The 72,089-nt window shown below is 42.0% G+C and overlaps 3 protein-coding genes and 1 long non-coding RNA gene across 4 annotated transcripts; all 4 read left to right on the forward strand.

Annotated features, from left to right (window-relative positions):
* Positions 1 to 1,967: 1,967 nt before the first annotated feature.
* Positions 1,968 to 5,351, forward strand: LOC307081383 (uncharacterized protein). The gene is made up of 6 exons (XM_079744539.1): positions 1,968 to 2,022; positions 2,154 to 2,486; positions 2,613 to 2,984; positions 3,244 to 3,360; positions 3,619 to 3,674; positions 5,198 to 5,351. The coding sequence occupies exons 1-6, from the start codon at positions 1,983 to 1,985 to the stop codon at positions 5,318 to 5,320; spliced, it is 1,041 nt and encodes a 346-aa protein (XP_079600665.1). The 5' UTR covers positions 1,968 to 1,982; the 3' UTR covers positions 5,321 to 5,351.
* A 3,555-nt stretch (positions 5,352 to 8,906) lies between these two features.
* LOC307081173 (uncharacterized protein) lies at positions 8,907 to 24,259 on the forward strand. The gene is made up of 10 exons (XM_079744256.1): positions 8,907 to 8,947; positions 9,061 to 9,432; positions 9,690 to 9,806; positions 10,080 to 10,135; positions 10,415 to 10,562; positions 19,742 to 20,086; positions 20,214 to 20,255; positions 20,460 to 20,564; positions 20,844 to 20,899; positions 22,343 to 24,259. The coding sequence occupies exons 2-5, from the start codon at positions 9,252 to 9,254 to the stop codon at positions 10,529 to 10,531; spliced, it is 471 nt and encodes a 156-aa protein (XP_079600382.1). The 5' UTR covers positions 8,907 to 8,947; positions 9,061 to 9,251; the 3' UTR covers positions 10,532 to 10,562; positions 19,742 to 20,086; positions 20,214 to 20,255; positions 20,460 to 20,564; positions 20,844 to 20,899; positions 22,343 to 24,259.
* A 3,847-nt stretch (positions 24,260 to 28,106) lies between these two features.
* On the forward strand, positions 28,107 to 30,558 carry LOC307081351. The gene is made up of 4 exons (XR_013812139.1): positions 28,107 to 28,462; positions 28,697 to 28,813; positions 29,045 to 29,100; positions 30,175 to 30,558. It is a non-coding gene; the product is annotated as an uncharacterized lncRNA (long non-coding RNA).
* Positions 30,559 to 50,854: 20,296 nt separating this feature from the next.
* Positions 50,855 to 61,115, forward strand: LOC307081660 (uncharacterized protein; the record flags this gene model as incomplete). Its single annotated transcript, XM_079744911.1, has 11 exons — positions 50,855 to 51,172; positions 51,412 to 51,554; positions 51,660 to 51,992; positions 52,117 to 52,158; positions 52,348 to 52,389; positions 53,008 to 53,101; positions 59,071 to 59,415; positions 59,544 to 59,915; positions 60,199 to 60,315; positions 60,603 to 60,658; positions 60,987 to 61,115. The coding sequence occupies exons 4-11, from the start codon at positions 52,138 to 52,140 to the stop codon at positions 61,113 to 61,115; spliced, it is 1,176 nt and encodes a 391-aa protein (XP_079601037.1). The 5' UTR covers positions 50,855 to 51,172; positions 51,412 to 51,554; positions 51,660 to 51,992; positions 52,117 to 52,137.
* Between the last annotated feature and the right edge of the window lie 10,974 nt (positions 61,116 to 72,089).

Below are 72,089 nucleotides of genomic sequence, written 5' to 3' on the forward strand. Positions count from 1 at the left end.
GTATGAGCCACTATGACGCTGCTCATACTGCCAGCCTCCAAGCTGATGAAGTTATTCCCACACATTGATTTTACTTGCTTGGGCCACCCAGGTATATTAAGTTTGTTTATTGATACTTCCCCATCACAAAATAAATAAACCGTTTCACGTAACACTCATACTCATTTTCTCTGCCCTTTTTGGATATTCTGGAATAGTATCCACCAACCTTGTGCAGTGTGACGCAGAGGGATCCTGGGGGTTTTGGACCATCGCGCAAGTTGGACCTTTGGCGCTCTCCTAGGTCCTTTGCGGCGGAGACATTGAATGGGGTTGGGGTATACCTATGTCGGGTGTAATTGTGTTGGTGTTGTGTTATTGTTCCCGACACGTCACCAAGACCTTTATGTTAATTGTTCATGTTGAGTGGGTTTTTATGTGTCGTGTGTGTTCAATAAAGGCATCTCTTGTAGTCGTGCTGTGTATGGGGCGTGAGAGTTGCATAACTGTCTAACCTTGTCCTTCCTGTGCTGCTCGCCACAATATCTACTGAGTTCCTTTAGACGATGATCATCATTGTACTTAACAATGCAGATCCCAATTACCAGAGGTTTAGTGTGCGAGGGCAACAGTAGCTCAGGAGGATTAGACAGTTGACTTTTAACTGGAAGGATGCTAGTTTGATCCCTGGCTCCTCCTAGCTGATGTTGAGGTGTCCCTGAGCGAGACACCTCACCCTGACTGCTCATGACGAGCTGGCAGTGGCCTGACATGGTTGACTCCGCCCTGAATGTGTATAAATGGTTGTATATCTCTTTGGATGAAAGCGTCTGCTAAATGCCCTAAATGTTAATCTATTGCTTGTGAACTTGAATTTCCCCATTCAGGTTCAGCCAGTGATGGGAATATAACCATCTCATGGTTGGTTTCGGATTTAACCGTAGCAACACATCCTGTTGTACCTAAAGTTTGGTAAGGTTAAGAGTTGTGGTGGTGTGTCAAAAACAAAGACATGAACAGCCTCCGCCTCCGCCTCTCAACTTGCTGCCTCACCCTCTGTTCACAGACCAGTGGTTAAAGCGTAAAAATTATAGTGAAAAAGGTTAAAGGAAGGAACACATTAAGCGTTATCCTTCATGGTTGTTTTGTATTAACTGCCACTTTACACTGGTTGTTATAAAATGTTTGGGTTTCTTGGAGTTGCTCCAACACAGAGCACATCAATTTCTCTCCGCCTATAACTGGGATTCATTTTAGAACTCAAACTTTCCTTGGTCACAGAGAGATACATTTAACTCCTTACTTTCAGTGGTTTTCAACTACTACTACTGCTACTAATGCTACTGTGTCTGCTACTGCTGATGATGGTAATACATTCATTTAATATTTTAATGCATTTCACATGCAATGCTTTTATCCACCCCATTCTCATAACAATGTCAAAAAGTGATATAATTAACATTTCTCAAGAACTATTCTTTTTTCCAACATAGTACTCCCCATTTCTGTCTTTATACAAACTATTAATCCGGCATGTAAGCTATGTCAACCATGTGTGTGTGTGTGTGTGTGTGTGTGTGTGTGTATGTGTGTGTGTGTGTGTGTGTGTGTGTGTGTGTGTGTGTGTGTGTGTGTGTGTGTGTGTGTGTGTGTGTGTGTTTGTGTGTGTGTGTGTGTGGGGTGTGTGATATTTATATTTTACATATTCATAACATGCTAAACAATATCAGCAAGCAAAATCAAATGTATTCATCATTCAGGAAAAATAGTTATCAAATGCCAGCTTTCAATGCCACATAGATGTAACAAAGCTAACTCCATAATATCCAGTTTAGATTTAAACATAACATAAACTGTATCTCACATAAAGCAAACTGCATCATTGGCTTACCTCATCAAGTGCCTCTAAGTTCCAGCCAATCACAGTGGTCTCAGGATATGTAAATGTTAGTCCGAAGTCAGAATTCTCTTCAGTGAGTCCAGCTTTGGTTCAGCATCAAACTATGACAATGTTTTTAGCAATGACGATTCTGAGTACTGCATGTAAGTACTGTTTGAATGAAATGTTAATTATTATGGTGTTTAATTCTTGCAGTGCGATGTTCTTCCATTTTGTATACTAAATATACAACAATAGTGATGTAAGTTTCTTTCTTGTTTTCTTTATTTTTTAGTGTTGATTACGACCCAAGAGGATCCTCAACCACTCTATTTGAAAAAAGCTGAACTTAGAGATACTGTTACTCTGGATTGTACAGTTTTGAAAGAGCAGAATATCAATGAAGAGGTATACTGGTATCAGCAATATCTGGGATATAATCCCCAAATGGTAGCTATCAGATTTTATACATCAAATATTCACCCGTCCTTTAAATCAAGGTTCACAGTTGGAAGTAAATTCAATTTGACAATCAGCAACGTTAAAAAAGAGGATGAAGCAAATTATTTCTGCAATCAAGGAAGACAACATCAAACCATTTGGAATGGCGTTTCACTGACCGTCAAAGGTAAATAATATATTAATTGAGATCATTTTTGTTCTGAATATCATGATCGATAATACATTTTCTCTGAAAGAACCGAAAGGATATTTGGTTTGTTTCTCATGATGATTGTTTTTTTTAACTGGATAGATCCAAATGAGCAGAGGGTTGTCTCCCAGACTGTGGTACAGCAGCCTGTGTCTGCATCAGCTCAGCTGGGAGACCCTGTGGCTCTCCAGTGCTCTATTACCTCCAAGAGGACGGACCACAGAAACCAGTGCCAAGGGGAACCCAGTGTGTACTGGTTCAGATCAGGATCATCTCGCCCTGTTTCCATTTACATGAATGGAAACAGGAGTGGTGAATGTCAGAATAGTTCTGGACCTCCGTCTGCCTCACAGAGCTGTGTCTACACTCTCCCAAAGAACAATGTAGACTCCTCTGATACTGGGATTTACTACTGTGCCCTGGCAGCATGTGGGGAAGTTGTGTTCGGAAATGGAACCAAGCTGGACATAACAGGTAAATATATTTTACTTTATGCTTCCAGAATGTTCTTCTTTTTTTTTTTTTTTACAATACTGATTACTTTTAATTACAACAGATTCATGAGTATAATATTGATTATTTAATGCTGGGATATTAATCTAAAATTTTTCCTTCATTTAACATTATGAAAATATTGTACTTTTTCATGAACAATGGTATCACCTTCCATTATATAATGTGTCATTGTTTATAGAAGATACCATAAGATCTAAATATCCACTTTTAATTCTAGAACCCTGCAGGCATCTGGTTACCTTGGTGCTTGGAATACTGTTGGCTTGCTGTTTGGTTGGAAATATTATCCAGTTCATAACGAGAAATAAAAAGAAAGTTTGTGAGCATTGCAAAGGTACATTACATTCTACACCTCTGCCTTCTGACTTCGTATGATCTCAGGACTGGTTAGAGATACCCATGTTTGATAGAGAGAGAGAGAAAAGTTCAGAAGTTGGTACATTGCATAGTTGGTACGTTTTTGGTCTTAATTGTTTTACATTTATACATGTAAACATTTAAAACTGTTTGAACATCAGGGTTCTATGAAACATTGCATTAACTATACAAACGTAATCTTGAAAAGTAAATATTCTTCCGTTCTTATTGTCAGGAAATCCAAGTGCCTCCTTCCATGTTTCCCATGCCTCAGTGATTCAGGAAGCACAGGTATATCAGCATTGTGTGTGTTTTTTATAATATCTACATATATAATTACTTAATCCTCATCAAGCATAAATTATATTTAGTGACTTGGGTATCATACACAGTGGTGGACGAAGTACTCAGACCACGTACTTGAGTAAAAGTTGAGATACCTAAAAAATATTACTATTATTTAAAATATTACGCCAGTGAAAGTGGAAGCACTCCCTTTAAACGTTGGCTTCAAATGTACTTAAGTGTCAAAAGTAAAAGTAATTTGGTGTAATGTAGTTCCAATGTCTTGCTATGTCCTTTAGGTTAAAAAAACCCCCACTAACAACACTCTAAATACAATGTTTTCTATTTGTGATATCTGATACTGATATCATTTGAAACTAGAAAATGCATTTCCTGCAGAAAATGCGATGAGTGCTGTAGTGCAAAGTGCGGTTGAAAATGTGTTTTAAGTAAAGCCACACAAATGTTAAATGGTGTGTGTCTGTGTGTGTGTGTGTGTGTGTGTGTGTGTTTTTGTGTGTGTGTGTGTGTGTGTGTGTGTGTGTGTGTGTGTGTGTGTGTGTGTGTGTGTGTGTGTGTGCGTGTGTGTGGTGCGTGTGCAGGGACACAGTCACAGAAAATGTATGTTTGGTAGGTGAGCTAAAATAAAACAACCCTCAAAATAGTCATGCATATAATACACATTTATGTAGAACTTCAACTTGAAATAATTACACAAGAACTTAAAGAACATCAACCTTACATTCGGCACCAGCTCGACTAAACATCATGAATCAAATCTCTTTACGACTGTTGCAGAGGTTTGATTGACAGATCTGATGGCCCTCGCTTGCCCCTATATACTATTGGACAGGCAAGCATTGTTTTATAGCATTTAGCTTCTACCGGGAGTACACCTGGATATGTAGAAAGCACCTAGCCTCTAGCCATACAAACGGGGGTCCCCACAGACAAACGCCTGATATATAACAATCATATTTCCAATCGATTAATAATTTTAACGTATAACGTAACCGTTTAGGCTTGACATGGTGTTTCTAGGTTAAATATTGACGTTGTTTAGGCTCCGCGACATCCGCAATGGTTAGCTGTATCTAGGGTCACGCATGCATGTCGTGGAAATGAACCTTAAAAGGAACGACAGGTTTTTGGAATGTAGTGGAGTAAAAAGTAAGATTTTCCCCTACGAAATGTAGTTGAGTAAAAGTATAATCTCACAAAATAATGATACTCAAGTAAAGTACAGATATGCTAAAAAGTAACTTAAGTAGAGTTACGAATTACTTTTATCCGTTACTGTCCACCATACATATGGATAAAATACAATTTGTTTAATTAATTACATTTTCAGGAAAGCTGATATTGTTTTTATTGCAATATCTAACTACCCACCTGGATAATGTTTAGCTACCTGGTGGGTTATGGTACCAACCTGCATGTTCTTTGCCTTTATATATGAAGATACAAGTAGAGTAATCTGATTGTATTCTCTTGAATTTTTGGTAGTAAGACACATCTCTCTGTTGTAGGAGGAGGAAAAGGATTCCTTGAACTATGCTGCGTTGGAGTTCTCTGGCAGGATAACCAGAGGAAGGAAGAAGAACAGTGAAAGGACTCAGGAGTGTCTGTATTCTGCTGTGAGAGAAACCTGACACTGAAGTCCATCACCTACATTTGAAGTGAAGGCAGCCACAATTATGTTAAGTGGTATAGCATGTGCTTGGTGACTTTACAATAATTACAACAATTTAGGATGTAATAAAGGCGGGAAAAAGAGGACCCCTATTTTACCACACTGTGTCAACTCGATGAGCCATTTCTAAATATATCCGTTTTTGATAACACAATGTGGGCGCATCCAACCAGCTGGAAGGGTATGACTGGTGCACTGCATCATCTGGTAGGCTGGAGTTGATCTGTCACACATCTGAGTGAACCCTCCCACTGAGGTCACACATTTAGATATTAAAATGGCTTGTCCACACGACACCTGGTAGAAAGATAGATATACTGTACAAAACAAGGCTAACTATGAATATGGTATTTATTTAAATTTAAACAAATAAAACCAAAAACTTTACTTCTCTGCTTGCATATATACACACACAAATACAGCAGACAGTACACACCTTACACCTTACTAACCATGTCCATTCCCATGAAGGGAGACCACAAAACGGCAGGCATACAATGCATGGTAGCTTCAATGATAAAGATCGATAGGGCTCTACTATGCTGTTCACAACTCTATCCTTCTCTACCTAATGCCCCTGTCAGTCCTTAGCGATTTGGAAAACTTATGCCGACGTACGCAAACTTTGGCGAATACACTGGCATACATAGAATAAGTTATGGGTATTTTTATATAAATTGAAGTACGCTGGAGCATCATGGAATACGCTGGCATAAGTCATAGTACATCGCAACCATCATTTTTTTTGAGCATGCACACAATTTTTAGATGACCGTGACATATTGTAGTGTATTGTTCATACGCTCCGCATACGTTATGGGTATGTTAGGCAATCGTGCTTACAGGTTACTTGTAAGTTACTAATCAGTTGCATATGTTGAGATAGGTAGAGTCCAAGAGGATGGTGTTGTTGCAGATAAAATCACACATGAGCTGCTCGTCTGCGACATCCAGGCACAACTGCGTCTTCATGGCCCTCTTTGCCTTGGCAAGGGTAGGCAGAGAGGAGATACTCCTCCGCTACTGAGGACACTGACGATGCATGGGAGTCATTGGAGCCACCACAGGACCGAGAAGGCGAGGGCGAGGGCATGCTGTAAGGGGCAGGGACAACTACTGAATCTTCTCCAGGGGTTGATGGTGAATGGAGGGTGTAGGCGTGGGTGAGCGTCCACATCCATGCCTACGGCCACGGTTAGCCGAGTCCTTGGGAGTTTTCTTGATCATGTTGACAGCACGAGGTCAGGATTTGAACCAGCTTTTATACACTGTTAGTGATACGGTGCCGCACGCTATGCATACGTTAGACTATCATTGGGCTATCGTTTGGCATAAGTCGTGCACGCTGACAACACGCTAGGCAATCATTGTCATACACTGGCATTCGTATGCATACGTTTTCTATGACATATCAGTTCATTCTGGATAAGTTACTAATACGTTATGTATACGTTAAATGTATTATTTTATTATTCCAGCATATGCCGGCGTTTCTCTATTCTTTCATAGGTTTGGGATAAGTTTTGCGAATCATCAAGGTGTGACAGGGGGATTACTCTACTCTTCTACTCAATGAGATTCTTTCTTCAAAAGAAATCCACAAACACATACACATATATCTTGATGGTTGCTGGTGATTTGCTGTCCTGAAACACACACCAATCACATGGTCTGTACCTGGATCTGAACCCTTCATCTGACTTGGAACATGTCAACCTTGTTGGTCTGTGGATCTGTGTAGAGGACTCCAGAGAGAGAACGGGGAGAACAGAAACAAGACAAAAACATGTGCATGCCCTGCACTAATCACCTGACAAGACAGAGACAAGACATCATTGACTGTGTATGAATGGTGGGTATATGTCTCTGGAATGGACCGATGTTGCTTCTGCTGGTCTCTGCAGTACAATAGGACCACAAATAGATACTAATGTTATTATATTAATGTATATTATGTATCTTTACAGTCATTAATAACAACTACCTTTATTATTTAACTTTACTTTTTGAAAAATATCTCTCACTGTTCACCAAACAGACAGTCACCATTCAGATTCAGTCAGTAATAGGAATATCTAACCATTTCATGGCTGGTTTCTGCAGAACCTTAGCAACACATCCTGCTGAGACCGGAGTCAGGTCTAGGTATGGTTAAGAGTTGTGGTTGTGTGTCGAAAACAAAGACATCACCAGCCACCGCCCCCGCCTCTCAACTTGCTGCCTCACTCTCTGTTAACAAACCAGTGGTTAAAACACACACACTATAGGGAGAAAGATTAAAGGAAGATGAACCGAAAGCGTTATCTTTCATGGGGTTGTTGTATTAACTGCCACTTACACTGGTGGTTATAAAAGTTGGATTTTATTAGAGTAGCTCATCAACACAGAGCACATCAATATCTCTCTGCCCATTGCTGGGTTTCATTTTGGTACTCAAACAATCATCAAATTCTCTGAGATCTGGCCTCGTTCACAGAGAGTTGCATTTAACTCAGTGTTTTAAAACTACAACTACTGCTTCTAATGTTACAGTGTCTGATACTAATGTAACTGCTACTACCACTACTGCTTCTACTTCTACTGATAATGGTAATACATACAATTCCTATTTTCTCATTTTTTTTCAGTTTTCCAATACAGTACTCCCCATTTCTGTCTTCATACTAACTAATGATCAGGCATGTAAGCTATGTCAACTGTGTGTGTGTGTGTGTGTGTGTGTGTGTGTGTGTGTGTGTGTGTGTGTGTGTGTGTGTGTGTGTGTGTGTGTGTGTGTGTGTTTGTGTAGAAAGCAATATCAAATGTATTCATCATCAGGGAAAGCTTTCAATGTCCCATGGATGAAAAAAAAGTGGACAACGTAGATTTTCAGTATTCAGTTTAGATTTAAATATGACATGAACTACACCTCACAGAAAGCCAACTGGATCATTGGCTTACCTCATCAAGTGCCTCTAAGTGCCAGCCAATCACAGTGATCCCAGGAAATGTAAATGTTAGTCTAAATTCAGAATCATTCACTTCAGTGAGTCCAGCGTTGGTTCAGCATCAAACTATGACAATGATTTTAGCAATGACGATTCTGAGTACTGCATGTAAGTACTGTTTTAATGTAGATAAATTATTGAGGTGTTTGTTGATAAAAAATCTATCGTTATTCTTGAAGTAGGATGTAATTCCATTTTGTATAGTAAATATACAACAATAGTGATGGATGTTTCGTTCTTGTTTTTCTTTGTTTTTGTGCTGATTCAGACCCAAGAGGATCCTCAATCACTCTATTTGAAAGAAGCTAATCTTGGAGATACTGTCACTCTGGATTGTACAGTTTTTAAAGACCAGAATATTAATGAAGCGTTGAACTGGTATAAGCAATCTCTGGGATATAATCCCCTAATGGTAGCTAACAGATATTATGCATCAAAGATTCACCCGTCCTTAACATTGAGGGTCACAGTGGGAGAAGGAAGTAACTTCAATTTGACAATCACCAACGTTAAAAAAGAGGATGAAGCTAATTATTTCTGTAATCAAGGAAGTTACCAAAACAACCGTTGGAATAATGGTGTTTTCCTGACAGTCAAAGGTAAATCATATATTAGTGAACCTTTTTTTTTTCAATGTCATGATCGAAAAAATATAAAGAACAGCAAAGAATTTGGTTGTTTCTTATGATGATTATATTATTTCCCTGTGTAGATCCCAATGACCAGAGGTTTGTCTCCCAGACTGTGGTCCAACAGCCTGTGTCTGCATCTGCTCAGCTGGGAGACCCTGTGGCTCTCCAGTGCTCTATTACCTCCCAGAGGACGGACCACAGTAACCAGTGCCAAGGGGAAACCAGTGTGTACTGGTTCAGATCAGGACCATCTCACCCTGCTGCCATTTACATGAATGGAAACAGGAGGGGTGAATGTCAGAATAGTTCTGGGACTCTGTCTGCTCCACTGAGCTGTGTCTACACTCTCCCCAAGAACAATGTAGACTCCTCTGATGCTGGGACTTACTACTGTGCCCTGGCAGCATGTGGGGAAGTTGTGTTTGGAAATGGAACTAAGCTGAAACTAACAGGTCAATATATTTGACTTCTTACTTCCAGAATATTTGTTTTTTTATAATACTTGTTTATCAGATAACTTTTAATTATAATAGAATAATAAAATTAAGTATAATATTGGTTATTTATTTGCTTGATAATGAATCTCAATGTTTTCCTTAATTTAACATTATGAAAATATTGTACTTTTTCATGAAAATCCCCTTCCATTATATGATGTGTAATTATTTACAGCAGATACCATGAGATCTATATCTTCTTTTCATTCTAGAACCCTACATTAATCTGGTTACCTTGGTGCTTGGAATACTGTTGGCTTGCTGTCTGGTTGGGAATATAATCCAGTTCATAACCAGAAATAAAAAGCAAGTTTGTGAGCATTGCAAAGGTACAGTGCATTCTACACTAAGCCTACTGATGTGACTTCATATGACCTCAGGACAGGTTAGAGATTCCCATGTTTGATAGAGATAGAGAATTTTAGAAATGGGTACATTGTATAATTTACAGATATCTAGCCCCATTTTTTTTGGATTTAATTGTTTTACATATAAATATTTACACGTAAACATTTAAAACTGTTTGAACATCAGGGTTCTACAAAACATTACAACATTATAATCGTCAAAAGTAAATATTCTTCTTCCGATGTTATTTTCAGGAAATCCCAGAGCCTCCTACCATGTTTCACATGCCTCAGTGATTCAAGAACAACAGGTACATCAGCATTGTGTATGTTTTTTAGAATGTATACGTTCATTAATTAATCATCATCAAGTATAACTAATATTTAATGGCTTGGGTATGATACATATGGAAAGTGGATAATGGGTATGATAATATTAGTTTAATTAACTACATTTTTAGGAAGGCTGATATTGTCTTTATTTTAATATCTAACTGCATGAACCGGCCCTTGTATATGAAGATACAATGACACTAGTTTTATTGTACTCTCTTCAACATTTGGTAGTCTGACACAGTCCTCTGTTGTAGGACGGGGAAACTGATTCCTTGAACTACGGAGTGTTGGAGTTCTCTGGCAGAAAAACCAAAGGAAGGAGGAAGAACAGTGAGAGAAGGAGACTCAGGAGAGTCTGTATTCTGCTTTGAGAGAAACCGGCCAATGAAGTCCATCAACCAGGTCCTAATATAGTTTGTATATAATTCCTCAATGTTGGGATCCAGTTCAGGTGCACTAAATTGCTCAAGGTTTAAAAGTGATAAATTTCTATTTTAGAGTTTATAGAAACTTTCAGGCATTGCTGTTTACAAATAGTTTTGTGTTGTGTGTAGACATTGTGTTAAATGTTCAGAAAAATAACTAAATAACATAACTAACAAATTAGATCAGATAAAATTATTTAGAGTGAAAGATAACATTATGTAAAAACTAAAGATAATGTAATGTAAACTGATATTAGTTGGAATGGACAAAGAAATTGTGGTCTTGACGTTATGAGCGCCACGCTCTAAACAACTCAGTTGGACTGACTGCTTTGTGGGAAAAGTACTGGGAAAATAATTGCAAATAATGTTATAAAAATAACGCTTTGAAATGTTCATTGTTTCTCATTTAAAGTCAAGGCTGCCACAATTATGTTAAGTGATAATGGATGTGATTGGTGACTATTTAAAAGAACTACAACAATCTAGGATGTAATAAAGGCAGGAAAGAGAGGACCCCTATTTTACTAGCCTGGCTATTGCCAGACCAAGCTCGATCGTAGAATGTACGTTGGTCTGGGGAAGCTGTCATTTTCTTCAGCACAAGAGGCGTGACCAATGGGCCTAGTTCAAATGACTCTATACGCAATTGGCTGCTTGCCGCCGCTTCCCTGTCGTCATTGTGTTAAACCAGCCAATAGCGCACCAGGGGGAAAAGCCAGCTTGGTGGTTGGCTCCCGCAAAAACGTATCGAAACTACAAAGAAATGAATTGCTCTTCTCCAGACCCTTCTGCAGGGCGAACTCAAATCGCCCGGCAGAATGGGCGGGGCTACCCAGTCTACTATTTTACCACACAGTGTCAACTTGATGAGCCATTTCAAAATATATCCCTTTTTGATAACACAATGCGGGCGTATCCAACCAGCTGGAAGGGTTTGACTGGTGGACGGCATCAACTGGTAGGCTGGAGTTGATTTTCATATATCTTAACTGACAGCTCACACTCATGTCAAAAGTGTTTTTGGCTGCTGACATGAGGTTATATATTTATTAGGGCAGTGGTTCTCAAACCTTCTATACCGCTTACCACCTCAGAAAATATTTGGCTCCCCAAGTGCCAACATTATGGCCAATGTTAAAAAATATAACAAAATACAGTAGTGTAGGCCTGCACTATTTATCTATGCACATTTCATGCAGGAGGTACATTTATTCCTTAAAATCGGACTCTGGGTCTGATCGGACTCTAGGGCTGGGTGAGGACTCTGTGCATTGACTAATCAATGCTCACAGCTTGAACAAGCCATCACCACACACACTTAGGGAGATCTCCTACATGGCAGCAGGTTACACCTCCTGTATCATTCTACTCAAACTGCAATAAACCGGTTTTAACATCACCACCCTGTGTCCTGGATTCAGAGGAGCCCAGTAAAAGCCACCATGGTGGCGTGTAGCATTGACGTTACAACAATCAGATGTTACCTGAGGTGTAATCAGGTGTGTTGAGGCAAAATGTGCGAGGGAAGTTATAAAGTATTGAGCTCTTTGGAGCTCTGTGGTGGCCTGAAGTCTGCAGAGATGGGTGCTGCGGTTTGGTTACTGTTTAAGTACCTCACCTTGTTCCGCCGTATCTCTCCTCAACGTTTTCACTTGAGACATGTTTGGACATTGTGCGTCCTACTTCATTGTTTTCCTATGGAGTAGGCACCGCTGCAAGTTCAGGGAGGGCCTGTGTCATTGGTTTATGTCTATACATTACTTTTCGATTAAATTGAGTGTGTGTGTGTGTGTGTGTGTGTGTGTGTGTGTGTGTGTGTGTGTGTGTGTGTGTGTGTGTGTGTGTGTGTGTCCGTGTGTGTCCAGAGGTGGATGGATTATTGAAAAGTCTTACTTAGATATTGAAGTAATGTAACTTTGATGAAATTGTACTCTAAGTAGTTGTTAAGTTACTGGTATAAAAAATACAACTGAGTGGAAAATTACTATTACTTATGACAAAGCCTTTGACAAATGCGTGAAATGAGTGGTGGTATTAACTGATTGGTCTGTTGAGTGTTGTAGTGGAGCACATTAATGAAAAATCGTTCACTTTGTGGTACAAGCGCCAAATTTGGTACACAAGTGCTTTTGGACCTACTATCTCATAAAAGTACGTTGCCCACTTGAACAAACAAAGTGGCCACCATTTTTCAAGATGGCCGCCATTCGAAGTGGTTTGAAACAGCGTTTGAACTATATTTTGATTGAATAGTCCTATTCTGATGGTTTATACATTGAAATATGTGTTTTTGCACATGAGAAATACAACTCTGCATTTAGAAAATCAAAATTATTGAATATTATGATGATACAATGCGAATTAAATGAAAAAAACACTCACAAACAAAGACATTAGTTTCACTTAAAGCTTTTGGACCTGTAAGCTACTTGTAGGGGAGGCCACGTAGAGGCTGTCTTTGTCTCCCCCATTTTTTTTTTTTTTTTTTGTATAGGCTATTTTTTTATTTATTATTTTTTTTTTTAAATTTTTAGATAACGGTATAAAAACACAAGAAAGGTGTCAAAGCATAGGTTGCATGTTTTAGGATCCAGAACTTGAATCAACATAACTTAAAAAATAATAATGCAAATATCCAACTCAAACATTCAACTTAAACTTGGTTGTTCTATTTTCTTAGCCCTCACATGCACAGGCACACAACTGTGTGCACTTCAGGCCGAAGCGATAGCATTTGCATCGTCCTTGGCATTCAGTCTTGCAGCCACATTTTGTCAACTGCTCACAAGTCTGAGCAATGGGTGGAAGGGTTGTCCAGAGAACTTGCCAGATCTGACCATCTTTTTGCCAGCCCCAGTTGGCAGGACTTTCAGTTTGCATTTTGCACACTGTTGCTTGGCCCCATATGCAGGCAGCTTGGAAAGCAGACCATTTCACATGCTGAACGAGGGATGCGCTTGTTGGTGGAATGGCATCATAAGACCTTTGCTTCCGAGCAAACAAGTCCAGTCTTGCCTCATCAACCTTGCATGTAGTACTTTGCTTGTCATACATGGTGATGACAAACTTCTCAAGGATGTTGAGGTCTGCATCTTCTATGATAGGTGGGTATTGGCTGAGCTTTTTGAAGACAGGACTAACTTCAGGGCAAACCTCCCATGCTTGCCATGCACTTTTCTTGCTTTTACCATGGAAAGCTGACACAACATCGCAGCCAGTGAAGGCATGGAAGAACAGCATGCCACTGGATTTCTCTGGGCCAAGATTCACCACCATATCATGAATTGGCAACCACCTAATGGACTGACCCTGGCCAAATTCTATCCAGATCTTTTCCAAGCCTGCATCCTGAAGAGTCGCAAAAACATTGACTGCAACCACAAGAATATCTGTGTCGCATGCCTTAATCAACACAGACTTTATCTGTTGCTTGGCTGCATGAAGAGCATGTGTGAAGATTCTGGAGTCAGCTTCTTCGCGGTTGCAAGGACTTAAACCTTCAAGGCTGATGGGTTTGTTTGAAAGAGCCTGCTCTCCTTTGGTCACAACTACGACATTGTCAGGACACAAGGTCACTATCTTCTCTGCTAGGAACCCAAAGAGTTCAGTCTTGTTTTCATTGTCTCGCAAGAAGCTTTTCCAGTTGGGCGGTAGTTTGGTTTTGTCGGTCACTCTACGTCGACCTCCCTTACCTCTGTTTGACCTTGTTTCAGCCTTCAGGCTTGAAGTCCAGTAGACATCAAAAATTATGTCTGTTCGCTCATACTTTGATGAGTATGCCTGGATCTTTGGAACTACATCTTGGACAGCATATTCCTCAAAGGTCTTTGATGTCTTTGGAGACAATGAATACACAAGAGAGGAACCATCAATGATAATAGCACCACATTCTGGTTGTTTGTCAGGAGGAGAAATGGTAGCTTCCAAAATGTTTGCAAGCTGAGACTTCTGGCCGTAGTAGAGTTTCCCTGTGTCGCTCAGTGCTGCAGGGAAAGACTGATTCTCATGCTTAAAGAACTCAAGCAGGTCACACTCTCGTGATTGGCAGGATATAAAGAGCTGTGAGAACAGGCGACAGTCATCTTTGAGTACCTGCTTCTTCATGTCACTGCAAGCTGAAGCTGCTTCTTGGCGAAAGAAGTCAAGTTCTTTTTAATCGGCCTATAGAAGGAAGTCTCATCACCCAGACCATTGAAAAAATCTCTGAAGGCAACTTGACCTTTCTCAAAGTGAGTTCTTACAAGCTCAGCAGCACTGGGATGTGCAATGTTTTTTGTGTCCAATGTGAGCAGATCTTTGGACTCTTCCTGAAAAGGATTACCCAGATCCTTCATCACAGCAAACAACCTCTGGACCTTGTCAGTGAAGGACTTCTGAGACTGATGAGTCTGCTCATGATGCCTGATATCTTCAGTTGCTTCATTGACCTCAGATGCCAACTCTTACTGGTTGACTAACTGGCTAACTTCTGGTCCAGACACCATCCACCGCCTCAGTGCAGATGGATCCTCAGTAACTCCAATGGCACCACCATCACCTTTAACAACTGAATTAGCCTGCTCGTGAGCTTGGTCAATGGCTATGCCTGAGAACTCCCTGTGAGTCTTGTGGACCACAAACTTTCCCAGCTGAAATTCATTGAAAATCTGAGGGTGAGTTTGCTCCAAAGAAACCATGTCTCTGAGGTGAATGGGGAGCCATCGAGCATAGTTCACATTGTTGTTTGCAAAGAAGAAGGGGATTAGAGCAGACAGTGCTTGACAATACAAGTTGAAGTTAGCCTCTCTGAAAGACCTGACCAGCGAGAAAATCACCAATTCCATTGACAACACAAGCTCCCAGAATTGAAACTGAGGACTCTCCTTCCTGCACTTCTCACACCAGTCATTGAAATTCAGCGCTCCATCATTCTGTTCTGCACAATGGTACTCATATGCTTCCTTTCGGAGCATGTACAGACAGCATGCTGTAACTTGGTGCATGTGGCGTGTTCTTGTGACACTTGAGGCAGAAAGAAAGGAGTCAGCTGTTCCTGAAGAGGCCACCCCAGCCTCCACAAGAGCACCTGTCCACCCACTACTCTGAAGCAGGGTCCCAAGTGATCTGAATGCAGCCATCTCTATGTGGAGACCGCCAAACATTACAACAAATTTGTCCTCACCATACAGGTCAGGCCAGTGCCACTGGACTTGTTTGGCAATAGAATAAATAGGCTGGTCTGCAGTTATCACAGGGACCTGACCAGGGTTGAGGTGTGCAATAGCATCCCTGACTTTGTTCATGGTATGCCTCACTGTGGCAATAGAATGGGCCTCATCGCGAAGAAGGGGGAAGAGTGAGGTAATGCTCACATCAAATGCAAGACCTCGCTTCTTCTCTGCATGGTGAGCTGACCAAGTGATGTTAACCTCATCATCTACATCTTGTGTTAGGCTAACCTTCTGCAGCCATTCATATTCATTTGTCAGGAGGAGAGTTGGCAGAGATGCATATGTGACATTGCCCTTTGGAGGAGATGGCTTCTTTTTTGTGAAGAAAGCAGGGTGGACATTTGTATAGGACTTTCTTTACACTGCTGTTCTTAATAAGAATTGGTTCTCGAACTTCGCCTTGATTTTCTGATGATGTATGTTGGAAGATGGAGATGCTGGTTCCATGAAATGATGAAGTCGCAGTTGTAGATGAAGGATTGTGATCGATGTTATCCATTGCACTTGTGCAGAAGAGGCCTTTTCTTAGTTTGGGGGGACAAACCAGACGTTCTTCAATGTATCTGTTTACAACTGCATCTCCCAACTGAGCTGATATGTCAAGTACTCGATTATATGGAATACTAACACCATGGTCATGCAGCATTTCCACAAGGTGTCTCTTTCTGGTCTTAGCATAAATAGACATCCCTATATAGACTGGAAATGGGGTTTCCCTGTCTCTGGAATGCCTTTGTGAATAATGGCATCAGCATCGGATGACGCTTCTGACAAGACTGGACCAACATCTTTTTCAAATGCCAGAAGTATATCTCGCCCTTTCTTGTAGGCTACAAGTCCAGGTATCTCTGCCAAATGCCTTTCTTTCAGTCGGGTCGCATTCACATCAGGTAGGTCTGTCCCAAACTGCTTAAGTCTCTCCCTGTAAAGACTAACCAATACAGCAAGTCGGAACACAGAAGGCCCATCACTGTTTGTTTTTTTTGCCTCAATGACATAGGTCAGAAGTTCAGAGAACACCAAATGAAAGGCTTCCTTTTCTTGAGACGACTGGATTTTTTCTTGTTTTTCCGCTTTAATGTGTGCCCTCTCTCTGTGATACAGGCCCGTTAAGCAAGACCAGTGGTATTTAAGTTCTAGGGCCACCACATCTCCGCCACTCAATAATGCCAGAAGCTTTCCGTCATTAAGGTTACGAGCACATTCATTGAGCCTCTCATTCAGCTGCATGGTCATGGCTTGTCGCATCTCTGATGTTGGTTCCATCTTTTCGCATAAGAAACACTGCTGTACTTCAGTGCTAGCCCTTCGAATTTTTTGATGTCCTTCACCAGGATCATTTTGAGTTTCAGCTGCTCTTTTAGTGGCACGCTTGAGTTTGTAGTTGCTAAACATTTTGCGACAATTTTGGTGATACATTGCACCGTTTCGCCTCAATGTATCCTCAATGCCACCTCCATCATCCAATCTGGATGTGTCTAACCTGATGGGCAACAGGTTGATTGCCTGAAATAGAGGTATGTTTTTGGCTATCATGGAATAGCCGTCAGAACTACACTCATAACGGGTAGGGGGAGACTTCAACGCTGCTTTTGTATCTGTCTGACAGAGGCAACACTTGCTCCAGTCAGTTTTAGTAGCACAACTCAATGGATTATCGGCAGACATCTTATACAGTTGAAGGTCGAGGGATTATCCTTTTACCACCCAAACATACAAAATATCATAGCACATTGGAATATGGGATGCAACTAGGTTCAAGTATCTGGTGCCCTACACCTAGCACGATCGTTCATCCAGTGCCATAAATCCCGTGCGATCTGTACACCATCCAGGTAACTAAAGCCCCGTTACCCTTGGCTCGGCTATCCCGCGCTGGCACATCCTGTCAATTCAGGTGCGGCTATCTAACTACAATACTACAACTAACTAAACTTCTAGTTGAGTCTATACAGGGGCTTATTAGATAGCATTTGGGACACTAAAGTATACTACAACTACAGTGAGTACACCACTACAACAGTTAGTAAACTACAACTACAGTTAGTACACTACAAGCTGACACTGAACCCCATGCTGAGTCTCACAGCAGTGATGTCACCAGTGTGCCCTGGTTGTGCTTTGACATCACTCTTATAAAAAATTACTAACCAATAAATGTTGACCACAGAATTTTAATGAATTATCATTTATATTGCTAAATTAGTACTTTTATTTCAGTAAAGAACGCTTGTGTTGCTGTATGTGTGTGTGTGTGCGTGTGTGCGTGTGTGTGTGTGTGTGTGTGTGTGTGTGTGTGTGTGTGTGTGTGTGTGTGTGTGGTGAGTGACAGTCAAAAGTTTGGACACATTTTCACAAATGATTCACACAAAAAACACATCCCTCAGAATTCTGCTGATTTTCACTTAAGATCATTGCAGAAAACTGAAGAAAAAACGCGAAAACGCTACTTTTTAGTCATTTAATAGCCATTATCTTGAAAATTGGTGGCCATATTGGAATTCAATTGACACCATCGAGTTATTCCAGTCATGATACATTCATTTTGATGCTTGGATCATTAACATTCTTCTGTTAATTCAAGTTCTACCTCGAAAGCCTTTTTTTGGCGTTTGACGAGGCGGCCATCTTGAAAACTGGCGGCCCTCTTGGATTTTCAGCTGGGCAACGTACTTTTATTAGAAGGTATGTCCTGGACATCATTTGTACCAAATTTGGTGCTTGTACCATGAAGTGAACGAATCGGCTCAAAAATGGACTTAAGCAGCCCCACTATTGTGAGTGTGCCTTAAAATAAAATATTCTCTTGCATTCATTGTTCCGCCTCATTTCTTCTGCTAGAGCCTATTAAAAGTTTGCTTGAACGAATGCTTTTTTAAATGCAGAAAGTATTTCACTCAAAGCCTACTTATTACACTCTTCCTTTTTTCAACACCCAACTTTAAGTTTCAGTATATGACAGGAAACAAAACGTCATTGAATGTTTCTGAAGAACAATAGCAGCCCATCCTGTTGAAGCCATCCGTAAGGTCTATTTATTCTTAAAAGTTTTGTAACCTTGTAACAACGACATGACACAGCCCCCATCTCATACCTCGACCACAAGTGTGTATGTGTGCATATGTGTGTGTGGCTTTTTCACAGAACAGTGTAAATGTAGCTATACTTTAAATAGGAAGGCATCATTGTTAGTGATTAGTTGAGTGACTAGTGGTAAAAGATGTTGCCCATTCTGCCAGCCGTATGTTCTCTAGCATGGTTCCCCAAGCCTGAGGGGCTCTGATGGAGTAGGAACGGTCACCTCTGGATATGAGCTGAGACTTTGTTACATCAAGGAGGGCCCTGCCTGAGGAGAAAGGCCGCACACTGACTCGTAAGGGGCTACAGAATGATTTAAATGTGATCTACTGGATTTAAATACATTTTAAACGTCAATGGAGAAGCCACGATTGCGGTGGGGGTCTGTTAGAACCAGTAGAGAAACTTCTGGATTAGTTGGAACATCACATTCATTACAAATATGAGAAACATCAATTATCATTGTCATCATATTGAAGAGATAATCTCAATTGTAGCTTTCAATGTTCATCTTATAGAGGAAATACAAAAACACACTTAACGGCTAATGTTTTTTAAGTTTCCGTTTTGATATGCATCGCCGAAAACTAAGTGAATCATTGGCTTATTCAGGCTCGAAGGTCCAGCCAATCACAATTGATGTATGGCGTGTACATGTTTGTCTAAACTGTCACTTGAGACCAGAGCTCACTCAGCACTAAAAACGTGATTATGTTGGCAAGTTATTTTGCAATGACAATTCTGATTGATGCATATAAGTACAATTACGCTTCAAATCAACTTTTTCATGTAAATTATTAAATAATTTTCACTTGCATTGTAGCATGTAGGTATATATCATATTTTTGTCTGTCTTTATTTTTAGTACCGGTTGAGACCCAAGACATTCCTCGTTCAGTTTCTGAAATAAAAGCAGAACTTGGAGATAAGGTTACTTTTCATTTTAGAGTAATGAAAAAAGAAGAGAAGATGGAAGATAAGATTGACTGGTACAAACAATCTCATGGATACGTTCCCCAAACAGTCGCTCGAAGAGTGTTTGGAAAAATTACATTTTTTCCTCCCTTTAATTTAACAATCACAGCGGAAAAAGGGGTTTCTGATTTCAATCTGATCCTTCAAAGTGTAACTAAAGATGATGAAGCAAACTATTTTTGTCTACAACAATTTTCTGACAGTTGGACTAATGGCAATTTTCTCTCTGTCATAGGTAAAATGTAAACCTTTTTTAATGTTTTAGTTTCAATATCATGAGTAATAGTTTACTTTTGCTGAAAGAACCCTCAACGTATTGACTTAGTCCCTTTTGATGATGATTATTTTCATTTATTTTGCAGACCACAACATAACGGCGGTTGAAGAAAAGCAAGATGAAACAGGTTATTACATTCCACTTCCTACTTTCAGTATCTGACTTACTAACTGACTAATGTTTATGAAATATAATATAAATATCATTCATCATTTAGTATTTTGCGTGACATTATCTTACCTTCCAACCTATTATATCAAAATACAAATTATTTGAGTTCTGCAGCTTCCAGATGACCCATTGTAGATTGTCTGATCCTAGAACCTGACAGGCATCTGGTTACCATGGTGCTTGGAATACTGTTGGCTTGCTGTCTGGTTGTGATTATAATCCTCTTTCTAACCAGAAAAAAAGCAAGTTTGTGAGCATTGCAAAGGTACAGTACATTCTACACTAATAAGCCAACAGCTGTGACTTGATATGACCTCAGGACAGATTAAAGATCCCCAACCGCTTTGATCGATACATTTGTAGTCTGCATGCTGAATCTATGGCATATTGTATTTTACAGAAACCTGCTGCAGTTTTTTTAATTGTTGATTATAAATATTTTTTGGGGAAATAAGTAATTACTATAGTTTTTGAAACCTGACCGACATGAAATGCTACAAACTATAGCATAAAAAAGTAATTATTCTTCTGTTCTTATCTTCAGGAACACTGAGTTCCTCCTACCATGTTGCAACTGACTCAGGGATTCAGGAACAACAGGTACTCATTGCATTGTGTACAATATGCATGTATTGAAATTCATAATCGCGATGCACTCTAAAAATGCAAAAGTGCATATGTTCTCATTTCAGACAAAATTAAAAGTTTGATTATATCTAATTGGTTAAATCAATGTTAAAAAGTTTGGAAAATAGGTGTGGGGGGGCTATTATCCATGGCTATGACCCGTTAGTGTATGAGCGTTATTATGAGTTATGTTCTATATGAAGAAGCCCTTCATACCGTGGCTCATAGCTATGCTATAAGTTTGGGAAGCTTAATCTTCTCTCGGACGCAGATAACTGATTATACTTGAGGAATGCGACTAATCCACACACACGCACACAATTTTGGATTCACTTTACTGCTATCTCACTTGTAAGCTAGGGCCTAAGGATTTACAGACTAAATAACAATTGAATACAATTTATGACTCAATATATTGAGTAAGGAACCTTATCACTGTGGAGATGCTATGGGCCACTCAATTCTTCTCACTAGCAGGTTTGGAAAATAATATATATGTTTATTAGGTGAGTGCTGCATGCAGCGCTCACTATTGTTCTTCATAAGTTTTATTCTTTCTTTCTTTCTTTATTATTTTCTACAAACTTTGGGATCTATCTCCTTCCTCAATTTTTCACCTAGAGACTCCATTCAAATTTTAAAATATTCAGAATAGCTTGGAATCGCGCGCTTCTTTTCCGATTTTTAAAATAATTTATACTTTTTAAGATATTCTACTTTTAAAATATTATCTTTTTTTAACATGGGAGTCAACTGTTTAAGACGTAACTAAATCAATTTTCAACCGTTTATCTTCGCTCAAACCATTTAAAAAATCTAAGCACATGTATCTTCAATAATATAAAAACAGAATTTCTCGCTGTTCTCTTAAAGACACACATGCACGCACACACGCACGCATGCACGCACACACACACACACACACACACACACACACACACACACATACACACAGTGCAGGGCAATACATTTGACGTTTCAGATTGTTCAGTTCAATTCATTTTACATTTCTGCATTTTTAGCATTGCTTTGCGCTTTTCATTCAGCGGTAACTTTATTTGTTTCCAACCATTTACTTTTTCGTAAAAGGTGTGCATGTTTACGTTGTTTACTCCATGTGGACTTTTGAACTTTTGTTCAAATCCCTTCACTTCATTTAAGCCATTTAATATTTCTTTATGTCTTAATCTATGTGGCTTTATTAAGAAAATATTTTCAACCTCACTTTGTACTACAGCACTCACCGCATTTTCTGCAGGAAATGCATTTTCTAGTTGTTATTTAATGCTTTATCTTTTCTAAAACATTGTAATAGGTATTTAATATTTGTTTTGAAAAAAGACATTTTCTTAAACTTCACTGCAACAATCCTGACATCTCAGATGTTTGTTAGTAATACACAGTTTTCTGTTGTAGTACAGGGAAACGGATTCCTTGAATTACGCAGGGTTGGATTTCCCTGGCAAGAAAACAAAAAGGGGGAAAAATAACAGTGAAAGGACTAAGGAGAGCCTGTATTCTGCTGTGAGAGAAACCCGCCACTGAAGTCTATCAACCAGGGAGTTTGTGTCCCCTCATCAGGCTAAAGCAGCCTTACTCATTGCGCGGCTCGCAAGCCACATGCGGCTCGCCAAGCCTCTATTTGCGGCTCGCATGGCGGTAAAAATATACAGTGATATGATCATGCAGTGAATACAGATATTTAAAAAAACAATACAAACAATTATTTAAAAATTAAATCAACAGCGGCATTAAAAGGTGGAAATATAGCCTTGTCTAGAAAATATTTTTAAACTTGCTCGGCTCTACGCTGACAGCGGGGTTGCCAGATTGGCGGTTTTCCTGCATAACAAGAGAGAATGTGCTCTTTGGATGGACTTATTCTTATTAACTTATTTTTCAATAGCTTCCATGTTATGTGACCCAGTGTCTCCACATTATTCCAGAAAATAGCACACAGTCACACAAGTCTTAATTTTCCTCTCAAAGTGCACCAGATTGATGCATTCCAGGTTAAAAGGTACCAAATTTTCTTCCGGGGGAGCATGTCCCCGGACCCCGCTAAGGACCGGGTTCCCTCCACAGTTTCACAAAATTCTGTGGGAAACACTGCTTCAGGGAGGACATATTATTAAGCAGGCATACTTATTTATGACTGGATTTATAGCTGTTACGTACAGTGTTTTGTATGTCTTATATGTTATACATGGTATAGGCCTACATGTATTGTGTTCTGTTTTGTGTAGTATGTTTGTGTTGTTCTGTCTCCTCCTCCTGTTTTCATTCTCCAAATTCTCAGATGTGCACACCTGGTCCCAGTCACCAAATCACCACACCTGTTCCAGATCTCCCATCAACCATTCCCCTTTAAATAGTCCTGTGTTTGTTTGGCAGGAGGGAGTGCTTTGGTTTGAGCTGTGGCAGAGCTTTAGTTGAGCTCTGTTGGCTTGTTTTGGAGTGTATTTGCTAGTGTTTACTAGTGGTTGCGAGTGCTTGCAAGTGTTTGGTTTCTTTGTTGGTTTAGTGTATTGTCTTTAGTTATTACACACTTGTTTAAACCTCATTACTTTAGTTGTTAGCAGCCTACTTTAGTTTTGTCTTTGCCTTTGTTAATTATTTTGTTGTGCGCACAGGGGCAATAAGGATAGGTAAGATACCCTGGGGTTTACATATTTCATACACGTAGGTTTACCTGTTGTTAATACCCCAGGTTAGAGTGAGCACCACCCACTGTACTTTTTGGGTGCAAAGCACCTGCCAATGGGGGGTGGGTTTTGTTATGTTCTTTTCTTTGGTGCCACTGACAGTCCTTGTTGATCCCTGTGTTGCCTTTTTTTGTAAGTAAACACTTTATATTGAATTCACCTTTTGTCTTGGATTTTGTGTGACTGCACCCTCACTTGCCCAAACCTGTTGCCCTTATGTTGCGTCGTACTCCGAGCCACCAGGGGGCGTAACAATAGCTTTTGATACTTTGCGGTAAAAATGGCTCTCCTGTTGACATCGTCCTGTCAGTGCGGCTCTCCTGAAAAAAATAGTGAATACCGGGCTGAAGGAATGATGGGCTAAAGGAATGATGTAGTAATGGCAGGTTGTGATGTCACTTTGGATTGATGAATTTGAATATTGTGCTATGGTTGTTGGTGGAAATAATCTGGACCATTTTATTGTTATGGATATATGTAGATTGTTTATATTTAGTTATGTTGCTTTGAAAATATTTCATATTACAAACACGCATGTGACCGTATGACTAAAACTTAATAAACATAATTTTTAATGTGCCACCAATCTCAACTATGCTTGTCGAGGTTGCTTGGCAACCATTTGCTGGCTTGAGGAACAATGTTGCTTTGGGGGAGAATTATGATTTGTTTTCAATAAATTATTGCATTTGAAGTTTCGTTTCTTATAAATGAATAAATTAAGTAGGATATTTGACAATACAAATACTTAAAGCTGACTTGTTTAGCACGTAATCACAGATAGAATTCCGCAGGCAACACCGTGTAACACTAAAGCCTACATCAAAATTAAGTTTTCAAAAGAGACTAACGGAGAAGAATGGGCAAAAATTGATAGTTTATGTATAAGACATAACGCTTAATTATTATGGTCATCAGACCATACTAAAGCTGACCAAATGGACAACTTTTAATTACAGTAACCAACACACACACCTGCAGTTTTGTGCACATTGGCAAATCAGTTTGAGCTCTATCAAGTTGCGTGGTTTGCATTTCCAAGTCTCAGCACAGACTCGCCATAACAGTTCAAATGCATTTGGCTGTCTTTATATTCTCTCTCCACTGAATTATATGAATGTGGGCGGATCTCCTCACATAACCTCACTCAGTTCATCCTACGGCCACCCTTGTGAACGCAGGGTGTATGACAACATTCACGTCATGCGGATCATTGCGGACGCAGAAAGTATTGTGGCGAGCAGCACAGGAATGTCCAGACTGGAGACCATGGGACAAAGCAGTTTGCATCTCTCGTCAGTGGTGCCGGTATAGTTTCAGTGGTGGGGGGGCCAAATGCGTGTGCATGTGTCGAACAGTGCGTGACACCTCATCATCCTAAAGCCGACCACACACCGGCGCCGAAGCGCCGCGGTGCGCATTTCACGCACGTCAATTGCCGCCCCTAGCACCAATAGGAAGCGGCGCGCTGCAGCACCATTGTGATCCAAATAATGTGTCGTCACCACAAAGTAAACACTGAATCATCAAAATAACCTTCTTCATTGTCATCATCGTCATCATAATCCTCATCATCATCGCAATCGTCATTATAGATGGCTTTTGGATTTGACTGTAGAAACTTTGGTCATGTTTAATGCTGTGCTTCACGCAGCATCAACGCAGCAACAAAGTGTAACAATGGATCCCGAGTTCCTATACTAGGCATTATGATGGTGGTCCTCTGCGTAGTGCAGTGAAGCCTAGTTAGTAGAGATGCGCGGATGAGCAGTAATGTCATCCAGATTTTGAGTTGTGTGTTCCGCGTCCAGACAAAAAGCCTGTCGGCTCGCTAAAGTGTCCAACCACTATGAAATGTCCCCTGTTGTCAGCGAGCATAGCCAACGTGGTCTTATTATAGCCCGATCATTAACTAAAAGCCACAAAGAAAGAATAGAGCATCCAGCAAATAATTTCAACAATGTGTGAGGGCATATGCAGCAGGGATGATCGTCTCGTCGCCGACTTTTCAAAATCATGTACGACTCGCAAATTTGTCTGCGATGAACGAATCAGGGCAAAATCGGGCTGAAATCGCGTTGTCTGGACCTGCCGTAAGCAAGCAGCAGCAGCGCCATTGTGCGAATTCCCCAAACGAGACTCGTAATGGTAGGTAAAAACAATACTTTATTAAAGCATACAATTGTGATGTAGAAAAAAATAAAAAATAAAACAAAGTGTTTGCATGATATTGAAGCCTACAGCGATCGTTAGTTAACTTGTGTGGCGGTGCCTTATCAATTGTTTACCCATGGGCCATGGCAACGCGATTGCTACCTGCTGTAGTACTCTCATTGGCTGAATCGTTGAGAATGTTTTAGACTCAATCAATATAAGGTCAATAAGGTCGCGGGAGACAGAGCTCTGTTCGTTTGTACAGTAACAATATTAGGCCAAAACATTACTAAGAAACAAAATAGTTCATCAATACAGGCAAAAGAATTAAGATTTTTTAATAATTTTTTTCACGAAAAGTGAGGTGGCCATTGGCCCGCGGCCTCATAGGTTCCGGCGCCTTTGTCTCTCGTGCCTTACGCAGCTTGCCCACTGCATCCGTCCGTCAACAGACGACGGAAGGGGTGTCTGACGGATGGGGGAGTGGTATTTGCCGACGGAGCCACGATCTGATTGGCTGACGGATCCGTCGCAGCCTGAAAAGTTAAAATTTTCTCAACTTCTGAACGCAAGAGATGGAACGGACGGACCCACAATGCATTTCGGGATCGCGCTGCAAAGTCAATGAGATCCGTCAACGGACGGATGCAGTGGGCAAGGGGTGTTATTCACTTATTTTAGACATCACACACACACACACACAAAACACACAGCAAATCCCCCACACCAACGAATCCCTCGGTGGCGGTGCCGCTTCCCCAAAGCCTCCAAGGATCCACCCGGACAAGTGGACCACGGCGCCGATCACCACCCAGCCCCCATCTAAAGGATCAGTCGTCCCCGACAACCCCAACACCAAGCACATAGTCCCAAGTGTTCAGGAGGCCGGCGCTGATGAGCAGGCCACTGGGGCCACTGCCAGAGATCTCAGATTTCAGCGTCAGTCTCCCTCCATACAACGCGAGTCGTGACAGATAATTACATAACACATTAAAAAAAAAGTTGAAAAGGTCTTTACCCTCCCAAATTTTTTGTACTAGTTGTTTATAGTACTAGTATAGTATACTTATTCATAAATATATGGTTTGATCCCACTCAACCTACAGGGAATTCTGATACCTGTCATTAGGGATCTGGTAAGAGGTTGGTCATCTTTAATATTCAAGAATGACGACAGGGAGAATAAAAACATGGAGCTGATCTTAGTAAACTACCATTTGGCTGGGAGCCACTGCCCAGTCAATGCACTGTCAAGCCAGTGCTGGTCTGGTGAGCATATTTTATCAAATAGATCAACATGAAAATGCCTGCATGTACAACTGATGTTTTCAGGGTTCAGTTTAGACTAAAATCGAATGAGAACTGCACCTCACAGAAATCGAAGCAGATCATGGCTTGTGTCTTTCAGTGTCTCTTTAACAATCACAGTTGTCCTTGGCACTCATTTTGTATTTCATATAATTTCCTATGAATGTAATGGTACAGTGAGACGAGAGAGGATTTTTTCTTTGTCAAGTGGTGGGAAAGACAGGAAGGGCAGGTCTAGTGGTTAGGGTACACTAGCAGTGGATCATTGGTTTACATCATTCAGTGCTCTAAGTTCCAGCCAATCACAGTTGATCTCTGGTATAAAAATAGTAGTCCTTATAGTGTCAATCTTTCAGTGAGTGCAGTACAGTACAGCACCAAAATGTAACAATGTTAGCAATATTGTTTGCTATGATAATTCTGAGAGAAGCATGTAAGTAAAACTCCTCTTCAAAATAAGTTAAATTGGTTACAATTCTAAATATAACGTTTTTTTAGTGTTTTTTTAGTTTCATTGTGGTTATTTCTACTTTATTTTTAGTGCCGATTGAGACCAAAAAGGATCCTTCTTTGTTGACTGCGAAAACAGCAGAACATGGAGATTCTGTCACTCTACATTGTGCAGCTTTACAAACAGGAAGATGTAACGTATATTGGTATAAGCAATCTCTAGGATTTGTGCCTCAAATAGTCGCTTCTAAAGTGAATGATTCAGTGACAGTTTATCCCCAATTCAATTCAAGTTACACAGTGGACAAAGGGCTTCTTTCCTTTAATCTTAAAATCAGATCCATAACTAAAGATGTTGAAGCAATCTATTTTTGTCAAGAAGGTTTATCTAACAGTTGGAGCGGCATATTTTTATCCGTCAAAGGTACGTGATCTATTTTTCAATGCTTGTTTCTACGTCATAAGGAAAAATCTTAACCTTTCAAATCAACCACAAATATATCTACTTGGTTCCTTTAAATTTTGATCATTGTATTTAACCGTATAGATCCCAATGACCAGAGGTTTGTCTCCCAGACTGTGGTCCAACAGCCTGTGTCAGCATCAGCTCAGCTGGGAGACCCTGTGGCTCTCCAGTGCTCTATTACCTCCCAGAGGACGGACCCCAGTAACCAGTGTCAAGGGGAACCCAGTGTGTACTGGTTCAGATCTGGACCATCTCACCCTGCTGCTATTTACATGAATGGTAACAGGAGTGGTGAATGTCAGAATAGTTCTGGGCCTCCGTCTGCTCCACAGAGCTGTGTCTACACTCTCCCCAAGAACAATGTAGTCTCCTCTGATGCTGGGACTTACTACTGTGCCCTGGCAGCATGTGGGGAAGTTGTGTTTGGAAATGGAACTAAGCTGGACCTAACAGGTTAATAAATTGGACTTCTTACTTCCGGAATATACGTTTTTTTTTATAATACTTGTTTATTAGATAACTTTGAATTATAATAGAATAATAGAAGTATATTATTGTTTTCCTTAATTTAACATTCTGAAAATATTTTTCATGAAAGACTTTTTCAGGAAAATCACCTTCCATTATATCATGTGTAATTGTTCATAAAAGATACCATGGAATCTAAATCTTTGTTTATAATTCTAGAACCCTACAGGCATCTGGTTACCGTGGTCCTTGGAATACTGTTGGCTTGCTGTCTGGTTGGGAATATAATCCAATTAATAACTAGAAATAAAAAGCGAGTTTGGGAGCATTGCAAAGGTACAGTAATGCTATACTTATATTCCTATTGCTGTGACTTGATATGACCTAAGGACAGGTTAGAGATCCCCAACTGCTTTAATCGATACATTTGTAGTCTGTAAACTGAATCGATGGTATATAGTATTTTACAGATACCTGGCTGCAGTTTTTTTTTTAAGCTTGACCGACATGAAATGCTACAAACTATAGCATTAAAAAAAGTAATTGTTCATCTGTTCTTATCTTCAGGAACACTGAGTTCCTCTGACATTGTTGCAACTGACTCAGTGATTCAGGAACAACAGGTACTCATTGCATTGTGTTTCATATGTATGTATTGAAATACATAATCGAGAAGAACAATAACAATGAAGATGTGCAAATGTTCTCATTTGAGACAAAATTAGAAGTTTGGTTGTATCTAATTTGTTAAATCAATGTTAAAAGGTTTGTAAAATAGTGGAATCTAGTGGAACGTGCTTGCCAGACAGACGTCAAATACGTTATTCATACGTATGTTGTAGATGGTGTAGAATCCCATAAAAATAGGAATTGTTGTTTTTGTTGCCCTAGAATTATATCTACTTAGGGAGGTGGTCCTCTGTCACAGAGCCCAGAACAGACAAACGGCTCTAGAGAGAATGGGTTTTTTAATTCAATCAACTTTAAATTAACGTGGAAGTGAACCTTGTGTTTCAGTCTGAATTTGAACCCGATGAGAGAATAAAAAAGGGTTTTGGGCTAAGAGTTCCATGAAGAAAAGGGGGTTGGGGGGGCTATTATCCCCATGGCTACGAACCGTTAGTTTATGAGCGTTATTATGAGTGATGTTATCTATGAAGAAGCCCTTCATACCGAGGCTTATAGCTATACTATAAGAGTTAATAAGAGGGAAGCTTAACCCTCTCTCGGACACTGACATCTAAATATTCTTGAGAAATGCAACAAATCCACACACACACACACGATTTTGGCCATTTTGGCAATGGCCTACAGATTTACAGAATAAATAACATATGAATACAATTTATCAATAAATTGAGCAAGGAACCTTATCACTTCATGACACATGACACCATCATTTTGGAAGTACTGGCACCTTTACAGCAGTCCATTACAGGCCGTCCTAGCTTCTCCTGCGTCGTTGCGGGGAGTATTCAGTTGGCAGTAATCTGTGGCGATGCAATGTGCCACTCAATTCTTTTCACTAGCAGGGTTGGAAAATAATCATCATTTTTTTATTGTTATGTAATGTTTAATCTTTTCTAGAACATTGTTAAAGGTATTTACTATTGGTTTTGATAAAATGCATGTTCTTGACTTCACTGCAACAATCCTGACATCTCAGATGTTTAATAATACACAGTTCTCTGTTGTAGGACAGGGAAACAGATTCCTTGAATTACGCAGCATTGGATTTCCCTGGCCAGAAAACCAAAAGGAGGGAAAAGAACAGTGAAAGGACTCAGGAGAGTCTGTATTCTGCTGTGAGATACACCCGCCACTGAAGTCTATCAACCAGGGAGTTTGTGTCCCCTCATGAGGCTAAAGGAATGATGTAGTAATGGCAGGTTCTGATGTCAGTTTGGATTGATAAATTTGAATGTTGTGCTATGGTTGTTGGTGGAAATAATCTGGACCATTTTATTGTTATGGATATATGTAGATTGTTTATATTTACTTATGTTGCTTTGATTGAAAGAAAAAAATAGATTATAAAACGGATAGTTCCGGTCCTGGATTCTGTTTGGCTCATAGCCGTTGTAGAATACTGCGTGAAAACCACATAAAAAAACATTATATTACAAACACACGCATGTGACTGCGTAACTCAAATTTAATAAACATATTTTTTTATGTGCCACCAATCTCAAGTATAATTGCCAAATATGTTGCTTGGCAACCATTTGCTGGCCTGAGGAACCATATTGCTTAGGGGAAGTATTATGATTTGTTTTTAATAAATCATTTTATTTTAAGTTTCTGTGTCTTGTTGATGTTCAGTAGTATAATGAACAATGAATAAATTAAGTAAGATATTTCACAATACAAATCGGTTAAGCTTACTTGTGAAGCACGTAATCACAGGTAGGATTCCACAGGCAACCCCCGGTGACACTAAAGCCTACATCAAAGTAAACTTTTCAAAAGAAAAGAAAACAAGAAACCAAGAAGAGACTAACGGTGAAGAATGGGGGCATATGCAAAGGAGTCAAAATTGATAGTATATGTATAAGAAATAATGCTTACTTAATATGTTCATCAGAGAGTAGCTGAACAAATGGACAACTCTTAATACAGTAGCGAACAACAGACACACATGCAGTTGTGTGCACATTGGCAAATCAGTTCTTGCTCTATCAAGTTGCATGGTTTGCATTTTCTCAGCACAGACTTCAGTTCAATTGTATTTGGTTGTCTTTATATTCTCTCACTAACGAATTGTATGAATGTGGGTGGCTCTCCTCACATAACCTCACTCAGTTCATCCTATGTTCACAAAGGATGTAGGATGTATGACAAAATGTACGTCATGCGGATCCTTGCGGACGCAGAAAGCATTGTGGCGAGTTCGCATCTCTTGTGCCTCATTCACCGCATGACCCCCAGGTTGCCTTATTTTAGACATCACACACACACAAACACACTGCAAATCCCCCACACCCATGACTCCCTCGGTGGTGCCGACGCTTCCCCCAACCCTCCAAGGATCCACCCGGACAAGGCGACCACGGCGGTGATCACCACCCAGCCCCCATCTAAAGGGTCAGTCGTCGCGACAACCCCAATACCAAGCACATAGTCCCAAGTGTTCAGGGGGCGCCAACTAGCAAGCCGCCGGGGCCACTGCCAGTGGCAGTTCCGGGGAAGCACGCCATACATGCTGAGAGCAGCATGTAAGTAAAACTCCTCTTCAAAATAAGTTAAATTGGTTACAATTCAAAATATAACAGTTTTTTAGACCAGCTATTCATTGCGGATGTTTCTACTTTTTTGCCGATTGAGACCAAAAAGGTGCTGTGAGAGTCACCTGCAACTGAAGTCCATCAACCAGGTCCTAGTATAGTTTGATCTGGTGGATGTGCAGTACATTTCTAAAAGGGATAAAAAGCTCAAGTTAAAATATAAGATACAATAAATAATATGATTCTGACAAAGCACAAATAGCACAACTGTTTACGGCAATGGAAGGTGGTTCGGTTCAAACTATTTTCTTTTTTTAATGGAGATGATAAAGCATATCATCTTGGGTTTCTAAAGTAGATACTGTCAGCCATTGCAAATAGACAAAATATGCTTGCATTGTGTGCAATTTTCAGTAAAATTCTCCTTTTGATCAGATCAAATTGCTTCATTTGACTAACGATTATGTTTGTATTTAGTTTGTAAGTTTATAGTGACTAAGGTCTCTGACACATGGACAAAGAAATGTTGAACTTAACGTTATTAGCTCCATGCTCTAAACAACTCGGCTAGTGGCTGCTTTTTGGGAAATTTGAAATTAGAAGTAAATGCAAAAAGTTTGAAATGTTTGTTTATAATTTGCAATGAAAACAGCCTCGATCATTGAATTGTAGGTTTCGTGGGGTTGTTTGTTACAATCCAAATGGCCCTCGAGGTGGTTGTAGTGATTTAAACATGACTGTTTAAATAGACAGTCATTTAAAAATGACTGTTTAAATCACTGCTGATGTTAAACAAATCGAAAAGAGACAAACAGCTCTAAAATGTAAAGGATCAGAGAGTGTCTTTTGGCTTGGTGTTGTTTTACATAATGAATGACAATTAAGGACAGGAACAGAGAAAGGGCAGAGAGTGGTGCCAGTTCAAACATTAATGGCCTGTTTATCACAAGGTGTCATGTTGAAGCACCATTTTAAAATGGCTTGTTGCACCACACCTGGTAGAAAGATAGAGATACTTTACAAAACGAGGCTAACTATGAATATGGTATTTATTAAAAAGTTTACAAAACAAAATCCCTTACTACTCTAGTTGCATTAAATACACACACAAGAACAGCGGACAGGCCACACCTCCTACCTAATGTGTGTGACAGTGAAAATCCTACGTGATGAAAAACATAATGGGGTTAACGTACCTCGTCCTTCCCCATGAAGGGAATCACAAACCGGCAGGCCTATGACACAAACATGGTTTAATGATAAAGATGTTCTTCTGTACTGTACTCTACTTTACTCTACCCTACAGTATTCTACTCTAACCTACTCCAGCCTACTCTTCAACTGTCAACTCATGCAACCTTTCTTTCTACAGAAATGCACACACAAACACACACACACACACACACACACACACACACACACACACACACACACGCACACAAATATATATAAGGATGGTTGCTGGTGATTGCCTGTCCTGAAACAGATTGTATGGTTGGTACCTGGATCTGAAATCTGCATCTGACTTATATAATATAGGTTGGCTTTGTATGAATGGTTGTTTTGTGTCGGGACCTCAAAGTTATACCTTGATTAAGATATTAGTATCTGTGAATGAAACTGAACAATTCATTCTTACCACTATAATAATCTAAAAAGTAGATACAAGCAAAAGTAATATGATTACAAATCAGGTTGAGTTAGTGATGGGAAATAACATGGTGGGTTTCTGAAGTATGTGAGCAACACATCCTGTTGAGACCTACAGTCAGGTCTTTCTATGGTTCAGAGATGTGGTGGTGTGTCGAAAGACGAAGACATGGCCAGCCGCAGCCCTTGTCTCTCAACTTACCGCCTCACTCTCTGTTTCCTGCACGATACACTCTAGTGAGAGAGATGAAAGAAAGAAACACTTACTTAAGCGTATGATGTGTAACATTTCCGCATTCAAACCTCTGTTATTTAATTTGTTAAGTTGTTTATTAACATTATCCAAAAAGTATCCAACAATGTTCAAACCCAGATAAATATTTATTTTAATGTAAGGTAAAAGGTTGAATTCATTGGGTGAGGTTGCATGTCAATGACATAATTTCCCCTTTAACCCTTCACTTCCGGGGAAAGTTGTGATATAGAAAGCCTTTTAGAGGTATGATATATTAATATCGATGTGGCTCTCTACATATGAGCCACTATGAAAAGTGTATCATACTCATGCCAGCCACCAAGCTAATGAAGTGTTTCCCACACATAGATTTTACTTGGGTGGGACACCCACGTATATATTAAGGCTGGCTAAGTATTTCTGGTAACCCTCTATGTCACCATTTATTGATACTTCCCCTTCACAAAATAATAAAAACGTTTCACGTTTCTCTCATAGTGTAGGCCTGGAATTGTATCCACCAATGTAAACATATCAAAGGTCTGTTAAACCTGTATTAAAAACCTTCAATTTTAAATACCCCTAACTATATCTACTTAGTTCCTTTAAATGATTATCATTGTACTTAACAATGCAGCTAACAATGACCAAAGGTCTTGAATGTATTGGTACAGATTACAGAAAGAATATGAAGAGGTCTGCAGATTCAAGACGACCCATTGCAGATTGTCTGATTCTACATCCCAACTGTCATCTAGCGGTCTTTGTGCTTTGGATACAGTTGGCTTGCTGTGTACTTGGGTAAAAGTAGCTCAGGAGGATGAGCCGGTTGCTAGTTCGATCCCCGGCTCCTCCTAGCGTCCTCGAGTGTCGAGGTGTCCCTGAGCGAGACTCCTAACCCTAACCTTACATTCACACTACATGCGTCCGTCGACGGATGACTGAGGGCGTGTCTGATGTAGATGGAACTAGTTTTCGTAGACACAGCCTGCAGCCAATCAAATCCCTTCCCGCTAACAAAGCCGACGTGTGGATATGAATACAAAAGATCAGGTGACTAAAAACAATCCTATCGATTCCACATTTCTTTTAAAAAATATAACAGATTTTTCCTGCTTCTTCCTGCTTGTTATTTCAAAATGGATCCAGTAGTCGAGTGAAGTGTATTTGCCTGAGTGCGATCTGATTGGTCGACGGATCCGACGCTGCCTGAAAAGTTGAAAATTTCTCAACTTTTGACGTAGGCCACGGAGCCGACAGAACGGACGGACCCACAATGCATTTTGAGAGCGTCCCATGCAAAGTCAATGAGATCTGTCAACGGACGCATGTAGTGTGAATTGCTTTGGATGAAAGCGTCTGCTATATGCCCTGAATGTAAATCTATTGCTTGTGAACCTGACTGTCCCCATTGAGGTTCAGTCAGTGATGGGAAAACAACCATTTCATGGTTGGTTTCTGATTAACCTTATAGCAACACATCCTTGTATGGTTAAGAGTTGTGGTGGTGTGTCGAAGACAAAGACATGAGCAGCCATCGCCCCGCTTCTCCACTTGCTGCTTCACTCTCTGTTCACAGACCAGTAGTTAAAACATAAACACTGAAGTGAAAAAGATTGAAGGAACAACACTTAAAGCGTTTTCTTTCATTGGCTTTTTGTATTAACTTCCACTTTACACTGGTGGTAATAAAAGGTTTGAGTTTTGTAGAGTTGCTCCAACACAGAGTGCATCAATATCCCTCCACCCATAGCTGGGGTTCAGTTTGGTACTCAAACATTTAAACTTTTTCTGTCTGCTACTAATGCTGCTGCTTCTATTAATACAGCTGATGATGGTAATACATTAATTTTATTGGATTGTGTGTGTGTGTGTGTGTGTCTGTGTGTGTGTGTGTGTGGGGGGGGGGGGGGGGGGGGGTTTGCTATTTTTAAAATAGCAAAATCAAATATTTCAAGCATCAGGGGAAATATATTTTAATTGCCAGCTTTTAATGCCACATAGAGGAAAACAAAGTGAACAACTTAGGTTTTCAGTGTTCAGGATAGATTTAAATATGACATGAACTACACCTCACAGAAATCATTGGCTTGCCACATCAAGTGCCTCCATGTTTCAGCCAATCACAGTGGTCCCAGGATATGTAAATGTTAGTCTAAAGTCAGAATCATTCACTTCAGTTAGTCCAGCGCTGGTTCAGCATTAAACCATGACAATGATTTTAGCAATAATAATTCTGAATACTGCATGTAAGTACTGTTTTAATGAAGTCTACATTATTGAGGTGTTTGGTGATGAAAAATATATTGTAATTTTACAGTAGGATGTTATTGTATACTAAACATACAACAATACCAAAAGTGATAAGTTCTTGTTTTTCCTTGCATTTTTAGTGCTGATTCAGACCAAAGAGGATCCTCAATCACTCTATTTAAAAACAGCAGAAATTGGAGATAATGTTACTCTGGATTGTCTAGCTTTGAAAGACAAAATTAACTTAGAAATATTATACTGGCATAAGCAATCTCTGGGATACAATCCCGAAATGGTAGCAAGCAGATATTATACATCAAATGAGATTCAACCGCCCTTTACGTCAAGGTTCACTGTGGGAGAAGGAAGTAACTTCTATTTGACAATCAGCAACGTTCAAAAAGAGGATGAAGCAAATTATTTCTGTAATCAAGGAGAACAACATCAAAGGAGTTGGAATAATGGTGTTTTCCTGACCATCAAAGGTAAAAAATATTTTAGTCTAGATACTAGTTTATTTTAAATATCATATACATTTTCTCCACTAAGAGCCTCTAAGATATTTGGCTTGTTACTTATGATGAGTGTTTTATTTAACTGTATAGATCCCAATGACCAGAGGTTTGTCTCCCAGACTGTGGTCCAACAGCCTGTGTCTGCATCAGCTCAGCTGGGAGACCCTGTGGCTCTCCAGTGCTCTATTACCTCCCAGAGGATGGACCACAGTAACCAGTGTCAAGGGGAACCCAGTGTGTACTGGTTCAGATCAGGACCATCTCACCCTGCTGCCATTTACATGAATGGAAACAGGAGTGGTGAATGTCAGAATAGTTCTGGGCCTCTGTCTGCTCCACAGAGCTGTGTCTACACTCTCCCCAAGAACAATGTAGACTCCTCTGATGCTGGGACTTACTACTGTGCCCTGGCAGCATGTGGGGAAGTTGTGTTTGGAAATGGAACCCAGCTGGACGTAACAGGTCAGTATATTGTACTTCCTATTTCCAGAATATTTGTTTGTTTTTTTTACAATACTTCTACAATACTTCTATACGTCTTAACCGTGAATGCTACCATCCTTCTACCCATCTTTTTAGACAATAATATCAATGGAGTCATATTACTGACCTTAAGAGACAGGGCTGGGAATGCATAAAGCACCCATGGGTGTAATGGATCGGGAGAGGACCCAAATGCAGCACACATAGGCAGGCAGACAGTTGGTAATGTCTGTTATTTAATGATAGGAGCAGACAGAAGACAGGCAGGGCACAGGCAAGATCCGTTATCGGGGCGGAAGGCAGGGTCGGTCACCCGGACAGAGACAGAGCAGGCAGGTCGGGGACCAGTGTTGGTCAAGTTACTTGGAAAAAGTAATTAGTTACTGATTACTGATTACTTATCCAAGAAAGTAATCCAGTTACTTTAGTGATTACTTATTTTCAAAAGTAATTAGTTACTTTACTAATTACTTTACTTAGTTACTTTTCAAAAACACACTAGTTATACACAACCTGAATACGCTTTTTTAAAACTTGTTTTTATTAGTCTCAATCTTTTTAACTGTGCACATTGCAAACAAAAAAATAAATTAAATGCAACAGTCTCTCATTTAAAGAAAATCGTTTTGGTGTGTATACACACCTTCATTCGAATAGATGTAAATAAAATACAGCAATAAAACAATTAAAACCAAAGTCTCTATAAACAATTACATCTTTTAACAGTTGCAGTGCAGAGAGGAGTAAGGCGTTTACCAAAACAGAAAATGCTGTTGCATGCCACATTTAGGCTGTTCTAATGTCAAAGAAGAGTATGTGTTTGAACTGTGTGTGTGTGGAAGGATGTGTTTCTCTGAGTGTGTGGATGTGAATGCCAGTGTGTGTGTGTATGGAGGGGACTGCCTCTATGTTTGTGTGGGATTGAGGTTTGCTTCTACGTGTATGTGATGTGTGTGTATGTATGTAGAGGGATTTGTTACTGTGTGTGTGTGTGTGTGTGTGTGTGTGTGTGTGTGTGGAGGGTAGTGCTTCTGTATGGGTGTGTGTGTGGAGGGGAGTGCTTCTGTATAGGAGTGTGTGTGTGTGTGTGGAGGGGATCTGACCCCTGTCATATGTCTGCAGGTTCAGACAAGCGGAAAAGTGTGTGTGTTAATCAAGTCCCATTTTATGACAAGGCCCTATGTTTTTTTGTTTTCTTTCGGAGTGAAACAGTGGTTATACCGCATCAGCAGAAGCTTTTCAAACCTCCCAGCAGAGAGCCTGTTCCTTTTTGGGGAAAGCATCAATCCACCCAAACTGAACAGCCGTTCAACTGGTGCACTGGATGGAGTTGGAGAGTTGTATTTCATGTTCATCTTTTTGAGGTTTGATAACTGATTTAGAATCTCAAGCTCATACCCAGACCTTAAATAGTCAGTTACTTCTTTTTCTGCTGAGAAGCTTTCTGTGGGTTGGTTCTCAAAATCAAAAAAGTCAATTTCAGCTGGGCCGGCTGGCAGTTGGGACACATTAGCATTGTCCGCTGCTGGAGCAACTTTACGACACTCTCTTATTAGAAGCTCCTTCACATGCTCTCTCCTACACTCATCTCTCAGCCATCTAGGTTTGAACTTGGGACAAGTGGCCGCTGCAAGAAGTCCCTCTTGGCTATCCAGTACAGGATCAAAACAAATCTTGACGGCCTGTAAAATACAATACGATATAAATAAGAATATATTTCTTTTTCTATATAATCTGCTATTTTAATTATTCTGTGATCTTAACTGACCTAAACCATCTCATGCCCTATCAATACTGTATGAGATTTAATTATCGTTGAGGTTATTTTGACCTCTTTATTTTAATCTTCTGTTGATGTTATGATTAATATTCATGATTAATGATGATCAATATCCCTGATGTTGAACTGATATTTAACTTTTATCATTTTAGTAATAGTACTCACTGCTTAAAACAAACAAAGTGTAACATCTGCCCACCATGAATGGTATAATAAATTTAACAAAACCTTTACAATGGCATCTGGAAGGCTGGCTGTCATTCTGGAGAGGTCATCTTTCAGGGCAAGTGTCTTTGACATCAGGCTTGTGAGCGTTGGTAGTAAAGTCCCATAGGTGCACTCATCCCCTTGTAAGATGTCGAGTGCTACTGTCAAGGGCTTCATCACAGTGCAGTATTCTTGCAAAAATAGGTACTCCCTTTCACTAAGGCACTTGATTCCCAGTTTTACACACAGAGGATTCAGCTCGTTCATTGGAATTGTGATGATTCTGGAAATGGCCTCATACAGGGAATTCCACCTTACGGATGTGGGTACCATTAGCTTCCTGCGACTGAATTCCTCCACCTGTTCAGAGGCCAATGTTGATCGACTTGCTTTAGTCCAGAGAGCGGTGCATTTTGCAATACTACTCCTATTTACAGCCTTGCTGTATGCACAGGAATTTAGATGTTTGTCAACATCGCTTGTTGAAATCAGATTAATTGTGTGTGATGCACATCTGTAGTGTGGAGGGAGGCTAAACTGTCCATCACCAGATGAAAGAACTTCTACTACATCTGTAAAGGTCGGTTCCTCGTCATCACCTGCTTCATCATTTTCAGATTGAGACTCCAAATTACAGGGCTGACATATTCTGAATGCTTTGGCAAAATTTGATGCATTATCCGTTACAGTGGCAACAACTTTGCTATGCAGTTGATATGATGAATGAATTTCTTCGATCGCTGCTCCAATTACATCATAGGTGTGCCTGCCTCTAATTCTCTTACATGCTAGCGCAGCCTTGTTGCGTTGTAAAGTGGAATTAATCCAGTGAACCGTCACTCCCATAAAACTTTTATTATTCTTCGTCCAAATGTCAGCAGTAGTGGAAACAAAGTTTACATCTCCGAGTGCAGCCTTCAAATTACCTTCTATTATGTCGTATTCTCTCTCAATGTATCCTGCAAATGACTTTCTCTGCGGCAGCTTGACACCGCTTTAGGTTGGTATTTTTTCTACGATGCGTCAGAATGAATCAGAGTCTACAGTGGAAATGGGCAACATGTCCTCGACAATATAGCCAGCGACAAGCTACTTCAGTTCAGTGGCACTAAGTCCTGTTGCTGACGCTCTTAACTCTATTTTCACCTGTTTAGCAGGAGAGGGTCCCTCTGTTGCTGCAGCGGTCATGTCGGGACTTCGGGGTGTCTCAGTGAGTTTCACATTCTTGTGCCGGCTTGCTAGGTGCTTGCTCAGATTTGAGGTGGAATTTTTCGCTGTAGACAAAATCTTTCTTCCCACGCAGAGTGTACAGCAGACGTTAATGTTTTTTACATCTTTTACCGAGTCAAACTCAAAGTAATGTCTGAACTTCCATGAATTAAATGCTCCATGTTCGCTCTCTCTCCCGCACGCCATGTCTTGCACACTCGTGTCTGTTGTTTACTTCTAGACGTCGCACCGCTATAGGCGACGTCATTGTCACGAGACAGTCTCACAAAGCAAATACAGCAAAATCCCAAATTCTTTTACTGTCTATGGCAAAAATAAATCACGGTTTAGTAACGCAGTAACGCAGGCTGCTTGCAGGAAAGTAAAAGTAATCGAATTACTATTTTTGCAATTGTAATCCCTTACTTTACTCCTTATTTAAAAAAAGTAATTGGATTACAGTAACGCCTTACTTCTAACGCGTTACTGCCCATCACTGTCGGGGACAGGCAGGGTCAATAACGGGGAATCAGTCCGGAAACCGCTGGAGAAGAAGTATAACAAATAATCAGCCTTATTGAAAAGGTCACCTTTGCCTTCGGCATTTGAGGGCTTCCTTTATTCATTTAATTACTAAGAATGGTGACTATTATTATGTCATCGTTGATTTTTATTAATTGTTAGTCAACTTAATTTTCCCCTAACCCTTTCCTCTCCGTGCGCAGTAAGTTGGATTTCTTTATTTATCCCCAATTGTACGTTTGCGTACATTTTGTTGGTGTAAATTTGGTTTTGTCTGGGCAGGCATTTTACAAATATTATATGAGGCTGTCCCCATTGTCTGCTGTTCACAGTAGGAGTTTTTTTTTATTGAATATAATTGCCCCCCAGAGATGTCGTTGTTTTGGAGCAACCATGGACCCGTGTGATGGTCCCAAAGAGTGTCCCCACTGCTTGGGCAAGGCTTACCTTTGAAGGATGTGGAGTCCCCATGTCTAGCTGCATTGAACCTGCCGCTGGATGTGAGGTCTCGGAGGGTTGGGTTAGGAGACCACCCTCCCTTTGCGGTGGCAGTTTCTTGCGTTGGCAGTTTATGCCGATGGTAGATTACAGGATTGCCACTCTAACGGTCATTCACGCAAACGCCAATGTGAGCATTCCCATGGGCGTAGTAAAAGACAAGCCTCAAAGGGGGCTCTGCAGCCAGTGCAATGCCCAGCCCCTGCCCCAGTGGCAACCTCAGGGCAGCAGGACATACAGCTGCAAATTTTGTCTGCCATTCATCTGACATGCAGGGTTGTCAGAATTAAAGCTTGCTCTCAGATTGCAGCTTTCTCTGAGGCTCATATCTCTGGAAGAGCCTCCATGCACATCTGTCATTGTGCCAGGAGCGAAAAGCCAATCAACCGGATTCCATCTCCTTCTATGCCCTTGGTTCCCTTTTCAAAGAAGTGGGACAACTGGAGTTTGCTGAGGAATCACATGGCCTCAGCTCATTCTACCCAGAGGGGTCTGCATCGGCAGATGATTGTTCAGAAGAGTCTAGTCCAGATAATGTGCTCTTAAGGGTCCTGAGCGCTGCTAAGATCCTTGGACTTGAAACTCCTTTGGAAGTCCCAAGTTCAACAGAGGGGGTCCCCGTCCCTCAGTGGTTAATCCGGCAGCGGAAGATTACTGCAAAATGCTAAATAAAGCTTGGAATGCCCCTAGCCAAGCACCTCAGTTTAAGTCGGGCTGCAGGAGGAATGCTAAGGCACGATACCCGTCGTAGACAGGACTGGGTGATATGCCTACGGTGGAGAAGGAGAGAGCAGCCTTAACCTCTCTCGTTCACGGCTGACCCAGGGTGCCCGCAAAAGAAGTATGGCAAGACAAACTGCTTAGTTTGTAGTGCATACAATGCAGCTGCTCATGCAGCTTGTGCAGGAAATGCTCTGGCTATCCTACTGGCAGCTATCAGAAAAACTGTTAACACAGCTGACGTGACACCAAGAACTTTGTAGATGCTGCCTGATCCACCCATTCCCAGCTCTGCACCGATGGTGGGACAGCAGGATGCTTGCACAGGGAGCACTCTCGGGCAATCTGCCCTCGAGGCGAACCCTAGTTTCCACAGATGCTTCTCAGACAGGCTGAGGAGCAGTCTGGGAAGGCAGAACAGTGTGGGGTCCATGGAACACAGAACACAACAATGGGCTGGAACTGAGGACAGTTTATTTGGGCCTCAAGGCTCTTATTCCCTTCATACATAGCAGGCATGTCCTTGTTAGAACTGACAATTCTGCCTTGGTGTACAAAATCAACCATTAGGGCGACCTGATGCTATTTTTAGCAATATTAGTGGTTAAAAAAAGGCAGATTTGAAAGCATTCATGTGCCCCTAGCCAATAACATGGAAGTGGAACATGGAACATGGAATTTGGGCTGTTTCATTGCTCCGGGTAACTTTGGGCAAGCTCTATACTCAATTATCAATGAAATAAAGTGTCTGGAGGGCTTACCGGTTTTCATGCCGAAAAAGACCTTGGGTTCAATTTTTGCCGGAATTACACTTTAAGGTCAGTCATATGACTCTGTTGATATTATGGTCTCAAAAGATAGGTAGAAGGATGGTATCATTCATGGTTAAGACCGTAGTGATGGTCATCGTTCAATCTCACGGATCCAAAGTTATGTTCATAACTTGCATTGTTCATAAAAGATACCATGAGATCTAAATCTTCCCTTTTAATTCCAGAACCGTACAGGCATCTGGTTACCGTGGTGCTTGGGATACTTTTGGCTTGCTGTCTGGTTGGGAACATAATCCAGTTCATAACAACAAATAAAAATAAAGTTTGTGAGCATTGCAAAGGTACAGTACATTCTACATTTAGCCTACTGATGTGACTTCATATGACCTCAGGACAGGTTAGAGATCCCCATGTTTGATAGCGATAGAGAAGTTTAGAAGTTGGTACATTCTATATTTTATAAATATCTGGACCATTTTTTGTCTTAATTGTTTTCCATATATATATATATATATATATATATATATATATATATATATATATATATATACAGTACATGTTAACAGTCAAAACTGTTTGACCATCACAGGGTTCTATTGAACATTACATTAACAATAGAAACGTAAATATAAAATAAATGTATATATTCTTCTTCCATTGTTAGTGTCAGGGAATCCCAGTGCCTCCTACCATGTTTCACATGCCTCAGTGATTCAAGAACAACAGGTACATTGGCATTGTATGTGTTTTTTATAATATGTGTGTAAATGCAAAAATCTTCATCAAGCATAACTAATATTTAGTGACTTGGGTATGATACATTAGCCTGGCTCCGCCCGCCTAAGTACTTCCGCTCAGTTTTAATTTCCCTTCAGTACTACGTCTGGATCTGCGGTATGTTAGTGGGTTTTCTCCGTCCAAATTTTGTGCGTCCAAACAGCAAACCAAGGGAGTGGCTGAGAACAAAGATGTTAAAGTCAGCTCTCGTTGACGGACATCTTCACCCACAGTGTTTGGTTTGTTAACAGCCTTTGTAACAACGTGATTCCCGGCCAAACGTTAGCGATTGGTTATGGCAGATCCAGAGTGGCACTAGGCTGATCCAATAGTTTTAAACTTCAACAGACACCCCTAACCCTTCAAGTGAGTTAATGTTTGTCAACTGAGTAGGTCAAGACTCTCTGTGCAAATTAAATGAAGTACGAGAGTCTGGTAGGACCAGGCTAATGATACATATGGATGAAATACAATTAGTTTAATTAATTACATTTTCTGGAAAGCTGATATTGTTTTTATTGCAATATCTAACTACCCACCTGGATAAAGTAGCTACCTGGTGTGTTATGGTACCAACCTGCATGTTCTTGGCCTTTGTATATGAAGATACAATGACACTAGTTTGATTGTATTGTCTTCCCCGTTTGGTAATAAGACACATCTCTATGTTGTAGGACGGGGAAACTGATTCCCTAAACTACGCAGCGTTGGAGTTCTCTTGGAGGAAAACCAAAGGAAGGAAAAAGAACAGTCAAAGGACTCAGGAGAGTGTGTATTCTGCTGTGAGAGAAACCTGCCATTGAATCAACTAGAGGGGTATTCCATCAACCGAGCCAAACACAAAGCTGGGCTCACTTCGCTTAGCCTCGCTACTTTCAGTTAGAGTTCCGTTCCATTATCATGACTTAAGGGAATCTCCACTAAATAACCATGGCAATTTATCCGACCAAACTAACCTGGTCGGTGACAGTCTAACTGTCAGGTTTACTTTAGCTGTATTTCAGAGAAGCCCATCTGTCGGAAACAAGTGTACAATCAGAAGTTTCCACCAAGCCTAGTCCTCAATCATATATGAAGTACAACCAGCCTATACTTTCGTCTAAGATTAAATGATTGCAAATAAAATAAGGTATACGTTAAATGTATTATTTTATTATTCCAGCATATGCCGGTGTTTCTCTATCGTCAATGTGTGACAGGGGCATTACCCTACTCTTCTACTCTATGAGGTTCTCTCTTCAGCAGAAATCCACAAACACATATACATATATTTTGATGGTTGCTGGTGATTTGCTGTCCTGAAATATACACCAATCACATGGTCTGTACCTGGATCTGAACCCTTCATCTGACTTGGAACATGCCAACCTTGTTGGTCTGTGGATCTGTGTAGAGGACTCCAGAGAGAGAACGGGGAGAACAGAAACAAGACAAAAACATGTGCATGCCCCGCAATAAACACCTGACAAAACAGGCAAGACATCATTCGCTGTGTAGGAATGGTAGGTATATGTCTCTGGAATGGACTGATGTTGCTTCTGCTGGTCTCTGCAGTACAATAGGACCACAAATAGATACTAATATTATTCAATTAATGTATATTATGTATCTTTGCAAGAAAATGAATAAAACAATTAATTGAGACCATCATTAAAATCATTAATAACAACTACCTTTATTATTTAACTTAACTTTTTGAAAAGGATCTCTCTCTGTTCATTAAACGGACAGTCACCATTCAGGTTCAGTGTTAAGAAACAGGATGAGGAGACCCAAACGCGTGACAAAGGGAGGCAGAGACGGAGTGGAAGGAAGTGAGATTTATTGGGACAAGGGGTAAACGACAAGCCGGGGCTAGGCAAGCGGTAGTCAGGCAGGCGAGTGTTCAGTAACAGGCAGGCGGTCAGGCAGGCAAGGGCTCGGCGACAGGTGGGTGGTCAGGCAGGCAGGGGTTTGGCGATAGTTAGGCAGAGTGAACTAGAGGAGAGGGAAGAAGGTTACGAGGGGAGCAGGGAAATGGAGCGGATCTTAGTAAAGTGCTGGTAGGACCGATACAAACTCAGGAGTGGTAAACGACGAACTGGCGCCGGCTTGATGGAGATCCCCGGCTGAAATAGGGAGTGGAGATTGTAGATTGACAGGTGTGTTGGGAGAATGAGGGCCAGTGGCGTCAAGCGACCACTAGATGGGGATGTTGGACCGTGCCGCAGGAGGTGGCATAACAGTACCCCCCCTCTACGGACGCCCAACAACGGGCGGGTGATCTCGATGGAAGACCCGGATGAGTGAGGCATCCAGAATACGATTCCGGGGAACCCAGGAGCGCTCCCCAGGACCATACCCCCCCCAGTCGATGAAGTACTGGTATCCCCGGCCGCGGCGCCGCACATCAAGAAGACGACAGACCGTCCACGCCGGGTGGTTATCGATGACCCTGGGTGGAGGTGGAGGTGGAGCGGGGGGAGACAGCGGGGTGGTGGAGACGGGCTTGACCTGGGAGACATGGAAAGTCGGATGTACACGGAGAGAAGGGGGGAGTCTGAGACGGATGGCACAGGGGTTTATAACAGTCTCGATCTCGAAAGGCCCAATAAAACAGGGGGAGAGTTTTGGGGGGAAGCCCGAAGCCTTTTGCCCGAAGCCAAACCCTTTGTCCGGGAGAGTACTTGGGGGGCAGGTAGACAACGCTTATTGGCCTACAACTGGGGGTGGGAGGATGCGCAGAGTAGCGCAGCGTGTGTGCGCTTCCAAGTGCGTCGACACCTGCGCAAGTGGGCCTGGACTGATGGGACAGCTATCTCGTCCTCCAATTCAGGGAACAGATAAACCAGAGGATGCGTTGACTAGGGTGTTGTGGGCATATTCAACCCAGGGGAGTGTTCCAGGAGGTGGGTCTGGCATGGGTGATGCAACGGAGTGCTGCCTCCATCTCCTGATTGGCTCGCTCGGATTGTCCATTGGACTGGGGGTGAAATCCGGAGGAGTGACTGGGTGTGGCATCAAGAGCCTTACAGAACGCATGCCAAACTTGGGAGGTGAACTGGGGGCCTCTGTCGGAGACAATATCCATTGGGATGCAATGCAGGCGGAAAACGTGCCTAACAAGGAGGTCTGCCATCTCCCTTGAGGAGGGAAGCTTGGGAGGTGCAATAAAGTGCACGGCCTTAGAAAAACGGTCGATTACGGTTAGGATGGTGGTGTTGCCTTCGGACGTGGGGAGGCCGGTGACGAAGTCCAGTGTGATATGTGACCAGGGCCATCTAGGAATGGGTAAGGGCCATAGCAGACAGGAACGGGGACGAGTCAAGGTTTTATTCCGAGGGCGGGTTCCACATGCCGAAATAAAAGAGCGGACGTCCGCGTCCATGGTGGGCCACCAGAATCACAGACGGATGAAGTCTAATGTGCGGGTGATGCCTGGGTGGCAGGTGAGCCTGGAGGAATGAGCCCAGACCAGTACCCTGGACTGCGCAGCATCCGGAGCAAACAAGCAGTTGGGGGGACCGGTACCGGGGTCTGGCTGCTGCCCCTGCGCAAGGCGTACAGCGGACTCAACCTCCCAGGGGAGTGTGGTGATTAAACAAGCGGGTGGCAGGATGGTCTCAGGGTCTGTGCAGGGGTCCTCGAGGGAGTACAGGCGGGACAGGACATCCGGCTTGACGTTCTGGGAGCCGGGACGGTAGGTGAGGGAGAAGCTGAACCGACCAAAGAATAAGGCCCACCTGGCCTGCCGGGAGTTTAATCTCTTTGCTGACTGGATATAGGCAAGGCTGTGGTGGTCGGTCCAAACAATAAACGGATGCTCCACGCTCTCCAGCCAAGCTTAACAGCCAAGAGCTTGCGGTTGCCAACGTCATAGTTTCGCTCCGGCGGGGACAGGCGGCGGGAGAAGAAGGCACAGGGGTGGAGCTTGTGGTCGGAGGGGGAACGCTGGGAAAGCACCGCGCCGTCTCCGGTGTTAGAGGCGTCGACCTCCACCACGAACTGGAGTGAGGGATCAGGTTAAATGAGGATGGGCGCGGATACAAACTGCCTCTTGAGGCCGGCGTCCACACGAAGGTGCTCTTCGTGGAGGTCAGGGCCGTGAGGGGTGCCGCGACTTGGCTGTAGCCGCGTATAAAGCGACGATAAAAATTAGTGAAACCAAGGTACTGTTGCAATCTCTTGCGGGTTGAGGGAGAGGGTCACTCGGCCACCGCAGAGACTTTGGAAGGGTCCATCTCTACCTGGCCCTGGCTGATAATGTTACCCGGGAAGGAGATGGACGGGACGTGAAACTCGCACTTCTCCGCCTTGACATATAGGGCCGTATTTTAATGATCTGAAACGCAAGTGAGAAGCGCCAAGCGCAAGTAGCTTTGTGGGCGGTTCGATGGCGGTGTCACTATTTTACTGGCGCAAAAATGATTCTTGTGCCCGGCGCAAATCTAAAAAAGTGTTGGTCTGAAGTAGCCTAATAACCTGTAGGTGTGGTTTGGGCGTAATGTGCAATTAACCAATGAGAGTGCCAGCTCCCATCCCGTTTAAGAGCCATGAGCGCATTTGAATCTGACGAATTGATATTTTGACAGCGCGTCTGCAATCTCTGATGAGACAGATGCACATGAATTTCAAACTTCAAATGGCTCACTTTATGGCCAAATAATATGGCCTAATTCACACATGAAATAAGGTTTTCTTCCACAATTTCAGAAATAAATTTCAGCAAAGAAAACTTAACACACATATGATATGCGGAAACTGTGGTTCTACTTAATGATACACGCAATACATTATAAACATTGTTTCTTATCAGTATTGTATGCATTATCGTTATCGACTAATGTTCCTAATATGCATGTGTCCCCCCGTTAATATACATTGCCATGGACTGTATTATGCGTTACGTGTTTAGTTTGCGTGTGTTTAAACAGATGGACGCACACACGCACGCCCGGATTCATTAATTATTTTACACATACACACATGCGCGCCCGCATTCATTCATTCTTTTGAACACTCACTCGTGGTAAAACAATGTTTTCTCACGATCAAATACTCATGAATCCTAAAGGTTATAGGCATGAGCACGATGTCTGTGCCAGGAACATATGTGGTTGCTGTACGGTGTTTGCAGATGCATTGATTTAAAAGTACAACGTATTACCGCTGTATCAGCTGTTCTTTCCCAAATAATTTACCAAGAATGTGTGGCTAGGTAGATGAGAGAAGCAAAGTGTATGCCCGGGGTGCACAAGCAACATTATGCATGCGCCCTTAAAATAGCATCTGAACAAAACGCCACTGACTTTTAACCAGGTATTTCCTGGTTTGTGGCGCAAATGATTTCTGAAACTGCAAAATAGCACCAGGGAACGTTTCCGCCAGAACACGCCTCCTACTTTCGCCGAACCGCCCCTTGGGGCGCAAGATCATTCCCTAATTTACGCAGGAGTGGCGCAGGAGGGAAAAGAACGCTCTGTGCCAGTTGCAAACTAGCAACGACACATGCGCCATTGAGAAAGTCAATTGCGCCAGATGCAAGATAGGGCCCATAAGGTTTTAATGATTTTATAGATAAGTTAAAGACTACAAACATGGCCACTTTGCCATTTCCGTCTAAGCCAAGACAGACCAAAGGTTCACCTGGGTAAATTAGAACATGTAGGCATGGCCTATTTACCGCTCCGCCCACTCCCAATATAACTGTTTGTTTACCTGTGTTCGTCAGATGCTTCATGAACCACCTCCAGAACGCAAGCCCGTTTACCTTGTGTCTCTGTTAGAATAAACCACGTTGTTGAACATTTACCACTCTCCAAGTCATACCTAGCACGAGACCACCACACCACAAAGGATTGAATTAGATTATTCCACATCGTCTGGCAAGATAACCCGAGGAAGGAAGAAGAACAGTGAAAGGACTTAGGAGAGTCTGTATTCTGCTGTGAAAGAAACCGGCCACTGAAGTCCATCAACTAGGTCATAATATAGTTTGTATAGAATTCCTCAATATTGTTGCGACCACAGGTGTGAACGCTCATTCAGATGCGCAAGGGTTTCTGGGGGGGTTCATTTGTACTGGGGGTTTGGACCCTTTCGGGGACAGTGTGGTTCATGTGTTCGTTTGGGTGCATGTCTGCCATTTATGATGTTGGTTGATGAATAAAGGTAGTCTGCAGTCGTGCGGTGTATGGGACGCAGAACTACAATTTTACTAAAGCTTGACTCTGTGTGCTTCTTGGCCGCCGCTACAATATTGTGATCCGGTTCAGGTGCAGTAAATTGCTCAAGGTTTAGAAAGCTAAGATAAAATAAGAAGCTCAAATAGAACTTTACAACCCTGGAAGATGGTTTATTTCAAACTATGTGTTTTAAATGCGGAAGAACCCACATACATTTCTTTTTGAGAGTTTATAGAAACTTTCAGGCATTGCTGTTTACAAATAGAGCTAAGCATTGTGTTAAATGATCAGAAAATGACTAAAGAACTTAATTAACAAATTAGATCAGATCAAATTATTTAGAGTGAAAGATAACATGATGTAAAAACTAAAGATAATGTAATGTAAACTGATATTAGTTTGAATCGAAAAAGAAATTGCGATCTTGACGTACTGAGCTCCATGCTCTAAACAACTCAGTTAGATAAACTGCTTTGTGGGAAAAGTACTGGGATGATAATTGCAAATAATGAACCTGAGGTGTAATCAGGTGTGTTGAGGAAAAATGTGCGAGGGAAGTTATAAAGTATCGGAGGTCAATCACCTTTAACATATTGTTGAACCCCGTATTCTCTACCAAAGAGAAGGCTGTCATGTCTGCCTATGAATTCCTTGAGTTACTGTGTGTGTGTGTGTGTGCGTGTGTGTGTGTGTGTGTGTGTGTGTGTGTGTGTGTGTGTGTGTGTGTGTGTGTGTGTGTGTGTGTGTGTGTGTGTGTGTGTGTGTGTGTGCGTGCGTGCATGCGTGTGTGTCCAGAGGTGGATGGATTACCAAAAAAATCGTACTTAGGTATTGAAGTAATGTAACTTTGATGAAATTGTACTCAAGTAGGTGTTATGTTACTGGTATTAAAAATACAACTGAGTTGAAAATTACTATTACTTATCACAAAGCCTTTGACAAATGCCGAAATGAGTGGTGGTATTAAACGATTGGTCGGTTGAGTATTCTGAGTGTGCCTTAAGATAAAATATTCTTTTGGATTTACTGTTGCGTCTCATTTCTTCTGCTAGAGCCTACTAAAAGAGTGCTTGAACAAATGCCTTTTTAAATGCAGAAAGTATTTCACTCAAAGCCTACTTATTACAATCATCCTTTGTTCAACACCCAACTTTAAGGTTCAGTGCATGACAGGAAACAATACGTCATTGAATGTTTCTGGAGAACAATAGCAGCACATCCTGTTGAAGACATCAGTAAGGTCTATTTATGCTTAAAAGTTTTGGTGCTGCCTTATAACAACATGGCCAGCCCCCATCTCATACCTCGACCACAAGTGTGTATGTGTGCATATGTGTGTGTGTGGCTTTTTCACAAAACAGTGTAAATGTACCTTTACTTTAAATAGAAAGGCATCATTGTGAGTGATAAGTTGAGTGACTAGTGGTAAAAGATGTTGCCCATTCTGCCAGCCGTATGTCCTCTAGCATGGTTCCCCAAGCCTGAGGGGCTCTGATGGAGTAGGAACGGTCACCTCTGGATATGAGCTGAGACTTTGTTACATCAAGGAGGGCCCTGCCTGAGGAGAAAGGCCGCACACTGAATCGTAAGGGGCTACAGAATGATTTAAATGTGATCTGCAACATTTTAAATACATTTGAAACTTCAATGGAGAAGCAAAGATTGCGGTGGGGAATGGGCTGATGGTATGTTAGAACCAGTAGAGAAACTTGAAATTGAATTCTGGAATAGTTGGAACATCAGATTTATTTAAAAAATGAAAAACATAAATTATCTTTGTCATTATATTGAAGAGATTATCTAAATTCTAGCTTTCAATGTGTGTTGAAAAGAGTAAATACAGAAACACATCTAACGGCCAATGTTTTTTAAGTTTCCGTTTTGATGCATCTCCGAAAACTAAGAAAATGATTGACTCTTTCAGTCTCAAAGGTCCAGCCAATCATAATTGATGTATGGCATGTACATGTTGGTCCAAATCTGTCACTTGAGTCAAGAGCTCACTCAGCAGTAAAAACGTGATGATCTTGGCAAGTTATTTTGCAATGACAATTTTGATTGCATCATGTAAGTGCACTTCAAATCAACTTTTTCTTGTTAATTATTAAATAATTGTCACTTGCATTGTAGCATGTATGTATATTTCATATTTTTGTATTTCTTTATTTTTAGTGCCGGTTGAGACCGAAGACATTCCTCCTTCGGTTTATGAAATAAAAGCAGAACATGGAGATAAGGTTACTTTAAATTTTAGAGTAAAGAAAAAAGACGATAAGTTTGACTGGTACAAACAATCTCATGGATATGTTCCCCAAACAGTCGCTCGAAGAGTGTTAGGAATTTTTTTTATTTTTCCTCCCTTTAATTTAACATTCACAGTGGAAGAAGGGGTTTCTGATTTCAATCTGATCATTCAAAATGTAACTAAAGGTGATGAAGCAAACTATTTCTGTCGACAACAATTTTCTGACAGTTGGACTAATGGCATATTTCTGTCCGTCAAAGGTAAAATTTAACCCTTCTTTAATGTTTTGCTTTCAATATTATGAGTAATAGTTTACATTTGCTGAAAGAAACCTCAACATATTGACTTTGGCCCTTTTGATGATTATTTGCATTTATTTTGCAGATCACAACGTCATGAGGGTAGATGAAAAGCAAGATGAAACAGGTTATTACATTCCACTTCCTACTTTCAGTATATTTGACTTACTGACTAACTAATGTTTATCAAATATAATATAAATATTGTTCATTTATTATTTTGCGTGACATTATCTTACCTTCCATTCCATAATATCTAAATACAAATATTTGACTTTGTCCCTTTCGATGATGATTATTTGCATTTATTTTGCAGATCACAACGTCACGAAGGTTGATGACAAGCAAAATGAAACAGGTTATTACATTCCACTTCCTACTTTCAGTATATTTGACGTACTAACTAATGTTTATCAAATATTATTTAAATATTGGTCATTCAAATGCTGGGACGAAACACATCATTTAAATTGCAAGACATTTTCTTACCTTTCATTACATTATATCTAAATACAAATACTTTGAGATCTAAAGCTTCCCGATTACCCATTGTAGATTATCTGATTCTAGAACCCTACAGGCATCTGGAGATCTTGGTGCATCGGATAATGTTGGCTTGCTGTCTGCTTGTGATTATTATCCTCATTCTAATCATTCATTACAGGTCTGTGACCATTGTAACACTACAGCACACTAAACACAAGAGCTCATATCAGGACAGGTTTAAGAGCATCCCCACCGCTTAGATAGAGAGGTCTCAGTGTGCAGGATCGCGCACATTGATTCAGCAGAATATTTCATTCAATAGTCACTTCAATAGTTATAGTAGTTATATAGTAATAGTTTATACATTTTGAACCAAATAAGAACTATTTGCATAGGCATAGAAGGTTTTTAGATGACATAACAACATAACATGCCATTTCAACTGTGAATCCTCTCAAACGTTTGTTAGTAATACAGTTCTTTGTTTTAGGACGGGGAAATTGATTCCTTGAACTACGCAGCATTGGAGTTCTCCGGCAGGAAAATTGAAGGAGGGAAGAAGAAGAGTGAAAGGACTCAGGAGAGTGAGTATTCTGCTGTGAGAGTCACCTGCCACTGAAGTCCATCAACCACGTCCTAATATAGTTTGACCTGGTGGATGTGCAGTGCATTTCTAAAAGGGATAAAAAGTACAAGCTCAAGTTAAGATATGAAAGACAATAAATAATATGATTCTGACAAAGCTCAAATAGAACAACATTTTAAGAGCGCTGGAAAGGGGTTCGGTTCAATTTTTTTTTTTATTGAGACGAGCAAGCATATCATTTTGGGTTTCCTAGTGTAGAAACATTCAGTCATTGCAAAGAGACCTAATACGCCTGCATTGTGTTTATTTTTCAGTAACAACTTACTTTTGATCAGATCAAATTACTTTATACGACTTATAAATTTGTTTGCATTAGTTTTTTGTAAGTTTATATTGATGACAACAACAAACTAACAAACATTTGAAAGTATTCAGAGTTGACACGTCATTTTATGTTGTTATGTCATCTATCAACCTTATATGCTTTTGCAAATAGGTGATATTTGGTACAAAATGTATAAATATCTCTAGGCCTACTATAACTATTGAAATGAAACAATAATTGTTGCTAGAATGTGTAAACTGATATTAGTTGGAATGGACAAAGAAATTGTGATCTTGACGTTCGACACAACACTGCTAGACAAACTGCTTTGTGGGAAATTTGCAATTAAAAATAAATGCAACAAATAAAAAAAGCTGTTTCTAATTAGCAATTAACACTGCCTTGATCATTGAATTGTAGGTCTCATGGGGTCGTAGGTATCATTTGGCTTGGTGTTCTTTATGCAAAAATAATGGGGGAGGGTCCTCCCAGCTGGGAGGAGCTGACTGGTGGACCACATTGAGTTGTAGGCTGGAGTTGATCTGTTTGTCACACATCTGAGTGAAACCTCCCACTGAGGTCACACTTTTACATTTAAAATGGCTTGTTAACACCACACCTGGTAGAAAGACACTTTAAATGACAAGAACAGCTATGGATGCATAGCTGGCCTATGCATTTAATACACAATACAAGAACAGTGGACAGGACACACCTCCAACCTAATGTGTCTAACAGGGAAAAACCTACGTGATGAAAAACGCAAAGCGGTGAACTTACCTCATCCTAGCCCATGAAAGGAATCACTAAAAGGCAGGTCTATAAAATGAACATGATTTAATGATAAGGATCTTCTCCTGTACTGTACTCTACTTTATTCTACCCTACTATACTCTACAGTACTCTACTCTAACCCACTCCAGCCTATTAAACTCTTCAACTGTTTCATGAGGTTCTTTCTTTCCTCAGAAATACACACACACACACACACACACACACACACACACACACACACACAGTATATAATGATGGTTGCTGGTTATGCCTGTCCTGAAACAGACTAATAATATGGTTGGTATCTGGATCTAAATTCTGCATCTGACTTATAAAATATAGACCGTGTGTGTGATATATACCCTGCACCTAACCCTTGACAAGATGGAGACAGGACAGCATTGGCTTTGTATGAATGGTTGTTATGTGTCTATTGAATGGACTGGCGTTGCATCGGCTGGTCTCTGCAGTGAAACAGGATCTCAAATTAATACCTTTATTAAGATATTAGAAACTGAAAAATTTAATAATACCACTCTTTACTCTTTGAAAAAGTAGATACAAGCAAAATTAATTTGATTACAATTCAGGTTGAGTTAGTGACGGTAAATGTCCATTTCCTGGTTGGATTCTGAAGTACGTGAGCAACACATCCTGTTGAGACCTACAGTCAGGTCTATCTATGGTTCAGAGATGTGGTGGTGTGTCGAAAGACGAAGACATGGCCAGCCACAGCCCTTGTCTCTCAACTTGGCGCCTCACTGTCTGTTTCCTGCACGATACACTCTAGTGAGAGAGATGGAAGGAAGCTACAAAAGTATGATGGATAACATTTCCACATTAAAATCTGTTATTAATTTGTTGAGTTGCGTATTAACATTATCCAAAATGTTTCCAACAATGTTCAAATCCAGATAAATCTTTTTTTTTCATTTAAGGTAAAGGTCTGTTTCATTTGGTGAGGTTGCATGTCAATGGCATCATCTCCCATTTAACCCCTCACTTCCGGGGAAATTCCTGATGTAGAAAGCCTTTTAGAGATATGATTTATCAATATTGATGTAGCTGACTATGTATGAGCCACTATGACAAGGGTATCATACTCATGCCAGCCAAGAAGCGAATCAAGTGTTTCCCACACATTAATTTTACTTGCGTGGGTCACCCAGGTATATTAAGGCCATCTAAGTATTTTCGGAAACCCATGTTAGCATTTTCTGATGAAGGAACCTAAAGACCACTGCTGTTGTTAGTGTAGTGTCACCATTTATTGATACTTCCCCTTCATCAAATAAATACAGCGTTTCATGTTACACTGCTACTCATTTTCTATGCATCTTTTGAATATTCTGGAATAGTATCCATCAATGTAAAATGCCCCCCAAATATATCTACTTAATTCCTTTAAATGATGATTGATGATGACATCATTGTACTTAACAATGCAGATCTCAATGACCAGAGGTTTTTCTCCCAGACTGTGGTCCATCAGCCTGTGTTGATTTGCTAATTATCTCATTATAAAGACAATAGATATAAGTTAAAGGAGAATTTCACCGGTGGAGACATGAATCTGCATTGAAAGTGGGTCATTTATGGAGTCGAATAGTAACATAAATTTCTAATTTGGTGACTTCTTGACCGAGAAAATGCAGACAGTGACTTTTTGGAGCTTGTGGATTGAAGACGACAACTCCCACAATGCTAATCAGCGTTCACTCCCTGAGGGTCGTAACATAACAGCCAATCGGCGTTCACTCCCTGAGGTACGTAACATAACAGCCAATCGGCGTTCACTCCCTGAGGGACCTAACATAACAGCCAATCGGCGTTCACTCCCTGAGGGACGTAACATAACAGCCAATCGGCGTTCACTCCCTGAGGGACGTAACATAACAGCCAATCAGCGTTCACTCCCTGAGGGACGTAACATAACAGCCAATCGGCGTTCACTCCCTGACGGACCTAACATAACAGCCAATCAGCGTTCACTCCCTGAGGGACGTAACATAACAGCCAATCAGCGTTCACTCCCTGAGGGACGTAACATAACAGCCAATCAGCGTTCACTCCCTGCAGTCCAGAGGGAACTGCAGCATGGAGGAGAAGTGATTGTTGCCGATTGCGGACTCCCGGAGCTCTGTATCTAAATAATATAATACAATATATAGGTATCTATATAATATAATATTACATATAATATCACGACCAAAAGCTGTGTGCGCCTCCAGAAGATATAATGAATTAAAGACGGTGTCGGGTTCTCGGACATCTCTGGCACTTCCACAACAAGTAGAGACTCATAGTGGGGGTTATCTTGGCCAGTCCTGCACGGGTTTGGGTACCCGACGGGTGACCCGCACAATTTGGATAAAGCGGTTGAATAATAATACTGTGTCGGATACGGGTGCGGATCGGGTCGGATGCCTGAACAGCGCAGGTCGGTCGCGGGTTTTGAGATTGCGAGCGAGACTTCTCCGGTGCTGGATATGTTATTCAGGAGCGGAGGAGTCATCTAAAACCGTCCACAGTGGATGATTGATGATGATTTTTTTGCACAGCAATCTAAAGCACCACGCCAAACACCAGATAGTGTAATTCCCCGGCGTTCCATCTAATGTTTTACTTCGGGTGCGGGTCGGGCAACGGTATCAATTTATAGCGGATCTGGTCAGGTGTGGAACGTAATTCGCGGGTACGGGCGGGTGCTTGTTTGCAAAATAAGACCTGTGTATTGATTCTCGGCCATGGTGGAGAAGGAATTGGGGGAAGAAACGTATGCTTTGACTCTCTGAAGTCCAGATGTACTGCGACTTCAAATTAATGTGGAAGGACCAGAGACGTCGGACAACCCGACGCAGTCGTTTATTCATAATATCATCCAGAGGCGCACACAGCTTTTGGCCGTGATGTTGTATATTATATTATAGATGTCTATATATTATATTATACCATTTAGATATAGAGCTCCAGGTCTCCCGCCGGAGCTCCCAGAGTGTTCTAGAATATCGTATAGAACACGGCCAAAGCTGTGTGTGCTGGATGATATTATGAATAAACGACTGCGTCTCTGGTACTACATCATTGCTTCTTTAGTGCTCGTGTGATCTCTTAGACTTCCTGCTTTAAATGACGCAAAAGTCGTCATTTTACGTCATTTAAAGCAGGAAGTGTTAGAAGTAGATAACCTCTGAACATTCAGGGGAAAATCTCCCGTCTCAGGGTAAAATGAGGGAATGATGCAAGACCATTCAAAAATATGACTGGGTTTCTAACGATACAAAGTTTAATGCAAATGCGTGAAGTGTCCCTTTAAGAACATGTAATAGTGAGGGATTTTTTTAGTGTGTAGATTACATTCCACCTGACATACTGTGCTTGAATGTAAGATAACATAAAACATACGATGAGTTCTGCAGATTCATGCAACCCATTGCCGATGGTCTGATTCTAGATCCTAACCGTCAACTAGCGATCTTGGTGCATTGGATACTGTTGGCTTGCTGTGCGCTTGGGCAACAGTAGTTCAGGAGGATGAGCCAGTTGACTTTTAACCGGAAGGATGCTAGTTCGAGTGTTGAGGTGTCCCTGAGCGAGACACCTAACCCTAACTGCTCCTGACGTGCTGGCTGTTGCCTTGCATTGTTGACTCCACCTTGACTGTGAATGTATGGTTGTAAGTCTCTTTGGATGACAGAGTCTACTAAATGTAAATACAATGCAATGCATGTGACCTGACTGTAACCGTTCAGTCACTGATGGAAATATAACCATTTCATGGTTGGTTTCTGATTAACCGTAGCAACGCATCCTGTTGTACCTAAAGTCTGGTGTGGTCAAGAGTTCTGGTGGTGCATCAAAAACAAAGACATGAACAGCCTCCACCCCGCCTCTCAACTTGCTGCCTCACTCTCACATACCAGTTAACAGGCCGGTGGTTAAAACACATACACTATAGGGAGAAAGATTGAAAGAAGTAACACGTTAATCGTTAACGCCTTTGAAGCGTTTTGTATTAACTTCCACTTTACACTGGTAGTTATAAAAGGTTTGAGTTTCTTGGAGCCAACACAGAGCACATCAATATCCCTCCAACTTTAGCTGGGGTTAATTTTGGTACTCAAACATTCAAACTAATTCTATAAGATCTGTCCTAAAGTCACTGAGAGGTGCGTATTAACTTTCAGTGTTTTTAAACTACTACTGCTGCTACTAATGCTACTGTGTCTGCTACTACTGACTACTTATTGATCTTTTAATTCATTTCTCAAGTGATATAATAACCATGTCTCTAGAATTATTTTCCAATACAGTACTCACATTGGGTGACGACATTCTGTCGTCATCCAAACTAATGATCAGGCATGTTTGCTATGCCCACTGTGTGTGTGTGTGTGTGTGTGTGTGTGTGCTTGTGTGTGTGTGTGTATTCATCCTCAGGGAAAATAATGATTAAATGATAGCTTTCAATGCCACATAGATTAAAACAAAGTGAACGACATCGGTTTTCAGTGTTCAGTTTAGATTTAATTATGACATGAACTACACCTCACAGAAAGCAAACTGGATCATTGGCCTGCCTCATCAAGTGCCTCTAAGTTCCAGCCAATCACAGTGGTCCCAGGAAACGTATATGTTAGCTGAAAGTCAGAATGTTGCACTTCAGTGAGTCCAGCGTTGGTTCAGCATCAAACCATGACAATGTTTTTAGCAATGACAATTCTGAGTACTGCATGTAAGTATACCATTTTTAAGGTGTAGAAAGTGTAAATTAATGAGGTGTGGAAGGAGGATGTTATTCCATTTTGTATACTAAATGTACAACTATAGTGATGTAAGTTTCTTTCTTGTTTTTCTTTCTTTTTTAGTGTCGATTCAGACCCAAGAGGATCCTCAATCACTCTATTTGAAAAAAGCTGAACTTGGAGATAAGGTTACACTGGATTGTACAGTTATGAATGAGCAGAATATCATAAAAGTGTTGTACTGGTATAAGCAATCTCTGGGATATAATCTCCAAATGGTAGCTGGAAGATTTTATGAATCAAATAAGATTCAACCGTCCTTTACGTCAAGGGTCACAGTGGGAGAAGGAAGTAACTTCTATTTGGCAATCAGCAATGTTCAAAAAGAGGATGAAGCAAATTATTTCTGTACTCAAGGAGGACAATATCTAAACATTTGGAATAATGGTGTTTTCCTGACCGTCAAAGGTAAATCATGCATTACTAGTTAAATATTTCTTGTTTCAAATATCATGATCGAAAATACATTTTATCTGAAAGAGCCACAAAGATATTTGGTTTGTTTTTTCTGATGATTGTTTTATTTAACTGTATAGATCCCAATGACCAGAGGTTTGTCTCCCAGACTGTGGTCCAACAGCCTGTGTCTGCATCAGCTCAGCTGGGAGACCCTGTGGCTCTCCAGTGCTCTATTACCTCCCAGAGGACGAACCACAGTAACCAGTGCAAAGGGGAACCCAGTGTGTACTGGTTCAGATCAGGACCATCTCACCCTGCTGCCATTTACATGAATGGAAACAGGAGTGGTGAATGTCAGAATAGTTCTGGGCCTCCGTCTGCTCCACAGAGCTGTGTCTACACTCTCCCCAAGAACAATGTAGACTCCTCTGATGCTGGGACTTACTACTGTGCCCTGGCAGCATGTGGGGAAGTTGTGTTTGGAAATGGAACTAAGCTGAACCTAACAGGTCAATATATTTGACTTCTTACTTTGAGAATATTTGTTTTTTTTATAATGCTTCTTTATTAGATAACTTTTAATTATAATAGAATAATAAAATTAAGTATAATATTGGTTATTTATTTGCTTGATAATGAATCTCAAAGTTTTCCGTAATTTAACATTATGAAAATATTGTACTTTTTTCTGAAAAACTTTTTCATGAAGATCCCTTTCCATTATATGATGTGTAATTGTGTAATTGTTTATAGAAGATACCATGAGATCTAAATTTTCGTCTCTAATTCTAGAACCCTACATTAATCTGGTTACCGTGGTGCTTGGAATACTGTTTGCTTGCTGTCTGGTTGGGAACATAATCCAGTTCATAATAAGAAATAAAAAGCAAGTTTCTGAGCATTGCAAAGGTACAGTACATTCTACACTTAGCCTACTGATGTGACTTCATATGATCTCAGGAAAGGTTAGAGATCCCCATGTTTGATATTGATAGAGAAGTTTAGAAATAGGTATATACATACAAACATACAGATATCTAGCTCCAGATTTTTGGACTTAATTGTTTTACATATCTATATATATTTACACGTAAACGTTTAAAACTGTTTGAACATCAGGGTTCTACGAAACATTACAATAATAATAGAAACTTAATCTTCGAAATTAAATAATCTTCTTCCGTTGTTATTGTCAGGAAATCCCAGTGCTTTCTACCGCGTTTCACATGCCTCAGTGATTCAAGAACAACAGGTACATCGGCATTGTGTGTGTTTTTTAGAATGTATACGTTCATGAATTAATCATCATAAAGCATTACTAATGTTTAATGGATTGGGTATGACACATACGGAAAGTGGATAAAGGGTATGATAATATTAGCTTGATTATTTACATTTTTTGGAAGGCTGATATTGGTTTTATTGCAATATCTAACTACCTTTCTGGATAGCGTTTACCTACTTGCCGTGTTACGGTACAAACCTGCATGTTCTTGGCCTTTTTATATGAGTACACAAGTACATTAGTTTGATTGTATTCTCCTCAATGTTTGGTAATAAGACATCTTTCTCTGTTGTAGGATGGGGAAACTGATTCCTTGAACTACGCAGCGTTGGAGTTCTGTGGCAGGAAAACCCAAGGAAGGAAGAAGAACAGTGAAAGAACTCAGGAGATTTTGTATTCTGCTGTGAGAGAAGACGGCCACTGAAGTCCATCAACCATGCCCTAATATAGTTTGTATAGAATTCCTAAATATTGTAATCCGGTTCAGGTGCAGTAAATTGCTCAAGGTTTAAAAAGTGAAAGCATAAGATAAGATAAGAAGCTCAAATAGAACTTTACAACCCTGGAAGGTGGTTTATTTCAAATTATTTGTTTTATTAATTATTTCACATACATTTCTATTTCAGAGGTTGTAGAAACTTTCAGGCATTGCTGTGTACAAATAGAGCTAAGCAGCATTGCATTGTGTTAAATGTTCAGAAAAATAACTAAATAACTCAACTAACAAATTTGATGAAATCAAATTATTGAGAGTTAAGGATAACACAATGTAAAAACTGTAATGTAAACTGATATTAGTTGGAATGGACAAAGAAATTGGGATATTGAGGTAATGAGCTCCATGCTCTGAACCAGGGGTCGGCAGCCCTAGGCACAAGTGCCCCCACTGGCACGGGGCAGCATAATCATTGCCACACTTGAAAAAAAACTTAGTTTTATTTTTATTATTATTATTAAAAAAATTCACAGCACAATGCGGCAGCATAATCATTGCTACCATTTTTTTTTGCACTTTATTCTGTTTTGGGCATTTCCTCCCAGTGCAAATATGTTTCAATCAGTTACAGAAAGCAGTGTTCTGAAATAGGATCAATAAATAGTTTTTAAACCTATGTTGTGAGCAATAGAGAAGAAAATATTTAAAATATTGTTGCAAGTGGCCTGTATGCATTGCCTCCACATGGTTTTGCAAAGCTGTACATGTCTTAAAGATATTGATGTGGATGGTTCCAACATTCTCATATATTCTTGTTTTTTACATTTCTCACAGTGCAAATATGTTTTTGAATGAGTTTCTGAATGTTTCTGATATGTAATTATAATTTGTAAGCCCATGTTGCAAATATAACAACCCAAAAAACATTTAAAATGTTGATGCATGATTGTGGACTATATGGAAATAGTACAATTCCAGGTCTTCTGGAAATGTTTTTGGTCGCTGTGTCATAATTCACCTTCATTTTTAATATATTGTAACGTTCACCTCACGTGGCGCAGCGTCGAATAAACAGTCGATGTCCGGCTTGCAATCCTGGTCTTTATTTAGTAAGTCCAAAGTTTATCTCCGATCACTGTTGGCCGTGACCACTCGTACATTAAGCCGTAACACAGGTCTCACTACAACAACCCGCCGCTTCCGGACCCTCCCCCACGTTGTCCCCCGCCACTTCTCACGAGACAATCCCTTATTAACCCCCACTAATAACATTAGTGCATAACCCAACACATGAGAACATTTGTATTGCTGCTGAACGCATAATAACAGAGCCACATTAACCCAGCTCGTTACACAGCTCCCCCCCAACAAAGCCCCTCGTCCCGAGGGACTACACAAAGTCTCTGAAACGGGCCGGCCGACGTCCCTGTCTCCGCGGCCGCGTGGGGGACGCAGGAGCTTCTGCCGGGTGGTTGGGGCAACGCCCCTGTGCAGTGAAAGGTAACTGTGGTGGGAAGGGGGAAGGAGGGATGTGAACAGGGGGTTTAGTCACTGTCTCTGGGGAGGTATGTGCAGGGGAAATGGGACTTCGATAGGGCCCGTGTGCCCCTGTGTAGCCGCGTGCAGCGGCTGCGCCGTCGCCCCTCCGGGCGGACACCTATGACTCCGAGCTTGGGGAAGGGAGAGAATCCCCTCTGTACGGGGCCAACCTGTCTCTGTGGAGCGCAACCTTCTTTCTCCTTCCTTGCAGCTGGACCCGGTACACTACTTCACCCAGCCGCTCCACCACCTGACAAGGCCCCTCCCAATGACAGTCCAACTTGGGGCACCGTCCCTTCTTCCTGCGGGGGCGGTACACCCACACCAGCTGTCCAGCTTGGAAGTGTCTTCCCTTCGACCTTATGTCGTAGTTCCTTTTTTGTTTCATGCCCGCTTTCTCCAGCTGGTCTCGGGCAAAGACATGGGCGGACTCCATCCGATCCTGGAGCCTCCTGGCATACTCTCTCCCTGGAGGAACAGCAGGGGTGTCAGGGGGCTTGCCAAAGGCCACCTCCACTGGCGTCCGTATCTCCCGCCCCAACATGAGGGCAGGCGTGCATGAGGTGGACTCCTGAACAGCGGACCTGTAGGCCATGAGGACGAAGGGCAAGTGCGTGTCCCAGTCTTGTTGATGTTCCGCTGTGAGGATTGCCAGCTGCTTTCCCAGGGTACTATTGAACCTCTCGACGAGGCCGTCGCTCTGGGGGTGCAGGGCCGTGGTCCGGGTCTTATGCATGCCCGTGCGCTCACACATGGCGGTGAAGACCCGCGACTCAAAGTTCCTCCCTTGGTCACTATGGATGGTTTCTGCCACCCCGAACCTGCTGAACATGCCCTCTACCAGAGCGTCAACCACCGTCTCTGCTTCCTGACCTGGTATTGCGTACGCCTCAGGCCATTTTGTAAAATAGTCCATGGCGACCAAAACGTACCGGTTGCCTGCGTCCGTGCGGGGGAATGGGCCCATGACGTCCACAGCTACTCTTTCCATGGGAGCCCCCACCGCCTGTTGTTGTAGTTGCGCGCGGGACTGATCTGGGGGTCCTTTGTAGGCCGCGCAGAGATCGCAGCGGCGGCAAAAGTCCTCTACGTCCCTTCTGACCCGCCCCCAGTAAAACCCCTGACGAAGCCGGCGGAGTGTTTTTGCTACTCCGAAGTGCCCCGCTCCTGCAGCCCATGGGATGCTCTCAGCACAGCGTCTCTCAGTGAACTGGGGACTATCACCTGCCACCTTTCTTCTCCCGTAGCAGGTTCCTTCCAGGCTCTCTGCAGCACTCCATCCCTCACTCTCAGCGCCTCAAACATAGTCCACATGCAGTGGAGCTCCCAGTCACCTCCTCCCAGGGTGGTCTCTTTCCTGCCTCAACCCACTGTCGCACCGGTTGTATTTCCATGTCCTGCTCCTGTTGTGTCTGCCACTCGGCCGCGTCAACCATCTGCATTCCGCGGCAGACTGGTCTGGCCCCCTCGTGCATGGGGCATGTCTCCTCCTTGATACGGAGCTCTCTTTCATGTGCTTCTCTCCGCTCACAGTACTGGCACCCGGCGTTGGCGTGGCTGGCTCCGGCCCTGTGTACCACCGTGAAGACATAGGACTGCAGAGTTTCAATCCAGCGCGCAACTTGGCCTTCTGGTTCTCTGAAGGACATCAGCCACTGCAGTGCTGAATGATCTCTCCTGACAGTGAAGGGCCGGCCGCCAAGGTAGTACTTGAAGTGCTTAATCGCCGCCACCATGGCGAGGAGCTCTCGGCATGTGACGCAGTAGCGGCGCTCAGCCTTGTTGAAGGTTTCGCTGAAATACGCCACCACTCTCTCCCCCTCTGGCCCCGCCTGAGCCAGCACTGCACCCATGCCGTGTCCAGAGTAAACTGCAACCCGGGGTCCGGGGGAGTGAGGACAGGGGCCTCAGTCAGTGCCTTCTGGAGGGAGTTGAAGGCTTGTTGGCAATGTGGCGTCCAGGTGAAGTCCCTGTCCTTCTGCAGCAGGTGGTGCAGGGGGGCAGCTATGCAGGAGAAACCTTGCACAAACTTTCTGTAATATGAGGCCAGGCCGAGGAAGCTCTTCAGCTGTCGTTGGTCAGTTGGTGTCGGCCAGTCTCTCACTGCATGCACTTTCTCCTCCAGTGTGCTGATGCCTTCTCCCCCCAGTCTGTGACCCAAAAACTCCACCGCCTTCCTCATGAAGCGGCACTTATTCGGGTGTAATTTTAGGCCCGCCGCCGCCACTTTCTGCAGCACCAGCCTCAGCGATTCCAGGGCCATTTGGAAGGAGCTCCCATGGGCCAGGATGTCATCCAAATACAGCAGATATCTCTGACGGGGGATGCCAGCCAGCACCCTGTCCATGAGTCTCTCGAAGGTGGCTGGGGCATTGCACAGGCCAAAACTGAGGACCCGGAACTGCCACAACCCCCTGTCCGTACAGAAAGTCTTTGGTCTTGCTTCAGGGCTGAGGGGCACCTGCCAGTATCCACTTCGCAGGTCTAGTGAAGAGAACCAGGAAGAGCCAGACACCAAGTCCAATGACTCATCAATCCTGGGTAATGGATATGAGTCCTTTCTTGTCACACGGTTCAGCGGTCTGTAGTCCACGCAGAATCTCATCTTGGTGCTCCTCTTTTTCGACACCATCACCACTCCCGAGGCCCAGGGGCTGTCCGACGGTTCAATAATGCCGTCTCTTTGCATCTCTTCAACCGCTCTGTCTGCAGCCTCACGGTGAGCCATGGGGAGACGCCGGGGACGCGTCGTGATCGGCCGTGCATCCCCAGTGTCTATTTCGTGCTGAACCAGGTGTGTCAGGCCCACTTCATTGTCTGTTAGTGCAAAAATGTCCATAAAGTCAGATAACACCTTCCACAGCTCCTCCTGCTGCCATTGCTCCAATTGGCCACAGTTCTGTCTCCATATCCCTCTCACCGCCGACAACCTGTCCGTTTCCCCCACCGTAGTTGACTGGGCTGGGGAAGATGATTCGGCATGTGCAGAGGGGGGCTGACCGTTGCTGGGGGCATGGGGCACTAGTGGCAGGAAACTGCTAACAGGGGGGTATTTCTCTCTACTGGGGTTTTTGTGTCATGGCAGTGTGTCTCCATGGCTGTCCTGACCAGGGGGTGTGGCTTTGGGGACTGGGTGGGCGGTATCAGCTTAACACTGGGACCCCCGGGAAATCGCGCAGCCCTCAAAAAGTCAAGCCCCAGTATGCAGGGGTCCTGCACCTGCGCCACCCAAAAAGTGAAATCCACTGACAGACCTCCCACATTCAACGTCACCCTCCCCTTACCAAGCATAGGGGCCAACTCACCAGTCACTGTCCTCAGCTGCACTGTAGTCTGCTCCAACTGTGTCCCCATCGGAACTACATCTGGCCTCATCACTGTTGCTGTGGAGCCCGTGTCCACAAGGGCTGTACGTGGGGCCCCGTTTATGGTGACGGAAACATGGCAGAAATTCCCAGAATGAGTCCAACCCACCACCATCGTGGATTCTGTGTTATCGTCTGCTTCAGGGGGGAGTGGAGCCCCTCTCCCCCGTCTGTGCTGTTGGGCCCCTCCATCCTTTGCGGCAACAGCACGGGACACCGTGCCCGGGGTCCGTACTGTCCCATCTATACGGGCCGTATCCCTGGTCTTTGGAATGCTTGGAGCACTGTCTGAGGAGATTGCCAGGTTGTCCGCATCCCCAGCAGACCTCGCCAACGCCCCAGGGGGCGTTGGTGAGGTTGTGTGGCACTTTGCGGCGAATGCATGGAGACAGCCCGTATTAATTCGGTAAGCCCTCCTGGCTAGAGTTTCAATGTCATTAGCTAGCACACGGAGGTGCTCCCCAGGCCGCCGGCGCCTGATGGAAAGTTCAGAGCGTAGGAGACCGGGCTGTTCGCAATGTCCAAAACGCCTCTGCAGAGCCCCAACAAGAGCCTCATAATTATTTCGTTCCTCTGGGCTGAGCAGTAACAGGTGTGCCAGTGCGTCGTCCGTAAGGCATAACGCTAGCTGTAGCGCTTTGTCATCCTCCGACCAGCCTGCAGCTTGTGACAACAGTTCGAATTGGGCATGAAACGCCTGCCAGTCTGCCTTACCGGAGTACTTTGGTGTTTTACACGGGGCCCGGGAAGTATAGGCACCGCCCCTCTGACAGGCAGGCTGTGCACTCTCCGCTGTCATGCTTTGGAGGAGCCGACGTGCCTGCGACGGAGCCTCCGCCATATCCTCTGCTCTGTCGAGGGTCGTGGAGCCCATTCCCGCGTCGTATGCCATGCGCCTCGCCGTCTCCCTCAAGCGGGCCCTGGTCTCCGCAGCGCGCTCAAACTCCGCCGCCAGACCCCCCGCAAGGGCATAACCGTAGCTCCCCTCCTCCTCCTTAACTTTCGGCCGCGCTCTGCTCCCGTGCGCCATGTCCGTTGGCAGTACAAACAGAAGCACCCCGTGGTGGGTCCGCAAGACGCTAGGATAACGGCGAACACCGGAGAAGAACCAGTCCGTCGTTTTACTTCTGACACCAGTGTAACGTTCACCTCACGTGGTGCAGCGTTGAATAAACAGTCGATGCAATCCGGCTTGCAATCCTGCTCTTTATTTAGTAAATCCAAAGTTTATCTCTGATCACTGTTGGCCGTGACCACTCGTACATCTAGCCGTAACACAGTTCTCACTACAACAACCCGCCGCTTTCGGACCCTCCCTCACGTTGTCCCCCCCCCCGTCTCGCGAGACAATCCCTTATTAACCCCAACTAATAACATTAGTGCATAACCCAACACATGAGAACATTTGTATTGCTGCTGAACGCATAATAACAGAACCACATTAACCCAGCTCGTTACAATATTGTTGCTTAAGGCACACTCATTAAAGAGAATATGTCAAACTGGCACTGCATGTTGAAAAGGACGCTGACCCCCGCTCTAAAAAAATCAGTTTGACGGACTGCTTGGTGGGAAAAGTACTGGGAAAAATAATTTCAGCTAATGTTATAAAAATAACACTTGGAAATGTTTATTGTTTTTCATTGAAGTGAAGGCTGCCACATTTGTTAAGTGATATAGCATGGTATGTGCTTTGTGACTATTAACAATAATTACAACAATTTAGGATGTAATAAAGGTGGGAAAGAGAGGACCCCTATTTTACCACAAGGAGTCAACTTGACGAGCCAGTTCCAAACCTATCCCTTTTTGATAACACAATGTGGACTTATCCAACCAGCAGGAAGGGTTTGATTGGTGGACTGCTATCAACTGGTAGGCTGGCGTGCATTTTCATATACCTTAACTGACACCACACACAAAAATATTTTTGCCTACTGACGTGAGGTGCACAGTATCATTGTACTCAAACTGCAATAAACCGGTTTTAACATCACCACCATGTGTCCTGGATTCAGAGGAGCCCAGGAAAAGCCACCATGGTGGCTTGTAGCATTGACCTTACAACAATCAGATGGAACCTGAGGTGTAGTCAGGTGTGCTGAGGCAAAATGTGCGAGGGAAGTTATAAAGTGTCGGGGGTCAAGCACCTTCAAGATATTGTTAAACCCTGTTTTCTCTACCATAGAGAAGGCTGTCATGTCTGCCTATGAATTCCTTGAGTTACTGTGGTGAGCTCTTTGGAGCTCTGTGACGGCCTGAAGGCTGCAGGGAGGAATGCTGCTGTTTGGCTGCCATTTAATTAGTTCACCTTGTTCCGCCGTATGTCTCAACGTTTTCATTTAAGACATGTTTGGACATTGTGCGTCCTACTCCATTGTTTTCCTACGGAGTAGGCACTGCTGCAAGTTCAGGGAGGGCATGTGTCATTGGTTTATGTCTATACGTTACTTTTCGATTAAATTGAGTGTGTGTGTGTGTGTGTGTGTGTGTGTGTGTGTGTGTGTGTGTGTGTGTGTGTGTGTGTGTGTGTGTGTGTGTGTGTGTGTGTGTGTGTGCGCGCGCGCGCGTCCAGAGGTGGATGGACTACCGAAAAATCTTACTTAGGTATTGAAGTAATGTAACTTTGATGAAATTGTACCCAAGTAGGTGTTAAGTTACTGGAAATAAAAATACAACTGAGTGGAAAATTACTATTATTCATGACAAAGCCTTTGACAAATGTGCAAAATGAGTGGTGGTATTAAACGATTGGTCTGTTGAGTGTTGTGAGAGATAAAATATTCTCTGGCATATATCATTCCGCCTCATATCTTCTGCTAGAGCCTATTTAAAGTTTGCTTGAACAAATGCTTTTCTAAATGCAGAAAGTATTTCACTCAAAGCCTACCTTTGTTAAATGTTTCTGAAGAACAATAGAACAATAGCAACGCATCCTGTTGAAGACATCAGTAAGGTCTATTTATGCTTAAAAGTTTTGGTGCTGCCTTGTAACAACAACATGGCCAGCCACAGCCCCCATCTCATACCTCGACCACAAGTGTGTATGTGTGCATATGTGTGTGTGGCTTTTTCACAGAACAGTGTAAATGTACCTTTACTTTAAATAGAAAGGCATCATTGTGAGTGATTAGTTGAGTGACTAGTGGTAAAAGATGTTGCCCATTCTGCCAGCCGTATGTCCTCTAGCATGGTTCCCCAAGCCTGAGGGGCTCTGATGGAGTAGGAACGGTCACCTCTGGATATGAGCTGAGACTTTGTTACATCAAGGAGGGCCCTGCCTGAGGAGAAAGGCTGCACACTGAGTCGTAAGGGGCTACAGAATGATTTAAATGTGATCTACTGGATTTAAATACATTTTAAACGTCAATGGAGAAGCCACGATTGTGGTAGGGGTCTGTTAGAACCAGTAGAGAAACTTAGTTGCTGAATTCTGGATTAGTTGGAACATCACATTCATTACAAATATGAGAAACATAAATTATCATTGTCATCATATTGAAGAGATTATCTCAACTGTAGATTTCAATGTGCGTCTTATAGAGGAAATACAGAAACACACTTAACGGCTAATGTTTTTTAAGTTTCCGTTTTGATATGCATCTCCGAAAACTAAGTGAATCATTGGCTTATTCAGTCTCGAAGGTCCAGCCAATCACAATTGATGTATGGCATGTACATGTCGGTCTAAACTGTCACTTGAGACCAGAGCTCACTCAGCACTAAAAACGTGATGATGTTGGCAAGTTATTTTGCGATGACAATTCTGATTGCAGCATGTAAGTACAATTACGCTTCAAATCAACATTTTTTAAAAAAAAAAATATGTAACTCATTAACTAATTGTCACTTGCATTGTAGCCTGTAGGTATATTTCATATTTTTGTCTTTCTTTATTTTTAGTACCGGTTGAGACCCAAGACATTCCTCGTTCAGTTTCTGAAATAAAAGCAGCACTTGGAGATAAGGTTACTTTACATTTTAGAGTAATGAAAATGAAGAGGATATGAAAGATAAGATTCACTGTTACAAACAATCTCATGGATATGTTCCCCAAACAGTCGCTCGAATAGTGTTTGGAAAAATTACATTTTTTCCTCCTTTTAATTTAACATTCACAGTGGAAGAAGTCGTTTCTGATTTCAATCTGACCCTTCAAAATGTAACTAAAGATGATGAAGCAAGCTATTTTTGTCGACAACAATTTTCTGACAGTTGGCAGGACTAATGGCATTTTTATCTCTGTCAAAGGTAAAATGTAAATCTTTTACAATGTTTTGCTTTCAACATCTTTTGCTAGCAGAACCCTAAACATATTGACTTCCATTTTGATGATGGTAATTTGCATTTATTTTGCAGATCACAAAATCAAGACGGTTGAAGAAAAGCAAGATGAAACGGGTTATTACATTCCACTTCCTACTTTTTTTAAAGCTGACTTACTAACTAACTAATGTTTATCAAATATAATATAAATATCGTTCATCATTTAGTATTTTGCGTGACATTATCTTACCTTCCAACCTATTATATTAAAATACAAATTCTTTGAGTTCTGCAGCTTCCAGATGACCCATTGTAGATTGTCTGATCCTAGAACCTGACAGGCATCTGGTTACCATGGTGCTTGGAATACTGTTGGCTTGCTGTCTGGTTGTGATTATAATCCTCTTTCTAACCAGAAAAAAAAAGCAAGTTTGTGAGCATTGCAAAGGTACAGTACATTCTACACTAATAAGCCAACAGCTGTGACTTGATATAACCTCAGGACAGATTAGAGATCCCCAACCGCTTTGATCGATACATTTGTAGTATACATACTGAATCTATGGCATATTGTATTTTACAGAAACCTACTGCAGTTTTTTTAATTGTTGATTATTAATATTTTTGGGGAAAATAAGTAATTACTATAGTGAATTCATGTCGGTCATGTCTGACCGACATGAATTGCTACAAACGATATCATAAAAAAAGTAATTATTCTTCTGTTCTTATCTTCAGGAACACTGAGTTCCTCCTACCATGTTGCAACCGACTCAGGGATTCAGGAACAGCAGGTACTCATTGCATTGTGTTTAATATGTATGTATTGAAATTAACTATCTTGAAGAACTGTAAAAATGAAGATGTGCATATGTTCTCATTTGAGACAACATTAAAAGTTTGATTATATCTAATTTGTTAAATCAATGTTAAAAAGTTTGAAAAATAGGGGTGGGGGGGCTATTATCCCAATGGCTACAACCCGTTAGTGTATGAGTTGTGGCATCCCGACCCCCACCGGGAGGGTCCGGGGGTTTGTGGTGGAGGGCGTATACCACCGCCATCCACCAGCCGGCGACAGAGAGCAGCACAACCCTCCACCCAATCAGCCGGATGAGGGACACCTGGCCAGAGGGAGGACACGTGGACACAGACCTCAAAAAGGGGAGCGGTGGACTGACACGAGGGGGACGGAGACAAGGACGACACGAGAGCGCCAGAGACTACGAGGCTCGCGGAGACCCTAGCTCAGCCATAATTGTTCTTAGAGTGTCGTACGGCCTCAAAATAAACGCCGACTGCGGCTTTAAACCTCGATTCCTGTGTGGTTCCTACCGGGCATTGACATTCGGGGCAACGGGTTGCCACATATGGTGGAGAATGCAGGCAACCTGACGACCCCCGCTACAACCCCCCTCAGCCGACATGCAGCACCCGGAGGAGAGTGCGGCGACGTTCGCCCAGCAGCAGCAGCGGGAGACCGCGGAGAGCCTAGCCCTGCTCCGCGAGGCCGTACTACGGCTCATCCAGCAGTCCGCCGCGACCGCCGATGCAACCGCGGCCGCGACCGCCGCCGCCGCCACCTCGACCACCGCCCCGACCAGCCGGCTCTCCAGGCTGGGCCCCGACGACGACGTGGAGGCCTACCTCGAGATGTTCGAGCGGACCGCCCAGAGGGAAAGCTGGCCGGAGGAGCAGTGGGCCCATATCTTGGCCCCGTTCCTCACCGGGCCCGCCCAGCAGGCGAGCCAGGACCTACCGGCGGAGGCCGCCCAGCAGTATTTGACCCTCA

This window comes from Pollachius pollachius, assembly GCF_949987615.1.
Source record: "Pollachius pollachius genome assembly, chromosome: 10".
NCBI lineage: Eukaryota > Metazoa > Chordata > Actinopteri > Gadiformes > Gadidae > Pollachius > Pollachius pollachius.

What these genes read in the sequence shown, in the direction of transcription:
- LOC307081383 (XM_079744539.1), top strand. Translation starts at nt 1,983, where the DNA reads ATGACAATGTTTTTAGCAATGACGATTCTGAGTACTGCAT. An exon ending in GACGATTCTGAGTACTGCAT is followed by an intron (nt 2,023 to 2,153) that starts GTAAGTACTGTT and finishes TTTATTTTTTAG; the next exon opens with TGTTGATTACGACCCAAGAG. An exon ending in CGTTTCACTGACCGTCAAAG is followed by an intron (nt 2,487 to 2,612) that starts GTAAATAATATA and finishes TTAACTGGATAG; the next exon opens with ATCCAAATGAGCAGAGGGTT.
- LOC307081173 (XM_079744256.1), top strand. Translation starts at nt 9,252, where the DNA reads ATGAATGGAAACAGGAGGGGTGAATGTCAGAATAGTTCTGGGACTCTG. An exon ending in AACTAAGCTGAAACTAACAG is followed by an intron (nt 9,433 to 9,689) that starts GTCAATATATTT and finishes TTTTCATTCTAG; the next exon opens with AACCCTACATTAATCTGGTT. An exon ending in CAGTGATTCAAGAACAACAG is followed by an intron (nt 10,136 to 10,414) that starts GTACATCAGCAT and finishes CCTCTGTTGTAG; the next exon opens with GACGGGGAAACTGATTCCTT.